Source organism: Citrus sinensis, chromosome 7, assembly GCF_022201045.2.
Source record: "Citrus sinensis cultivar Valencia sweet orange chromosome 7, DVS_A1.0, whole genome shotgun sequence".
Classification (NCBI taxonomy): Eukaryota; Viridiplantae; Streptophyta; class Magnoliopsida; order Sapindales; family Rutaceae; genus Citrus; species Citrus sinensis.
This window is the reverse complement of record NC_068562.1, coordinates 22,265,287-22,333,663: the sequence shown is the minus strand read 5'-3', so window position 1 is coordinate 22,333,663 and position 68,377 is coordinate 22,265,287. Positions and strand designations below refer to the sequence as shown.

At 31.9% G+C, this 68,377-nt stretch overlaps 5 protein-coding genes across 7 annotated transcripts in view; all 5 read right to left on the bottom strand.

Annotated features, from left to right (window-relative positions):
- The window catches only part of LOC102627584 (disease resistance protein At4g27190-like), a 4,175-nt gene extending 2,051 nt beyond the window's left edge, over positions 1 to 2,124 (bottom strand). The window contains exons 1-2 of one of the 3 annotated variants that reach the window (XM_015528572.3): positions 1,889 to 2,124; positions 1 to 1,492 (exon numbers count right to left, since the gene is read on the bottom strand). The exon at positions 1 to 1,492 is cut by the window's left edge and continues 1,218 nt beyond it. In XM_015528572.3, coding sequence (XP_015384058.1) covers positions 1 to 1,456 — 1,456 coding nt within the window. In that variant the 5' untranslated portion in view covers positions 1,457 to 1,492; positions 1,889 to 2,124. The other 2 variants (XM_052431444.1, XM_052431443.1) reach the window with 2 other exon arrangements.
- An 11,541-nt stretch (positions 2,125 to 13,665) lies between these two features.
- LOC102611511 (amino acid permease 2) lies at positions 13,666 to 19,046 on the bottom strand. The gene is made up of 7 exons (XM_006464851.4): positions 18,921 to 19,046; positions 15,724 to 15,838; positions 15,412 to 15,645; positions 15,212 to 15,305; positions 14,883 to 15,097; positions 14,661 to 14,800; positions 13,666 to 14,538 (listed from the first exon to the last, which is right to left on the bottom strand). The coding sequence occupies exons 1-7, from the start codon at positions 18,924 to 18,926 to the stop codon at positions 13,885 to 13,887; spliced, it is 1,458 nt and encodes a 485-aa protein (XP_006464914.1). The 5' UTR covers positions 18,927 to 19,046; the 3' UTR covers positions 13,666 to 13,884.
- A 4,833-nt stretch (positions 19,047 to 23,879) lies between these two features.
- Positions 23,880 to 25,604, bottom strand: LOC102627875 (dirigent protein 23). The gene has a single exon (XM_006464909.4). The coding sequence runs from the start codon at positions 25,449 to 25,451 to the stop codon at positions 24,819 to 24,821; it is 633 nt and encodes a 210-aa protein (XP_006464972.2). The 5' UTR covers positions 25,452 to 25,604; the 3' UTR covers positions 23,880 to 24,818.
- Positions 25,605 to 34,679: 9,075 nt separating this feature from the next.
- Positions 34,680 to 42,591, bottom strand: LOC102611800 (probable glucan 1,3-alpha-glucosidase). Its single transcript, XM_006464852.4, has 6 exons — positions 40,905 to 42,591; positions 39,201 to 39,474; positions 38,985 to 39,120; positions 37,567 to 37,777; positions 37,243 to 37,449; positions 34,680 to 35,291 (listed from the first exon to the last, which is right to left on the bottom strand). Exons 1-6 carry the CDS (start codon positions 42,486 to 42,488, stop codon positions 34,929 to 34,931), a joined length of 2,775 nt encoding a protein of 924 aa, XP_006464915.1. The 5' UTR covers positions 42,489 to 42,591; the 3' UTR covers positions 34,680 to 34,928.
- Positions 42,592 to 56,251: 13,660 nt separating this feature from the next.
- Positions 56,252 to 61,190, bottom strand: LOC102612089 (uncharacterized). The gene is made up of 10 exons (XM_006464853.4): positions 60,680 to 61,190; positions 60,347 to 60,444; positions 60,196 to 60,241; positions 59,663 to 59,745; positions 59,489 to 59,553; positions 58,709 to 58,770; positions 58,516 to 58,575; positions 58,236 to 58,268; positions 56,838 to 56,903; positions 56,252 to 56,749 (listed from the first exon to the last, which is right to left on the bottom strand). The coding sequence occupies exons 1-10, from the start codon at positions 61,073 to 61,075 to the stop codon at positions 56,702 to 56,704; spliced, it is 957 nt and encodes a 318-aa protein (XP_006464916.1). The 5' UTR covers positions 61,076 to 61,190; the 3' UTR covers positions 56,252 to 56,701.
- Between the last annotated feature and the right edge of the window lie 7,187 nt (positions 61,191 to 68,377).

Here is a 68,377-nt window from a genome sequence, read left to right as displayed (position 1 = left end):
TGATGTCATGCATTTTCACTTCATCTTCAGCATCACCGTCCGACAATAAGCATGAAGCTTTGAGAATGTCGATCAACGTATGCACTCTACTCCTTGCTTCTTCCAATTTGTAAACGTTTTCAAACAAGCACAAACCCATACCATATCTCAATAAGGAAGGAACTTGTATAGCATGACCTTCACTATATAGACCACAAAGAAGGAACAGCGATTTTGCTTCCTCAATTTCCAACAAGTTGTAACTCAATTCTATGGAGGTGAACACGTTTGCACGCATTCCATGAATTTCTCTTGCATTGGAACTTCTTAGCCGATACAATGCATCCTTCCAAAAGTCAAGGCTCTTACTTTTCAGTGCATTTGCAATTGTACTCAATGCAACTGGCAATCCTTCGCATCTTTCAACAATCTCATCTGCTATAGGCTGAATAGCGGATGTTTTTGCTGAATCACCCACTATACACTCAAACAACTGCAACGCTTCGTCCTTTGATAAAACTTCAATTAAGAAATTCTTCTGAGATTTCATATCTTTCTCCAGCAAATCCCGATTTCTAGATGTCAATATTATTGTGCATCCGCTTTCATCATCCTTCCTTTCTTTCTCAACATCCCCATATGGAATTCCAACCGCATCCAACTCAAGTTTTGTCCAAATATTGTCCAATATTATGAGGACCTTCTTCTCTTTCTTCAATCTTTCGCAAAGTCGATAAGCTTTCTGGAATGTACTCTCATTCAAGCCAAATTCCATGCCTAAGTCAAAAGCAAGTTTATCCTGAATTTTCTGTTGATCTGGGGTCTGTGTTACCTCAGCCATAACGACCTTATCGAAAGACTTATCTTCCATCACTTGCTTTGCAACTTGCTTGACTAGCGTGGTTTTACCTACGCCGCCCATCCCGTACACCCCTATTATGTTGAGCTTATCATCCTTCGCCGCCTCCACAACATCTTGAAATACTTTCATTCTTGAATCAAAGGCCTCGCAATCTTTCGCTTGAATATGTCCCGTACTCCTTGGAGTAGGACGGAAGGAAACATTAGAGAAGTTGCCTTCTCCCACGAGATTAGCAGCAGCTTCTGCGGCTGTTGCAGCTTGTTTACTGAGTTTGTAACGAGAAATCAAATTTGGGCACAATCCTTTGAAGCAGGACTTCTTAGCTCTATCTTCATCATCAATGATGGACTTTGCAACCCCTTCACTGAATTCATCAACGCTATTTAGCCAGTTTGTGACACCCTCATAAATCTCATCCCCTTGCAGACTAGCTTGATTCACCGGTTGTTGCACCATTTCTCTTTTATATCCCAGCTGCCTCACTTGATTTTTTAGCTCGTCTATGTAGCTCTGGTACTTGAACAAATAAGATACCTGCCGTATAATCGGTTTGAACAGTGTCTTTGAACCTTCAGATACAATGCTGGAAAAAGCAGCCAAACCCACTTCTGCCATTGCTAGTTGCTTAACAATTTATATATTTTTTTGTGGCTATTGAAAAAATGTTCAAAGAAAGGAAAACAAATAAATTAAAATGAACTAGAAGGAAAGATTAAGAAAGAAAAGACAGCAAACAATATCACAGTATTGATCTGGAACCAACTGATACTTGAACTAAGAATTTTCTCTTCTTTCTTAAGAATCAGAGTCTTTGCTACTAACAGAAACGTATTTTAAGTGTCTAAATAAAAACCAACCACAAATTAACCATAGCTAGTAAAAACACAGATGCTAACAATGAGCAATAACTTAAAACTTGAGCAAAACAAACCATAGAAATTTTTTCTTGGAAAGTAGATGGAAACTTAATAAGAAATACTAAAAAGATTAGGGATCAGAGACTATGTTATTAAAAGAAATTAATTGAAGGTTTTTGAAAAACTGCACCTCTTTAATTATTTGAGATCAGAGCGTTGATGAGATTCTGTATTCGCCTTGAATACTTAAGAACAATTTTAACAAGCAAAAAATATCGTTACCTGCAGAGAAATTTGATTAAAGAGAGCGTATGAGAGTAATGACAATGATTTGTAAAAGAAGAAGACTTAATCATGCACCCTTTAATATTTATTAAATGATATTTAGTGATCACTTCTTTTATAAATAAAATGCCAGCAGCAAAAACATTAAAAAAAGACTAAATTTACTAAGCCTTGTTTATTTTAAATTCTTTTACTTTCATTCGGTAAGGGGAGGGATCTTTTTTTCTTTTTTCTTTTTTTTAGGGGATCTCTTTACCTAATATGACATAATTAAAGTAATCCATAAATATTATAATAATTAAAAAGATCCACATATTTATAATATTAATGATCGATGGGATCCATATGTTTATACCAATTCAATTGGTGGACCAGAATCTTTTTGATCTTACTTGTTTTCTATTTAATTAAAAATTGAAACGACAGAGAAAAATTGTCGTATTGATAGTTTCAGTTGCAGATAGCACTTCCAATACTGAAAAAGAAGCTTTTTTAAACTTTCTCACATGGACACCATCATGTTCATGCATATTGCATTATTTCTCTAGAAAAGCAAGATTAATTCTTTTAATAAACAAATGCGTAAGTGCGAATTCATTCATTAAATAAGTGGAATAACAAAATCAAACAAATGATAATCATGCTCAAGATGCTTAAGTGGGAAACAAAATTATGATGATCAAGCTGAGACCCCAATCAAGGTTAAACACGTGGAACAATTATCAAAATCTGAATCCGCCGTGATGGACGGGCTTGACCACACAGGCCGAGATAAGGTAGTCCCAAGCAGCTAATCTAAATCATTCTCCTTTAGTAACTTGATCAATATCTGTTCCAGTTGAGAAACACGAGCAAGAATGATGTTTTTACACGTACCGACTATTCGAAAATTGAAAATATATATTGATGATAGTGTTGTGTAAATAGCAAGTATACAACCTACGCAAAGAAAATGAAGTGTTGATAACCAAAATTTAGAGATAGACAATTCTTATTTCTTTCTCTTGCTAGTGATATTACTTGAGCAAAGTGGGATAATATTATATATAGGGAAGCTGCCTATTTATAGTAAAACAAAGCTTCTCAATTGTTGACAAGGTTAACACACAAATATTATATTAATAAAATAATAAAACAATTTAGATAATATGGTTTTATGACTCACAATTTAGGAAAATGAGAGGATTTAAGTAAAGAGGTAGTAATCATAACACACCTACTTAGATATTTGCTATTTAATGGATCATATGATGACATTGGATGTGCTTTTAAACTGTCTTGTTTAAAACTTTTACTAGTAAAAATCTAGTGGAAAAACCTTGTCAAAAGGAAAAAAGAGTATAGTGCACATGTGTTCAATATTACTTTGATTCTTCTTTTATAAGATTACGCTCCTCTTGATGAGTGATAATCCTGATGAGTACTCCTCCTGATGGTAACATGTATTAGTTTAATAGTTTGTTGAATCAACAAATGCCAATGCCATATACTATTTCCTCAAATATAGATGTAGGTAGAGCCTTTGTAAATATGTCAGCTAAATGACCCGCAAAACATATTTGTTTAATATCAATCTTCTTCTTCTATTGGGGCTAAAAAATGTAGAAGAATTTTCATTATATATGTTTTGTCCTATCCCCTTTAATGTATCCTCCTCTGAGTCAAGCTATACAATTAACATTATCTTCACATATCCTTGTTGGGATATCTAAACTTGAAGATATTCTATAGGTACTTTAAATATGATGGATTACAGATCACAACTATATATATTCTTAACTGGCTTTTATAGTGCAAGAATTTCAGAGTGATTGAAGGATGTAGCAATGAGAGTCTGTTTCATAGACTTTCAAGAAATAGATGTACCATTAAAAGTAAAGACATATCTCATTTGTGAACAAATATTATGGGGATCAGACAAATATCCTACATCAGTATAAACAACTAGACCTGAATTTTTCATTCATTCATTAGAATAAAATAAACCTAAACCAATTGATCCTCAAAGATAACAAAAATGTGTTTGACAGCAATCTAGTGTCTTCTAGTTGGTTTAAAGTTCAATCGAGCTAACAGGTTCATAGAAAATCTTGTGTCTGATCTAGTACGTTACAGTAAATATATCAAAGCACCAATTGCATTCAGATATGGCACTTCAAGACCATTTATCTTTTCATCATCCTTTTTAGGATGGAACGGATCTATGTTAGGATCAAGAGACCAGACTACCATGAGATTACTCAACGGGTTAGCTTTATTCATGTTGAAACATTTTAAAATTTCCTCAGTATAAGTTGACTAATGGATGATACCATTAAGTTTGTGCTTGGTCTGCAACTCAAGACAATACCTAGTTTTCTCTAAATATTTCATTTCAAATTCATTTTTCAAACAATCAGTTATTCTTTTGGAGTTCTTATTAAATTTAAATAAAAAATATAAACTGCGATAATAACAATGCTAGATCTTGATTGCTTTATAAAAATACATGGATAGAAAGGATCATTAACATATCCTTCTTTTATCAAATATTCGTTGGGGCGATTATACCACATGTATCTAATTTGTTTGTCCATATAAGATCTTTATAGCTTATTGCGTACAAGCTACATTGTGGCGATTGACAAGATTCTGGCTTTTTAAATTATTTAGGGATTTTCATATAAATATGTGTGTGTGTGTGTGTGTGTGTGTGTGTGTGTGTGTGTAGTGACCCCTATAAATAAGCTGTCATTACATCCATGAGACGCATATCATGATTTTCTAACACAGCCAAACCAATTAAAAATCAAAATGTAATTGTACACATTACAGAAGAATATGTCGCATTATAAACAATACTAGGTCTTTGTGAGAACCCTTACAACAAGTTGTGCTTTATATCTCACAACTTCATTTTTTTTATTCTGTTTTCATACAAATAACCATTTGCACCCAATAGGTTTGAAAAATTTAGGCGTTTAGACTACATGTCCAAATGCTTCAAATTTGGCTATAGATGTCAATTTTTCCTGGATTGTTTCTTTCTATTTAGGCCAATCATGCCTTAGTCTACATTCATCAATGGTTTATGGATCATGATCATTTACAATGCCGGTGCCTACTAATAAATGCAAGCACATCATTAATGACAATTTCTTTATGATTTCACATGTTCGTGTGCATAAAATTTATATACACTTCTTTATTTCCAACCACTTTAAGGGCTTATATCTTATCTTGGGCATGTACCTCTACAAGAGGTCTTTCAAAGTGTTTAGTCTCATCAAGGACCAAGTGCCTTTTCAAAATATTACCCTGAGTATAGTTAATAAAAATCTCATTATTTCTGGATTTAATTGCCTCTTCAAGATTTTATATCTTATCATTAAGTTGTATATTGTCATGTTTTTTTTTCTTTTCACATACCACTCTTTTTAAGAGTCATTTGCTCATTCAAATTTATTTGTAATAGTACCATGACTGAATATTTTTCCTTTTAGCATAACAATATCTTTTGAACCAAAATAGTCTATCATGCTTCTTGCGTGCCACCAAAATAGTCTATCATGCTTCTTGCGTGCCATAGGCAATTCTTCAGCTACACATTCCATTAATTATTTTCAAAAAATGATATGGGAAGGTACATTTGCAACTGGTATATATGATTTGGTTATTTTTATCACATCTATAAATGCGCATAATAATTGTTCTTCAATCTACTGCATATAAACTACGCATTGTATTTCATTTCACAATGAGTGATGTGTGGATCTAGATGAGATATATGGGTTACTTTTCTTAGAGGATCATACTTAAACTTATATACCATTTTTCCTCCTGGTAGAGAAAAAGTCATCGCATCAAAATAACAATCCACAAATCGTGCAGTAAACAATCATCCATTAACATTTCAAGATATTTTATAATAGATAATGAGTCAAATCCCACATAAGTTCCCAAACCAAGTTGGGGTCCCATCTTAGTGCATTGCGGAGATGCAACCTTCACTTGTATAGCGCAAATACAAATGCATAAATGGGATATACAATATTAATGTCTCAATACCAATTGCAATGAGGAACATTTATGATAGACAATAGGCCTTAAGCAGATTGACGCCGCAACATGCAAATTAAAATAGCATGTCCCCATATCGAAATAGGTAATTGACTTAATAATAATAAAGTTCTAGCAATTACCTCTAGGTGCTTGATGAGAGATAATGTTAATCCATTATGAGTATGCACATGTGGTACTAGGTGTTATATACATCAGTCTCAACTGTCACACAATAATAATCAAATGTTTTAGAAGTAAACTCATTAGCATTACCTAGACGAATGACCTTGATTGAATAATCTGAAAATTGTTCATATAACCTAATTATCTACACAAACAATCTTGCAAATACCACGTTACGTGTATATAATAAATAAATAAGTGACCATTATATTGATCAACATAGACCATAAAAAATGTGTTACTATATAGTTGAATATGTGAACAAATATCTCTTTGGATTCTTTGTAAAATTTATGGAGATTCAAAATCAATTTTATTAGGTGATCATGGCAAGGAGTGTGAAGACAGTAGCAAAAATCACAAAATATTGAATTTAATGCTTCTTCTGAACTCGATTCATTATTGCATAGCTTTCATTTGCATTTATAGTTGTATAATACAACTAAATTACGAAGGCTTCCAGCTTCTTTAATATGTATTTGCAAAACAAATATAATATGCTCATTTTGCTTCAAGTAATATTGGATTTTAATCGCCGGTACAATTAACCTCCACATTTTTAATGGTTTTATTTTAACATATCATAGTTGGATAACTATATCATGCCATATTATTCATGAGATTTTTTTTTTTAAAGAATTCTCCAATCCATCATTGTCTCATTTTCCATGGACAACAGTCTACTACAATAGCCATGTGTCATTCTTCAGTTTCTTTATGACATGATTCTAATAGTTTCTCAACAAAAACTTTCTCCTTTTTTTCATCACACAATTTCAGCTAGGAGATATCTTTAAGATAGAACCAAATCATATGCTGCAAGAGTAAATATCAATCATGTCTTTAATAATTACAAACCATTTTTTCAAGGGAAAACTGTAAACTTTGATTTATCCACCATGGATATTTGATTTTCTTTGATCTGATGAATACAAGGCGTCATGGACATATTTTCTAGTTCCATGAGCTAATATAACCGTAGCTCTTCCAGAGCTTTCAATTAGGTCTATAAGACCTAGTACAATATTTACCTTACCTTCAATCAAAATTCAAGGATAATAATTGTAGTTGCACTATCACCCCAACATATTTTTCTGCCAAATAAATTATTTTTTTGAAACCATATCTTTTAATAAAACCAAGGAATTTCACACATAATACAACTTGTACTTAAATATGCAAATATTTCTATAATCTTGCGAGCAACATGTGATTATTGTTATTTTGTTATTTGGCCTTAATCATTGACATAATATTTAGGTTATTATTTTAATAATTAAAATTTCAGGTCCCAATAAAAATTTTAAATCATAATTAATAAAATTATAACATTTGAAAACCATACAATAATTTGAATAAACATAGGGGCCTGAGTGCATTTTAGTCATTTGACTCTTCAGTCAAGGACTTATATGCAATATATTTAAAGTTATAGGTCAAGAACATAAATATCAAAAGTATATGACCCACATGATAATTTACTATATGGTCCCAAATGATAATAATCAATCATTTTCTTGTTTTTTTTAAACAAATCAATAATCATGTATGTATATGAACTCACTCACCATAATAATTTCATGTCATAAAAAAAAAGAACATTACTTGCTTTAATTTTCTTTTGATGTATGTGTGTGTGTGTGTGTGTATATATATATATAGCAGTCATAGGGTGGGTTCGGGGCGGGGATCATGATCCCCGAACCCGAACTTGATTTTGAAGCAATCTCCAAACCTACCCCATACCTGAAAAAATTGTAATTGGGGATAGTTTGGGTATTTCCCCTAAAATCTCTAAATTAAGTGGGATTAAAATGGGGACCCGATCCCCATTTATTTTTTTTAAAAAAACTAAATAATTATTTAATATTCGGGTCTCTTTTTTTCCAAAAAGATTGAATATACAAATTATTTAAGATGTAAACGATCAAATTTTAACAACCTCCAAATAAATGAAAGCATAATAAATCTAAGTTTTCAACATAATTACAAATTATCAAATTTTACATCAAAATAATACTAAGCCTTCAACATAAACTTGTAGTAGGTTAATTTCCTGTGACTGCTTTAGTCTTAACAAGCATTAACTTGACAACTGCTAATGGTTCTGTGTGTTATGTGAAAATTTATCTCACTGCTAAATCGCCTCCACAGCCCAATTCTGAACTGCATTTGGAAATTGAGAAATGGACAAGTCATTGCATTGATGTTAGGAAGTTTTCTAGATTTTTTAAGGATGATAACGTTAATAAAGAAGTTGAAGTTCTTATGAATAGCCTAAATTTGCACTTTATGGGAAATACATCAATTCTAGAAGATAAAAAAAAAATCCTTCACAATTGCCCAGTACAATTCTTCATATCACCAAGCTAGGCGTCTAAATGAGTGTAGATGAATGTTTCAGGATTTAATGCAGAGAGATGTTATAATTATGGGGGAAATTATTGATTGTCAAGAAACATCAAGGGATTCGATTTCTGATTCAAACTAAGATATATTTTGATTTAAAGAAAAAACATTTTTCGAGTTCAGGTTTGGGGGCCCCATAAACTCCCTGAACTCGAATCTGAAATATATTTGTAGTTTGGGTTTATTCCCGAACTAGACCCGTTGAAACTTTTTGAGGCCCATTCCCGACTCGAATTACTCTAGGACTCCTACCCTTAGGTGGTGTTTGGTTGGGAGGAGAGAATAGATGAGAAGAAAGTAATTTAAATTTTTTTTTTACTTTCATTATTTGGTTTAACAAAATATATAAGAATTTAATTTCCATTAGAATTTAATATCCATTCTAATGTAGAATTTGAATTCCACACCAAGTAGTGAAAAATTTAAATTCCTCTTATGTTAGAAACTAAAATTTTCAAAATTACCCTTTAACTTTTCAACTTGTTTAATGTCATTAATAATTATTATTTATAATTTTATTTTATTGATTTGATATTATAAATGGATAACCGGCGGAAAATCGCCGAACTACCGCCGGACCACGCCGGACATTGCTGGAGTGTCGCCGGACCACCGTCGGATGTCGCCGAAATCCCACCGAACTTCACTGGAAAGTCGTCGGATCTTCACCACCGGCCACCGGACCCTCATTTTATTTTTTTTATATATATGTATATTTTATTACTAATATATATAGTTAAATATTTAAGGTAAAGGGTAAACTAGTCTAAAGAAAAAAATTATAATTCATTTTCTTGTTAAATTTTATATCAAACCAAACAACAAAATCTAATTTCACTACTTTTCTCCATTCCTTTCTTCTCTCTTTCTCTCCATTCTACTCTTTTCCTCTCCTTCCTTTTCTACAAACCAAACATGACCTTAGGGAATGTTGCCATCCCTGGGCACCTGATTCAATACCCCAGTTCCCTGGTTTTTAATGTGCTTCAAGCAAAGTATGGTTTTTAATGTGCTTCAAGCAAAGTATTACAAAATCTCCTCTTTTTTGAATGCAAGAGTTGGTTCCAATCCATCATTTATATGGAAGAGCATTTTATGGGGGAGGCAAGTCATTAAGAATGGAGCAAGGTGGCGAATTAAGAAGGGCAGTAACATTCTTGTGCATAAAGACAGTTGGCTTCCAAGACCAGACACATTCAAGCCAATCTCACCTCCAACTTTACCAATGGAGACTACTGTGGCCAAATTGATTGATGTAAGAATAAGTGGACAAAACCAAGCTAAACTAGCATTTTATGCATGAAGATACAGAGGCAATTCTCAAAATTCCTCTTCTAAGAATTCAGAAGGAAAATGAATTATTATGGCATTATGATAAACAAGGGGAATATTCAGTGAAAAGTGGCTTTCAGATAGCCCTCAAGAACAAAGCTCTAAATGTGTCAAGTAGCTCTAAATCTAGCTCTAAAAGGTGGAAAATACTATGGTCTCTTGAGCTACTTGAAAAAACCAAAATTTTCATATGGAAGGTGGCTAAGAACCTATTGCCAACTGCTGAAAGTTTGTGGAAAAGAAAGTGTTTGAAAGATTCAATTTGCCAAAGTCTACCAAGGAGGTGGAAACTATTAATCACGCCTTTCTGGAATGCAAAGCAGCAAAAAAAATATGGCTTCGTGCTCTTTTTCCAATTCAAACTCAAAATGGCTCAAACCAAGACATTCTCAGGCTTATCCACGATTTGTGCTTTACTCTGAGGAGGACTGATGTTGAGCTAATGGTAACATACTGCTGGTACCACGGTATGCAAGAAACAAACTAATTTTTTAAGACAAGAAGATTGATACACGAATCTCAGCAGCTAAGGCTGAATCAATGCTAGAAGCCTATCAAAGGATTAGAAAAACAGGTGCATCACATATCCACAATGTCAGAAATGATGAGTAGCAGAAGTAGGAGCATCCCTCCAATAATGTTTTCAAGATCAATGTGGATGCAACCATAAACAACAAAGACCAAGTAGCAAGCTTGGGAGTAGTCATAAAAGACTCAAATGGCAACATAGTTTCTGCAGGCATTAAGCAAGCTCATTTAAAGAAGGACATTAGCTTTGCAGAGGCAGAAGCTATTGAGTGGGGCTTAGAGGTGGTAAGAACTGCAAATTGGTCTTCTTTGACCATGGAGACAGATTGCAAAGATGCGGCTGATATATTGAACAACACAAAGGACAGCAGAACAAGTATAAGTTGGGTAATTACAAAAATACAAGATAAAAAAAAGGACTTTAAAGAGGTTAAGCTCAGACATATCCCTTGAACTTGTAATGTTTGTGCCCATTCCTTGGCAAAATATGCTGTAGGAGAAAATATATCCACTATTTGGTTGGAGTCATTACCAGCAGATATTCTAAATGTATTGAACATTGTTGTTTGGTTTTATGAAAGGTTTACTTTCTTCTTAAAAAAAATAAAAAATACAAATCAATAGTGGCTACAAAACATAATTTATATTGAGTTATTAAATAAACATATAAAATGAGAGCGTAGGAAATTGGATACTTTTCTGAATTAGAGTGATATCAAGTTAACAACGTGCTATAAATCTAATTATAAAAATATCCAAACTATGCAAAGAAAAAGAAGAAAGTTTTATAAGCAAAACTTGAGAAAAATCAGATGATATTGCATGTAGAGAAGCTACCTATTTATAGTAAAACAATGCTTCTAAAATTGTGGACAAGCCACAGCATAAAATATTATATTAGAGTAATGATACACATTCCAAATTTTTTTTGTCCTAAATTCCATCCTAAAAGATGATTTGAATGAATTAATTGCATTATCTTCACCCACCAATTGATAAATGTCACATCATTTGCAATATTTTTTTTTAAATATGTAGCGGTACTCATTATATTAATACAATAATAGAACAATTTTGGTAATATGCTTTCATGACTCACAATTTAAGTAAATTGGAGGATTTAGGTAAAGTGGTAGAAAATTCACAGTAATCATAACAATTAGTGAATTACCAGTATTTTTCCAGATATTTAGGGGTGCCTAACCTAGCCTGAATTAGTTTTACTATAGCTGGCATAGCCCTATGACTCGTGTAATATTCCTTATGCTAGTGAGTGATCAATGCCTTGGTCAGCCCTCGGAAAATAATAGTGCACAAGTCCTGGATTCTTTCTAACTTAATAGATGAGTTTTGCGTTCAATAACAAATTATGATAGATGATGCCCAAGACGGATAATATTAATTTGGTTGTTGAGATCAGCTGTTACAACTAACCAGAATCGTTGAGCTATATCCTGATGCAAATTTGTATGAAATTATTAAATTTCAACAAATTTCAGTTCTGTGATTTCTTATCCAAAGATAAATAAATAAATATTCAGTAATTCAATAAATCTTTTGGGTATTGATATATATAAACTAATGAGATTCACATGTCCTTTTAATTATACCATATAAAATTAACTCTTGATTTTTCGTTGAAGAAAACATATACATTCGTATCTCTTAAAATTCATATGAAATTTATGGAGTAATAACTCTACTCAAATGGGCAGGACGAGATTTAGCTACCAATTAAACAGTGAGGTAGCATCCTATTCCTGACAATATACCAAATTGAAAACTAAATTTTGATACTTGATATCCATCACGATAGAAATATATTTATCAGCAGATTTGACAGAACATAGACCAAAGATTGATTCTGTTATAGTGCCTTGATTTCCCCATTATCAAATCAACAAATTTTTGTACAGTGTCCTCATGGGCGATCACTCACTTTCCTTCTGGAATTCCAGCTGAATCGAATATTCGCGGGATTCTTGTCAGTCAATCCAAATGGTCAAAATTCCACCATGCATGGTTTTTGAAGTTTCTTTTCTCATTGATGATTGTTTATTAGAGAAAGAAGGAAGAAGAAAAGAGAAAAACGCACTTTTGGTGGTGGTGGTGAGATGCATTACATGATTTTACTTTTCTTGTGTACCATCCAAATTGCTAACCATTCATTTGAATGGTTAGAACATCATATCATTATACAGTTGGGTTTTGATTGTTATTAATTCTATGCCCCAAACAACACAATCCTAGCAGTTTTTAGAATCTATTGATTCTGATTTTAAAAGTCTGCTGCTAATGAAAGGAAGCACTTTTGGTGGTGTTGATCAAAGACAAAGGAGACTTGCATTGCGTGGGCATATGACGTAATTGATATTAATTATAAACTTCTTGTATGGCTGTGACTGCGTGGCTTGCGAAAATTATATTCAACTTCGAAAAAGATCATCTTACAAGTTATTTATTAATCATGAATGCTGCGTAGCTGCTGAATGTGATTTCTGAAAGTTATTCAAATTTTTTTCCCCCATGAATAAGGAGTTACAAGCTATTGTTGCTTACTCTGATTCATATTTAGTTTACGTTTCACAATATGATACTGAGACTTTAAAGTTACATGAGTTGTTGGTGCAAAGTATATGAGGTTTGTTTATTTTATTTTATTTTTCTAATTGTAAGATTTAGGAGAAATTTTTCACCCACAAAATACAAATCCTTATTATTATTATTACTCCAACTAGGGTGACCATAGTCACAAATCATTATTCACGGTCAACCGCGAGCTAAAGTGCATATGGATGTTTGAAAAGGGAATTTGATATTTTTTCCACTACAGATTTTTAGTTTTATCAGTTATTTCCTAACATTTTCATAATACTTCATTACCTTCTTGATGGCAAAAATTTAACAAAAGAAGAGTGAATTCCAAAAACTGTAAAATTGTAATGCTGATATATTTTATTTTTCACTTAGCTATGCAGTAAAATCAACTTACTTCAAAAGCAGAATTTAAAGAGATACCAAACTTTGATTTGGAAGTTGTGCAACAAAACCATGTCTTTAATTAAGGAAGCACAAATAACACAGGTTGAAATCACTAATACATCAATTAGGATGTCGTGAAATTTCAATAAGATTGCACAGGTGATTGCCATTTTGACGTAGAGGCTGGTTTGTTATTTAAAGAAAATCTGAGAAGAACTGGAGATTCATATATTGCAACCCAACAAGCATAATTTACAAAGTTTTTCCTCTTTATGATTCTTAAACAACTGTTACAGTTACCAATTACATTGATGAAACAACACAAAGAAAAAGAAACTAGAAATGAACCACACCAAACCACACGAGGGTTATTCTACAAGCATTGTGCTGAATCAAATCAATCTTTTTTTTTTGCTTTCCACTGAATCAGTAGGTAGTCTTGAATGGCGTGTAAGCCTTAACATCATTCACGACACCAACTATTGAACCAGCACCAGCTATAATTGACAATACAAGGCAAGCCATGCTCAGCATTTGCAAACACATCCATCTTGTGCTCCACTTTGTTATCTTCTTCTGTGCAATATACATCTCCACTGGAAAATAGACAGTTAAAGGCCAAAACCCAAGTGCCCCAAGAATCCCCACAACGTCGTTGAAGAAAGGAAGCAACATAGATATCACAGTGGTCAAGATCACGAAACAACTTCTCCAAACCAATCTAAACAGGTTAAGCTTATATGGGAGTAAGCCTGGAACTGGGATCTTGAATTCCTTGCTGAGGAAGTAACTATCAGGCCAGCTTTCTGCTACTTGTTTCTCAACAAAGGCGAAAATAGGCTGGCAAAATACTTGATATGCTCCAACAAGATGGACTACAATGGCAGAATTAGCAATATCTAGAAGCCAAAACGGGTTGTAGAAGCCGAAACCAGTGAGGAGATTTCCAGGTGCAAAGTCACCAAAAGCAGCATAGCCCATGCAGCCACAAAGCATGTAGAAAGCAGTTGTTACCGCAATGCTTAACTTCGCTGCCTTCTTCATTGTCTTTGATTCCGCTGGTGGGGATTTGAGTGTGTCCTATACACACACACACACACACACACACACACACAGAAATATATATCAAACTAAATTGTTAAAAGAAGATTATTTCAAGATTCAAATTTTCCGATGTGTTATAAGAGAAAAGTATTTTTCACCTGAATTTCGATAAGGATGACTGAATATGAATATGCAAAGGCTATATCACCAAGAGCTTGAAAACTTCTCCAAATCTTTTGTGTTTGAGTTACAGTTCCAATGCTTATTCCAGTCAAACTTCCCTTAAAAGCACCATTTGCTGATGATATATAAGAGAACAAAATTAAAAGCTAGACTCAGTAAAACCAAGAATTAAGTTGTTTCTGAAGCAGATTTCAGACCTGCAACTTGGACAATGCCAAGGGCAAGACCAATGGCAGAGTAGGTAAAAGACATGACAGCAGCCACAATCGAGAGCCACCAAATTTGATCAAAATCCGGGATTTGAGAAAGAAAAATTTCCATGACACCAAACAAGATCATGTATGGATTGCTTGACATATGGCACGGATTATTTCCTCCACTCTCATGGAAACAATTAGATCTTTTGATCGCCCTGTTAATTTAAAACAAATCAAACCAAACCAACCAAAGATAGCCACATTATTTTTAACTTGAATTAAGTCTAAAATGGCAAAGAAGCTTGTAATCAGAAAGTTGTCACACTGACATCATACTAATAGACGCTGCAATAGTGTATCCAATGGCAATACCAAAAAGATTCAAGTACTGAATCAACCCACAAGCCTTCACTTTAGCTCCACCTGATCAAAAATAGATAACAAGTTACGTAAAGACGTGCATCATGCATATATGTAATTCAAAGTAGTGAAAAGATATATATATATATATATATATATGTCTATGTACCAAGAATGGAGCGAACAGCATCCATGTAAGTGTAGTTTCGTTTGCCGGAAACGGGGTCGGCGGTGCGGTAGCAGTCAGTGAGAAGAGAAGAAGTGTAGTAAGTGAGAAAGGAGAACAAGAACATGACAGCAGGGCCAGCAACCCAGCCAAGCTGAGCAATGGCCCATGCTAAAGATAGAACCCCGGAGCCAATCACAGCTGTTATTATGTGAGCACTTGCAGTCCACACGGTCCCTAATTAAATTAAATTAGCAAGGTGAAATAAAACAGGGGAAGCAAAGCAGAGGAAACAGGGCAAGGAAATGAGGGTACCTGTTCTATTGAGACGGCCGTCGTCGTCGAAGCATTTGGAACCGTTTTGAGAAGGAACGTCAATGGAGACGTCGAAGACTTGGTGGTGATTCGTGGCAGCAATGTTATCACCCATCTTGGCAGAAAAAAAAAATGAGAAGATGAAATGAATGATAAAGAATTTTTGGAAAAAGAAGTAACTGTTTAAGTTTACTTATTAGTCTACCTAACAATAAACAAACCCACACACACACACACACACACAAAAGCTGAGAAAGAGAGGAGATATAAAGGGAAAGAGAGGGAGGGAACGAATGTATTTAAAGATTGTGAAGAATATAAATAGACGGAGAGCCATGCCCTTAAAAAGCACTTTTTGTATTTAAAAACCAACAAGCACTTAATAATTATATGTGAGTAGTCTTGGCGATATTGGTATGGGACAGGAAGTGCTTTTAGTCAGTCAACTCTCTGACCCTTCTCCCTAATTGGCTTGTTGAGGAGGGTCATGTAAATGAAATGAAGTTTTTATGAGTGCCACTAAACCAAGTGCAAGTGTACAATGCGTCTTCGTCTGTGCCTTTCTTCTCTTGCTTGGTAACTCAATAATTGCTCGAGTTTTCACTCTTCTCAAGCTAACTCTGCATAACAAGGTAAAAGCACTTCAATAATTGTTTTTCCTAGGGTCAGTTTCTCTTTTTGCCCCCATCCAAATTTTCAGTACTTCTAATTAACGTACCCATACTAACGAAACTTTTACATTATTCCCCACCCCTCCCTACGTGTGACCTTTTACATTATTGCCCAACCTTCCCCTTCCCTTGATTCATGTCTTTGGTTTTGCCCTAAGTAACTCAACAAAAGCTTCAGGTCTTTTTAAGAGAGTAAAGAATAAATAAATATAAAGACAAAACCATCTTTATATTATGGGTAAATGTTTGTTTAGTTCTTATAGTCTAATTCACGAGCCTGTTTAGTCTCAATATTTAAAAAATATCTCAAGATGTCCTATTTTTAAGTATTTTACGTTCCTACCCTCATTTTTTCTTTCATTTTATAATTATACCCTTACAATAATATTCTTAGGGATATTAATGAAAAGGAAAAAATGTTAATTTATCATATCAGCCTTAAAAATAAAATAAATATAAATATAAATTTTTATGTTATTATTTTACTATTAGGATTAATTCGTAAATTGAATTTTTATATACAATTTTAAGTAAGATTGTTGTGAGGATATTAAACATTGCTTTAAATTGGCTAATATTAATTTATTTATAAATAATTATTAGAAATACTATTTCTTTCATACTGATATTTATTGGTTAATTTGATAATAAATAATTATTAACTAATTTACTAATTAATTTTTTTAGATAAATAAATTAATGTCAAGAATATTGTTGCTTATGTATTATTGTAAAAGTAATAAAAAAGTAAGAGTAAGAATATAACATATTTAATAACAAGGTATATTAAGGTGTTTTTTAAAATATAAAAATTAAATAAGCATTTAAGTCAAAACACAGGGACTAAAACGTATATTATACAAGTGGACTTTCCGAAATGCTCGCATATTAGTACAGTAAATATAGTCACACGCTTTATTATGTGATCCACTGGAGAATATAGATTCAGCTATGAGACCATAAGAAAGACTTGAATAGAGGTGAGAAATTTCACTCATTAAATATTAATCTTTACCTTCTTATATATAATTCGAATTCAAATGATTGTATTGCAAAATACATGCACAATCAGTCGATCCATGACGAGAGGGGGAACTTAGTTTTCCATCGAAAGTAATGACATAAAAATAGTACTAGATTTCATTTAGTCGTATTAGATCCATATTTAAATAAGGGTTTGTTTTCATTTGACTACTTTAAAAATTATAATATAAGAAATAACTACTAGAAGTATTATAATCTATTATTTTGTTATTATATCTTTACAAAATCTATAATTTTACTATATTTCTAATCATTAGTTGACAAGTTAGTTGACTAATAAATAATAATTTTATGCTTGAAACTTTAAATTTGTGTCCGATTGATACATTTTGTAAATTTGTTTTAATCTTGAAACGTTAATTTCTCATTTACATTGATATAATTTTGAACTGAATATTTTAGGCAGATTTTTTTAGGCTACTATTATATATTTATAGCTTGATTTGTAAAATTTAAATTTTTATAATTATTGATAGTAATTTTTTAATATGTGTGATTTTAAATGTGGAACCCTCAAAAAATTCGTTTGGGTTTCTTTAATTATTAAAACCTACTACAAGCTGATTTTTTTATAAAAAAATAAAAATTTATAGTGGGCTGTGGGCAAGTTTATTAAATTAAATTTTTTGCTGGTCCCAATTTAGTAATGACAAATCCGTAGCGGGTGGTACCCATTGCAATTCCTAGATGTCTAAGGACTTTAATATTGGGATTCATGTAACACTATATATATAGTCTGAGAGATTGCCAGCTTCCTCTCTATTGAAATTAGTATATAGCATTTACATCCCCATTATTTTTATAATATCCAAAAACCCCCTAGCACTAGAAATTTGAAGGAAAAGAGGGGTAAAGAAAAATATTTAAAAATAACAAACAGGAAAAGAATAATATTTTATAATTATTTTTTATTTGCACTTAAATATATATTTTTTCTTTTCAGTACCTAATTTTTTTGTTTTAATTTTAATTTATATGATTTATTTAATTTGTAATAATATGAATAAAAGTGCATTTGAAAATAAAGATAATACTCTAAAATTATATGTCGGGGATTATTGGCTATTATAAAAACAATAAGAGGGTAAGTGGTATATATTGATTTCAATATAGAAGAAACTACCAAACACTCTTACATTATCTAGTTAGGTAAGAAAAATAAATAATAAATAATGACCATTGATTCGATTATCAGCACTCAAGAAAAAATCAATTCCCTACTGAATCCTAATTTGTTATTAATATATGGATACTCCCAAAGAAATGGGCTTTTAGAAAGAAAAAAAAAAAAACCCCACATCAGCAAGATCTCAATTTTGCATGAGCAGCATTCACAAGTGCTAACAAACAAAATGCAATGCAATTATGTACGAAAGTAGGATAAAAGAAAGAGCCAAACTAACCATTTTGGCCGTTTAATTGAATTATTTTTTCTTGAACAGAATTAATTAACATAAGTGCATGAGAGCAGAAGCTTCTTACCTGCATTATTATTTTGTCCGTTCTTCTCCCGCAAACCTCTAAGAAAGTGATATAATACAAAGAGAGAGAGATGGGTTGATAGAACTAATTGCTGCAATTTCTTTGGTTAGTCCAATCAAGTCTATATAATAACCAGAAAGTGAAAGCTCCATGACGATCCCATATAAGGTCGTAATTGTTTTTTAAAATTAATTATTTGATCATTAAAGGCAGCTTTTGTTTTGCTTTCACACGTGTACTGCCTCTTCTCCATCCTTATTGAATGAGTGGAATTTATGCTTCCGCCTCCTCCATAGCTTTTGGATTCCTTTACATAATTATTTGGATGGTTAATTTTAAGCCGTTCAAGAGAATAATAAACAATGTATCATGATGATTTTGGTGGCTTTGGCTTTTGCTTGATTTAAATATAAACAAAGTCATCGCTAAATGTGGTTGGTCCCCTATTGGAAAGATTTAACGTATATATTTCATCATATAATTGAAGATAATAACTTTATTTAATAAACTCACGAAGCTATTATAAATGAAATGAAGTTTTAAAAGAAGATACAAATACTAATATGCGAATATAATAGCTTCACAAAATTACATTATATAAAGTTTACTTTTTTTGCTTCCCTTCCAATTGCAGTATACTGTAAGTAAAAGTTTATAGAATTTGCACACTTAATACAAGGTAAATACTGCATAAATACTCGTTTTGTTCTTATATTTTAATTTAAGAGTCCATTTAGTTCCTATATTTTTAAAAATATCTTAAGACGCCAATACTGTTATACATACATACATACATACATACATACATACATACATACATATATATATATATATATATATATATATTACGTTCCTATCCTTAATTTATTTTTTTACAATATTTCCCTTACAACAATATTCTTAGAATATTAATGAAAAGAAATAAATGTTAATTAATCAAATTATCCTTAAAGATAAAATAAAAATTAATGTAAATTTTCCAAATTAAATTTTTATATACAATTATAAGTAAGATTATTGCAAGGATGTTAAACATTACTTTAAGTTGGCTGATATTAATTTATTTATAAGTAATTATTAGCAAGATTGTTATAAAGATACAAAACAATAGTAGTTTTTTCATGCTGATATTTATAGTTAGTTTGCTAATATTAGTTAATTTACTCATTAACTGTTTTTATAAATAAATAAATAAATGTAATATTGTTGTTAGGGTATTATTATAAAAGTAAAGAAAAAGTAGGGTAAGAATGTAACATATTTAATAATAGGGATATATTAAGGTATTTTTCAAAATATATGAACTAAACGAGCACTTAAATCAAAATATTGGAACTAAACGAGCATTTACCCCTTAATACCTAGAGTATTTACAGAAGCACTACTTTTTAATGTTTTTTATGCTAAAATATCTCCTAGGCAAAGAGCACGCAAGCAATAATTAAGATTTATATATATGTTCAGGGAAAATGCCACTCACATTCCCAAAATTTGCTTAAATGGTCATGCAGATCTTTTTAGTTTTAGAAGTCATATTAACCCTATTTTACTATTATCCCATGTAATTATTGTCAAAACTTTTAAAATAAATAGAACTAGACTAAGATTAAAAAAAAAGTAATAAATAAAATAGCATATAAAAACTAGTAAAATACTAAATTAAATATACTTAATAAAATAACATATATATTTTGCAAATTATTTTTAAAATTAAGCTATTATCAATATGTCCAGACAAATTTTATTAACATTCAAATCCATTAATCTATAAATTCACTTTAAAATTTATACTAATAGAGACATGATATACAAAATATTATAAATAAAAAAATAATATAGAATCTGTAAGTTATTTTTAATATTATTAATCAATGAAACATATTTTATTAATAATAAAACAAATATGATAGATTACTAATGTTAAAATTGTTAAGTCAATTATTTATAGAGTTGGCATCTTATGGCAAGTCTAATTAAATTGGAATTTTATTTATTGCATATCTTGTAATAGGAATTAATTTATTAATTCCCTAATTTAGTGAGATTCCAATTTATTAGGAATATTTGTTTCCTAATTTAATTAGATGTCTAATTTAGCAAGTCAATTTATGATAAGATTCTATAATTGATGCATGAGATCTATTTATAGTAAGAAGTTAATTCAAACAGAAGGTTTATTAAATGCTCTAGATATTTCTTAGGAGACAAGCAAGGCAAGATGATCAGATTTATTCCTATTTAGATTCATATTTATTATAAGAGGAAAAAAACTTTTATTTGGAAAGAATCCAAGTCTTTTAAGACTTCTAATTCTTGTGAAACCCTAGTGTCTATTTAAAGAAAGGTATTTTACAATTGAAGGTGCGCAACACAGTGTATAAAACAGAAAAGCAAAATTCGGCCACCTCCTTAGAGAATCCGGATTTGGCGCATAATATTGTGTTGATTTGTTTTCTTATCTTCTTTCATCTCTGTAGTTTGTGTGGATCTTGGAGCGCTAGACATTGAAGAATTGAAAAATTGCTATTGATCACTTTACAAAGTGCCTTAAGGATCGTGGATCAAGAGAGGTAGCAATTATTCAAGAGAAGCAGATTCAGTCTAAGGTTGAGAACTGTATGGTGATAAATTGTAAGTGAGAGTCTTAAGTTTGGTAAATTCATAGGTTGTAACATCTCAATTTCGTGAATTGCTTTTCATCTGGGCATGGCCTCGTAGATGTAGAATTGATTAATCTGAACTACGTAAAAATCTCCGTGTCATTTAATTTCTGTAATTTATTGTATTTTTAGAAAATTAATATTTTTGATGTGGACAAACAGTAACCATAAACAGTAACTATAGACAGTAACGGTGAACAATGGTGAACAATATTTTCAAAAATTAATTAAGTTGTTAATTCTAGAGTTTTAATTGCCTACATCTATTTGCAATAGATCTAAATTCCTTTCAAAAATAATTTTTTTGATATTCAAAATAATTTTCAAAATCTATGTTAAATTTTTTATATTAGATTATTTAAAGTCAATCTTGTTATAATTAAAGGATATAACCCAAGGATGTTTGTAGCTTCTTTCAGTATCTTTATAAAATCAAAGAGTATAAAATATAAGTTTTACTCTATTTTATTCACTATTTGAGTATAATATATACTTTCTTAAGCATTTGGGCATAGCTTAGCACGTTTTACAGTCACCAAATTTGAGGAATAATATGGGGGATAAATTGTTTTTTTTTTCCTTTACATCCGTTCAAACTATTGTTTTGGAAAAAATACACCTATACTCTCAAAGTTTTGAGAAATAATCATGTAGTTCCCCAAATTTTCAATAAGGAGACCAAAACTTCCTTTAACTATAATACCCTTAGTAAATAGAAACTAAAAAAATTGCCATTTAAAGTTTTTAATAAACATAAATAAAATTTAAATAGATTAATTTATCTGGTAGACTAATAATATTAGAATATTTTTAATATATAAAATAATTTTAAAATGTAAGTTATTATATTTATTTTAATAATATATTTAATTTCATTATAAAAAATTTAATTAAAATTTTGGGTTAAATAGATTTTACAATTAATGAAATATATTTCATGTATTAATAATATTAAAATTATTTTATATAATATTAAAAATAATTTAAATTTTTATATATCATTTTAATATTATGTTTCTATTTGTTGTAAAATTTAGTTTAATATAATATAATATAATATAAGATTTGTTGTAAAGTATTAAAATATTTTTTTAAATATTGAAATTATTTTAAAATGTATATATTGTTACATTTATTTTAAATATTATATTTCTACTTATTATAAAATAATAGAGTCAATTCTTTTAAGTTAATAGAGCCAAAGGGTACTTGAGTGAAAAAAAAAGGTCTTGGTGCCCCTTATTGAAATAAAGGGGTTTATATGACTATTTTTCTAAATCTCCGGGACGTAGGAGTTATTTTTCCTTTTTTTTTAAAACGAACTTCATTAAAGTATTTTTAAAAATATTTTGTATAGATATACAATAAGATTGGTTCAGTACGGAGTTTAAAACATATTGATACGATATTGTCTTGTGTGAGTGTGTGTATACATATACATATATATGTGTGCGTATTAAAACAAAAATAAATCTAGTTAATAATAAAAATTGATTTTTTGTTCAAATTTTATTAAAGCTATTAAAGTTATTAAACTATTTAAATACATCTAGTAAATCAGCTTCTCTTTGGTTTGAGAGCGGTCGCTCTAACTCGTTTCGGATAATTGTCTCCTGTAAGGCTCATTTTTCTGAATCTCTCAACTTAATTTGCCCAGGTTTTACTACTTACAGTAACGATAGGAGTGTTTTCATCCTTGGCCTATGCTGGTCTTTTTAGAGATTCTTTGGGATATTTTCTTGGGGGGTTTTTTGATGCCATTAGGAATTCAATCTGCCTTTTTTGCTGAGTTACTTGCTGTGATCGGGGCGGAGCTCGAGGTTCAATTCTGCAGGGCCAAATTAAAACATTTCAAAACTGATTATAGGATTCTTTTTTTTTTTTTTTTCAATTGGATAGGTTGTAACATGTAAAAGTTTCATTTTCGTAGTATAAAATTTCTTTTCCCTGTTAGAAAAAGATAATAAAGTTTAAACAAGACAAGGTATACAAAAATCAACCAAAAAATAGGCTATTGTTTCTATCAAAGGAAAGATAAAAGAATTTGTTAAAAATAAATTAATAATTGTAAAGGTCTAAGCTGTTATTAGAATTAATGTGCGTGGGATCTGTTAGTGAATAAAATATTACTAGCATAAATTCAGATTATTATTTATAATTTAAATAGATAAATTTTGGGTGATAAGGTTAGTATGCAGGAGATTAAAATGAAGACAGGTGTAGTTTGGCTAGCTTGACACCTATATTAGAGACCCACAAAATTATCTATAAAAGCGGCAAGATTATGACAGTAAGAGGAGGAAGGAAAGAAAAAGGCAAATGGGGAATATAGAAGCAGAGCAAGAAAGAAGAAAGCAGAGCAAGTAGGAAGACAAGCAAGCAGCCATAAACAAGTCAAAAAGCCAAGAAGACATAAAGAAACCGAAGATAAGCTGAAACAGAGAGTACTAGCAGCAGCAAACACAAAGAACAGCAGCTTATTTGTTTGTGACAACAGGATCATATAACTTAAATAACATTTTTCTCTGAAGTTTAAATATTGTGAAAGAAAATGCAGCCCTGCAGGGGTCAAAATAAAAATTTTACACTTATGATATTATCATATTTTATAGAGAAAATTCATTGATTCTATAAAAGTCTGCAAGTGCTGTAGCACCCTCTAGTTTGGATGGGGCTCGGCCCCTTGTTGTGATGATGGTGTGAAGAAGTTCATGTATGTGGCTGGTTGCATATATTGGATTGAAAGTGATTGATTTTTGCTCACTAGTTTACATTTGAGGAATAATAGGTTTCAACCTCCGTCGTCTCTCCTTTATCGGTGGCATAATTATTTTTAGCTTAAATCTTCCATGCAAGTTAGGTTTTCTCATGTGCTCGGAGAAGATAATTCTACTGCCGATGCTTTGGCGAATTTTGGACGAATTATTCTAATCTTTTTGGTTAGATGCGTTTCCTCATTCAATCGCTTCTATTCTTTCGAAAGATGCTGTTGGATTTCCATATTATAGATTCTGATAATTCTTTTTGTAACTGGCTTGTTGCATTCATGTTTAGTTTTTTAGCTAGTTTGGCTAGTTGCTTTTTTTTTTTTTAATCAGGAAAAAATTTTCAATCTGGGAATCTTGAACTTACAATGTCGTAAATAAATCAGTTTACAAATTTGGTAATTTCGTGAAAAAGAGAGTTTATGACATTGTGAATCGAATCCCCAACTAGAGGATGGCCCCACCTTCTCAGTTTAGTGAACAACTGTAACATTGTATCTAACAATGGCGTCGCCAGTTTTAAAATCCATCCGATGGGTCTGAGCAATTGCATATCCGCGAGCCAATCGGAAAAAGCCAGTGCCGCCAACAATCGGCATCTCGCGGACAGGATTCATCGCCCTGTTGTTGCCAAGAAGGCTGATGCTGCTTCTATTGTAAGGACCATCAACGAACACAAAGCTCATGGACATGATGAGGCTTAGTTGATCCTGACAAGCCGACCCATAAAGCCCTTGAGCACGTCCAACAAGTTTTGATTGAGGATCTGGGGTTTCTGTCAACGGATCATCCGCCATCATCACGATGCCGAAAAGAGTTGGTGATTTGTCAGTGTCAATGGCTTGAGCAATCCTCACAGCACTTGGGTTTTTGCCACTGAGTGTGTCGTGAAAGTAGAATTGCAGGTTTGTTGTCGTCTCTTTTGCGGATTCAAGCCTTGTAGCCCAAGTCACTGTTTGTATTGCTGCTGCAGCCACCAGTCTACTAATGAGCAATGAAACAACCGCTGATAACTTTGCCATAGCTCTAAGACAAGACCTGAAATTAAAATGAAGAGAATAGAAAGCACTTTTGCAGGTAAAGAAGAAAGATGATCCGAGAGTCATTTAAAGGGTTTGCAAAGTGTCGTGATCAATGAATATTCAAAGACTATTTAACTAAAATTTGGGAAGTGGGAAGAATTTTTTGTTTGGCTAGTTGCTTGCATTCTTGTAGTGTTATGCATTTCATGAGGGATAAGATTCATTATGTCACATGACTATTATGACACATGACTAGGTATCCATTTTATTTTTAATTATTAAATTCCCCTGTAGTGTCGAGGTCGGCAAAAAAAAAATAATTAAAAAAAGCCTCCCTTTAGTTTTTTATATTGGAGAAATACTAGATACATTAAAGGTAATACAACTAATTAACGCATATATGACATGCGTATTTAGATTTGATAGAAGCCCACTTGTGTGATAGCTTTTCAAAATAAATGCACACATATCATAAGCTCATAGTATGATTTACATATTATATGATTAACACGATATTTCTAATGTATTCTAGAATTTCTCCTCATACTGAAGCACGTAACTAAATTGAATTAGCTTACCTAATAGTATAATTATGATACATTTAAGGGTAAATTTCCTCCTAACCCCTTATTAAATTGACATACTTCAATTTATCCACAAAAAGTATGAAAACTTCAATTTACCCCCCAAATACCGTTATGTTTAATAGTTGACCGACATTGACTTATAAAAATATGAAAATGCCCCTAATCCGAACCAACTAACTTTGTTACTGTTCAATTTGACTGATGTTAGGGCCAAGGACATTTTTGTATTTTTAAGTCAACGTCGGTCAACTATTAAAAATAATAATATTTTGGAGATTAATTAAAATTTTCATACTTTTAGTGAAGTGAATTGAAGATTGCCATTTTAACTGAGGGTAGGATGAAATTTACCTAATATCTAAATATAATTTAAGAAGTTGAAGCTCTGCTTTCTCGGGTTGCGCCTTGGTTGGTTGTTTCAGGCATGTGGACTGACTTCTCTAAAAAATAAAAGTACAATAAAAATTACTTGATGATTTTTTTTTTGGTAGCAAACAATAAATTATTTATAGTAATTATTATAATGTAATTAGAGTTAGGAAATAATCACAAGATTGTGTTTATGTAAAAATATGACACAAGCTGCTTTTTATAGCAACCTCATATAAGCTTTTAAAAAATGGGAGAAAATCGTAAAATAAATAGACTTTTAAAATTTTTAAGAGTTAGTTTGAGATTTTGGTGGCTGATTTCCGCTGTGTAGATAAAATAAGTTGTTATTTAACCATGTAGCTTAATATTTGGTAAACTGTGTTGATACAGTGAAATAAGTTAATTTTGGCATTTTAACGATAATCTCAAGACGAACCTAAGAATAGTTTAGGATTGAGGTTAAAATGCTATAAGCAATTTATTCTATAAGTTTTCACAAAAATAGTGTTCGGTAAGCTCTTTAAAAGTTGCTTATTTTATAAGTTTGTCCAATTTGACAACATTTTTAAAAGCAAGTAAAGAGTTGCTTTTTATAAGTAACTTATTAAACATGATAATGTTCAGGATCACACCATTTGAGTACTAACTTGAGTCATAATACTATGTGTCACCTATTTATTGAATGATAGTTGATAAAATTACTTAACCATCATCCAATGGATGAATGCCACATCAGTTGGGATTCAAATTGAGACTTTGATATTAAGATGCCTAGCATTGCTCGATTAAATAAGCCACCATATAAATTTCCTATTATAACCTTAATATTTTAACAAAACAACAATCATATCTTATTATTTCCACAATACCTAATGTATAAATAAAAGGTAATTTAAACTTATATTTATTATGGTCATTATATAATAAATCACACTTTAATAATAAAATTTACCGAACACATATACTCTGCTTTTCAAACTCTTAGTAGCTTATTTTATTGGCACAATAGAAGTTACTTATTTCATCAGCCATCATAATTCCAAACTAAGTCTTGCATTTAATTGGGAAAGAAAGTTAGGGAATTGTATCCTTTATATACCTTAAAAATCCCAAAATAAGTATTATAAGCTAACTTACTAGATTTAAGTATAAGGCTTGTTTTTATAATTTAAATTCAACGTTGAGCTAACCTTTTTCCTAATATTTTAAAAATATAAAATTGTGGTTATTAGATTAAGAATATAAAATTAATTAAATCTTAATCGCATATTGTTATACTTGCACATATAACCAAAATTATGAAGAGTTGATAATAGATCAGCTCAGTACTGTATCCAAATTCATTTTTCATTGTACATGATGGACACTGCATCGTTAATTCACTTACCAAACATGTGTACTAGATTAATTGAAAAATAGTTTATTAAACGGGCACCCAATGAAATTATTCGTAAAGTTGATTATTTGTATGAAACTATTAACCTATTAATCTTTGGGAATCTAATGCAACTCTAGACAAATCCTGACTACCATACATTGTCTTAAAATATTGTGAGATGAAAATCTTATCTCCACATCAAGCCAAACAAATTAATCATTAAATTTTCTTTGATAATTAGTAATGCCACTTACCCACTATCTTTTAAAATGTTATTAAGAATGTTCAAGTTGCAGTGCCAAACGTGCTGCTGCGTCTAATCCAATCCCATGCTTGTTTGTTTCTCTATAACATATCCAATCAATGTACATCCAATTCATTATATATATATATATTGGGTAATTTTCTGGTTTAAAATTTTAAAGTACAGGAAAGTTTAAGAAATTTTTAAAACCGCACGGTTTTAAAGGTTTACAGTTTTAAAATTTTTAAAACCATACGGTTTAAAAATTTTTCCAAATTTTCTCACACATTAAAATTTTGAAACATATATATATATATATATAAGGCTGACGATTTAATAATATAATAGTACAATCATACTACACTATTAAAGCATATGTGTTAATAGCTTTCTCAAATTTTAGTATATGTATAAATACTGATTTGATATGAGATCCTTGATTTTATTAAAGCCCAAAAAACTATTAAACTATGCATACATGTTGCCAAAAAACAAGCAATTTAGTTTTGGCTTTCCACTAAGCCGTGGTAATAAAATTAAGGGAAGTTATCATTACACCACTTTTCGTTTGCCTTATATTCATCCAACCACCACAAATTCTAACATGTTCTCTGCAACACATTTCTTTTGAAATTTGTATCAATTAGCCACTTTTGCACTAACACCGTTAAATAGTTTAAACAAAATGATAATTTTATCCCTAAATAAATTAAAAGATCATTTTATCTCGTAAAAGTTTTGAAAATAAAAAAATTATAATTATAAAAATACCCCCACATTTAATAAAGAAATAAATCCAAAAATTAGAATTTTTATTTTTAATAAAAATTATTTTGATAAAAAATTATAATTAGAATTTTGGGATTTATTTTTTAATAAATAAATTCAATTATTTTAATAAAATTTTGTAAAATTATAATTTTTTAATAAAAATAATTATTAAAATTTTATAAAATCTAAATTTAATAAAAATCAACTGAACACCTTTATTTTGGATTTATTTTTAAATTTAGGATATTTTTATAATTATAATTTTTTATTTTTCAAATTTTTATAAGATAAAATGGTCTTTTAATTTATTTAGGGATAAAATTATCATTTCGTTTAAATTATTTAACGGTGTTAGTACAAAAGTGACTAATTAATACAAATTTAAAAAAAAAATGATGTAGAGAATATATTAAAATTTTATAATAGTTAAATGAACATAATGTAAAAGAAATACGGTGCAATGATTATTTTCTTAAAATTAATTTCAACTGTCCTGGCAAGTAGTAGCATGTACTTTTTAGCTAGATTTCCACTTACGTTCTTAATTTATTTTGAAGGAAAATCCCATCATATCATCTAAGAATATGTCAGAGCATTGAAAAAGCTATGCAAATCTTTCAAAGCCATTTTTAGATCTTTTTATATATATTATATAATAATATTGTCCTTCTCACGACTTAGCGCCCTAACATTCACAACTTTTCAACCAAATGAATCATTGAAAATCTTGTTATCACTTGCTTGCTTAGTTTTAAGTTGATTTAAGTTAGTTGTTTGTGAAGATTATGTATATCCCACTTAGGCCACTGGTTCAAAGATTTTTCAAATATGATAAGTACATGATCAATATTATATTGACAAATCTTTTTTTTTAATTACATAAGACTATTGTTCGGATTACAATTCATTATATGAAATTATTACTGATATTTATAATTGGACAATTACTGATGGATGCCTACTCTACTCGCATTTTGTAAAGGAGAATATTGCCTCTACTCTATTATTTACCCTCTTTAATATCCCAGAGATGCATGTTCTACTCACATTTCATAACGGACCCTCTCTAATATTCGAAAGACGCCTACTTTAATCACGTTTGGTAAGGGACTCACTCTAATATTCGAGAGACGTCTACTTCAATCACCTTTTAATATTTGAGGGACGTCTACTCCAATTACCTTCTAATATTTGAGGGACATCTACTCCAATTACCCTTTAATATTTGAAAGAGAGAAAGATTTTCCATTCTCTAATAGTCGAGGGACGCCTACTCCACTCATATTTCATAAAGGAGAAGACAACATCCACTCAATTATTTATTTATCCTCTTTAATATTCGAGGGACGCCTTTCATTTCATAAAGGAGAAATTTTACCCTCGTAAGGGAGAGAACAACCTCTACTCAATTATTTATTTACCCTCTTTAATATTTGAGGGACGTCTACTCCACTCACATTTTGTTTTGTAACGGATAAAGATTTTACCATCTTTAATATTTGAGGGACGTCTATTCTTCTCATAAGAAGAAATATTTTACCCTCTTTAATATTCGAGAGACGCCTACTCCACTCACATTTTATAAAGGAGAAGACAACCTCCACTTAACTATTTATTCACCCTCTCTAATATTCGAGGGACACCTTTCATTTCGTAAGGGAGAAAGATTTTACTCTCGTAAAGGAGAAGACAGCCTCCACTCAAGGAAGAAAGATTTTACCCTCTCCAATATTTAAGAACCTCGTACTTCACTCACATTTTGTAAGGGAGAAGACAACCTCCACCCAATTATTTATTCTCTCATTATTTACCCTCTCTAATATTCTAAAGACACCTACTCCACTCACATTTCATATTTATCCTCTCTAATGTTCGAGGAATGCTTACTCCATTCGCATTTCATAAGGGAGAAGACTGCTTCCACTCAGTTTTTTTATAGTGGTTTGGATTGTGAGAGCAAGTGTTCTCGCCCTAGACCAAAGGCCTATTGGTATACAGCCAAGTTGTTAGATAGCCTTTGTTAAGCTTAAGCATGTTTAGAATTGAGGTTAGGCAGTTGTATAAAGTTATAGTACTAAAATATTTAGTAAACACTAGTTGTTGTAGGTTAAAAATTAAATTGATTTGATTTTATACTTGGATGACTAAAAATCTATTATATCTTCTAATTTTGTCAAAATTAATATTTAAAAATTATATTTACAACACTCTATTAACTTTTATTTTATAGTTATAACTTGCTGTTTTTTTCCACAATATCTACATTTTAAAAGTTACAACACTTCAATGTCAAATAGCAATTTATATTTGAAAAATATTACTATCTATTAAAAAGTATGGATAAAAAATGGGTTGGATTGGACTAGGGTTAGCATTGTTTACTTAATCCAAGCATAGAAAAGTCTGCTGTTATGCGGTTGGGCATTTTTCTAAACTTGTTTTTTTTTTTGGAAAATAAATTTTTAATGGTTTAAATTTTTTTAAAAAAAATTATCTTTAGTGGCCTTTTGTATTAGGCCTTGATATCTCTTAGTTATAAATGGGTACATTCAAAATTAAAATAGAAATTTAAATTTATAACCTAGCCTAAAAGTTTTAAGGTAGGGACCAGTCAAGGACTTTTTTGTTGTCCTTAATTTATTAAAAGAAATCTATGCAGTTGGTTACTTTTTGAAGTACATGAAATGTGATAAAGATTCTCTCTTGATCTGAGCTCTCATGAGTTTTTTAAGATTTTGTGCCACGTGTCTTTAAGTGATAGTGTATTGATATTATTTAACTTCTTCATTTTCTGTATTTATTAACTACCAGATTAGGAGAGTATCTTTATCCTATGAAATGGTAATAGTTTGTATTGTGTACCCACCTACCTATAAGTTATTTATTATTAATAATATAATATTTTTAGTAACGTGATCATAGATCCCTCGCACTTATGTGTGCAAAATTCCAATACTAAACTTATTGAATACTCGTACATAATTATTCTTAAGGGTAGACGTCCTTTTTTTTTTAAATATAGATTTTAAATTTTACAGTATTTTAAATTGATAGAAAAATCATTTAAAAACATTGTACAAAATTTTGACAATATTTGCACTAGAGAAAGACTCTACTCGCACTTACTAAAGTTTAATGATGGTTAAAATTTATGCTTGCTTTGATGCTACAATATTCTCACATTTTTTTGGGAATTGATAATATTCATGCATTATTAGAATACTCCGCATTAGATGCTAAAGTTTCAATGAATCTACGATTGAAATCCTCAAACTAGACAATATAAGATGCAAGCTCTATTAAAATGTGCTTATTGTAGATAAAACTGATTGATTGAGGGAATATCATTGTTGGGTATTGAAGAATGCATATTTATAAAGAGTAAAATCATTATTTTGTACTATGTCTCACTAACATTTTTACTTTTATGTATTTGAATCCTTTAAATTTTAATTGTGTGTTTGGTTATAATTTAAATATTTTATGTATTTCAAGGGTATTTTAGTTATCTCACGATTAATAAAAAGTCAAACAACAAAACAAATAGCTTTTTTGAGTTTAAAAAAGCTAAAAACCTTAGGAATGACATAAATGGCAAAATTATAATTTTAAGATTTTGGTGGGCCCGGTTGATGTGGCATTGACCAACTGACATGGTATTGACCGATATTGTGATAGCATCTTATTGGATTAAAAATACTAATGTTGCATTGACATATGTTATGTTGCATTGTCCGATGATATGGCAGCACATATTGGACCAAAAGATTGGCTTTTGTGTTAATTGATAATGTGTCAGCATATTAGTGGACTGAAATAATTACGTATGATAATTGCACATACACGGAATGATAGTCCTGATGATGTGTTCAATCCAATTAGAACTTGTCACATGGTGCAATCCTGAACGTCTAAATTATTTTCATCTAACAGTTATAATTTATCCATTGTATCTATAAAAAAAAAGGGACTCCCCCTCCTAATTCAACAGCTCTGAATCTAAATTTGAACTCCATTTTGTCTAAATCTTACTGTATCTTATATTTTTCTATGTATATTTATAAAATTACCATTTTACTCCTAATTCAAAATGAGCGGCTAATTTAATTTCAAGCTTGAGTTGAAGGTAAAGCCTCAACATGATCCACAGGCTTAATTTGTTAAGTTTACTTTTCTCTTTCTCTCATTTATTTGGGTTGTTTTGACTCATCATTGACAGACAATATTAATCTTGTCTAAAGTTTGCATAGTATACCAGCTCCTTAGTGTAAGATCATTACTGTTTGGCACAATGAGCACTTTACATTATATTTATTAGTGAAAAACTCACCTCTAGCATTTGTGGTTCGTCTTGATTCAGTGTTGACAGAGAATTCATCTAAATTATTTAGTGGACAGTAATGCCACATTGCCGACAGTAGGATTATTATTATCTGGCTCAACGCGTTCTTGATATCACATTTAATAAAAGATTATTTTTCCCTGGCGCAATAAGTGTTTGATACTATATTTACTAAAATGAAGGTTATGAGGAGTGAAATACCCTCTCATAAATTAATTGGAAATAAAAATGAATATTATACTCATGGTGAAAAGTTGGGTGTGAATCCAAATATTCAAGCACTTCATTTATATTGTTTTATCTTTAATTTATTCCTATCATTTTATTTTAAATTTTAAGGTAAATAAATCACATCCAACCAACTCATATACAAACTTGAAAAATTAACCTTACATACGATTAAATATATCTCCTCTTGGAACTGACACTCGTCACTGTTAATCTATATTACAATAAATTAATGCACTTGTGAGTACAATAAGATTTGCATAACACTTACCTATGCAGCAGATCACATGGGCTGAGTGTTGGAGAATGTTCCACATATTTGGACCCGTACACAATTCTAACAATGCTATCAAGAATGTGTATAATTATGCTTCAGTGCCTTTGTATTTAAAAGTAGGAAAGTACTTCTGTATTCATGGACATTAATTTCAAATAAGATAAGAGTCAGTATTGAAAAATATAATTAATTCGAGAATGCTCGATTGAATAGGATATTGATCATTAAAGGAAATAAAAAGAAAAGGAGACCTTTTGGAAATTATTTCATTGAGTAATAATTTTACCTTTTTAAGTCTAACCCTCAACCCAAGGGAGAATCTTCGTACACATTACCTTAGTAAACTCTTGACCTGGAGATTTTCGGTCCAAATCACTACAGATTTTGTGCTGATCTAGACATTCTAGGACCCCAACTAGACCATGTGGACAGTAACAGATTTAAACCCCCAAGCAGCCATCCGAATAGTTAGATGTGTTTTCATTAATCACAAAAATGTTAAAGAAATTAAAGGTTGACAGAAATCTGACAAAAACAATAACAAATCCAATCAGGATTACTGTGTTAACTGATTATTTTTCAATTAATACAATTACCGTTATTTTTATTAGTATTCTATTAAATTTTTGTCTAAATATCATTGCTCATGTTCATGTTGATCAAATCATTTTGCAATGTCCAGTCAGCTGTTTAATCCCCATTACTTTTGTTAGACCCTTAGTGTCATTCCAAGGGTCTACCTTGAGAATTTGTTGTGTAAATTAATGTAATGTGTTTTATGTGTTCAACACTTTTGTCGTTTGTAGATACTGAACAAAGTGTTTAAGACAAATCTAGCTAAACACAGTCCATTGATATCAATTTATAAGTGTTTAGTAATGTTTTCACATAACACCATATTCTTAATTTGCTTGTGTTTGTGATCACATTTGTGCGTAAATGTTGATCGAAGGATCTTCATTAAAAAGAACAGGAAATGAATTAAAGTCGCTTTAGGGGACTGATGCACAAGTTCCAAAAAAAATAATTTTACATTATTTTCACAATCGTTATTTAGGTAATTACTGTTATCAGACACTTTCAGTGAAGACTTTTCATACCTCAATGATGTCATTTTCCGCAATGAGAATTTCGATTAAAGCAAACAAAATAATAGTTTGTACAACAATTCTCACTAGTAAAATTGCACATAGGCGCGCCATGATTTGTGCTGAAACTTCTTCACAACTGAATGTAGTGGGAACTTAAATGCTTTCCCCCAAACGAGAAGACCTTACTGATAACATTTGAACATTTTCTTTTTCGCATGGAAAGATGTGAGAAAATTAGATGGGGATACATCCCACGATCCACAAGAAGTTCTTACAAAATTTTAATCGTCCAATCATCAGAGATCCGCACACCAGGATTGCGGACGGTTAAGACAGTACGGCCATGCTGCCCTTGAAGCTGAAGTGGTCCAAGCTCAATCTCAGCCTTTTGGTTAGCTGGTTCAATTAGAGCACTCTTAGACCCACCATGACCGAGCAGAATAATCCTCTCAATGATGCATTCCGATGAAAATCTAGATTTGCCAGCAGCAGGAGCCATGTTTATAGATTTAAGATGGCTGTTAGAGAATACAAATCGCCGATGGATAAAGGCCCCTTCCAAAAAGTCAAAACTTTTGCCATCATCAACATACAGTTGACCCTCAGCAGCTTGAGAACTGTTTAAAGCTACAACCTAAAAGCAAAGGCAGATGTTATAGTCAGTGGTTGCATAAAAACAAACATGGTTCTTAACAAATATCATTACCATAAGATTCACAAAAACAGAGTTGTAGGTTTCAAAATCCTCAATCACTATCAACCAGGAACTTAAGCCCAATTATTAGCTACTGCAACATGTTCGAATAAAACCATACTTATCACTAAGTTATTTTGTTCAAGCAAAGAAAAAACCACAATATTTAACACACGCATACTCAAAAATGAACCAAGAAAAAAGAGGGAAGCGAGGGGGTTGACAAAAGAATAATATTCTCTGTCCATGATTCTATACGAACTTGGACATAGAAGAGAAAAGCTAAATGTAAACCGACCAGAAACTGATGAAATAATGACAAAATCTTTAGTCCAAAAATATCCTCATGAGCTCAACATAAAACAGAGAAGATAACTCAGAGGAAAGATTTTTGGGCCATCGATTCAGCCTCAGAACATATCTCATCTTCAGCTAGGTTGAAAACAACTCCACGAAACATATACAATCTAAACATATATATATGGTATAGGAATTCACTGGTAGATTGTTCTCTCAAAATTAAATAGAGACAGCTCTTTAGATTGGTCCGAACTCTCCAGAATTTGACAGTTAATGCAGACAGGCATGTGTTAGATATATTTCTAGTAGTGTTAGATTGCTTATTGTTATTCCCTTTTATTGGAAAGATTTTCTACCTTAAAATGAAGTAGAAAAGCCGGGGGTTTTACGAACTTGTGGAATGAAAGAAACCAAAGAATCTTTGATAACAAAGTTGGTGAAGATCCTTTGCATCTATGGGATAAAGTAAAGCTCTGGGCTTCCCTCTGGAATTCTACTACTGCGGAATTCTAAGATATCTCTTTCTTTTTGCTTAATTGGGAAGCCTCTATATCCTAAAACGAATTGCATTCTAGCTGTGCTGGTTTTGGATTTTGGGCTATTTTTGCTTTAGGTAGAGTTATTGAGTATTTTGTTTTTGTTGGGACTTCTCGTCCTTGTTTTGTGTTTTTGTAGTCCCATAATTGTACATAACTTTTATTGTTTAATATGTTATCTTTTATTTTTATTAGCAATAGAAAAAAGAAAAAGAAAAATCCTATAGTATATCTGGCATAGAAAAGAAATGGTAATGGTACGTACACTATAGTATTATTTGCAATTTTGCATCCTTTCATGGACTGAACTCCAGCAAAAATATGAATGATACCCTTATCAAATATAAATGTAGATAGCTACTTTTCATGTGGTACAGCTATTACACATATTGAAAGGTGGTACTGGGTAGTATCAATAGATCTTCTCTATTAATAGTCAAGATTAATCCTCTCAGATACATCAAGTCCAAGAAGCAAACTTCTATGTCCTATCAACATCTTACATATACGGTACAACCTCAATAAACTAATAGCCTTGAGATAATGGAAACTATATTAATTTAGCAAATATTAATTAATCAATAAATTAATAAATTAATAAATTATTAATTTATGAAGATATTTGTTATTATCTTATAAAATTTTCAAATTATTAGTTTACTACGTTGGCCTAAAGTTGGGACCAGTAAAGCTATTATTTAATCGAGGTTATTCATCCAGGTGTTACTAAGTATCCAATTTTCGTGTATGGCAGATTATGTAATAATCACAGGTAGAGTTGGTCTAGATTTCTCAATAGTGAAGAGTGAAATAGAAAACTTCCACCAAGTTAGGTATAGGATGGCATAGTTTCATCATTTTCCAAACAGCACCATACAGCTCAGAAAAGTTAGAAGCATCGCTAATCAACATAATAGATAAAACTCCTGAAAATGAACTTCAAAACAAAGAGATGTGATGCAAGGCTAAAGAATACAACATGCCCGTGGAGACAATGACGAGGTTTAGAATTGTAGCACATGCACAGTAGGATCAAAGTCAAGTCAACTACATACCAAGGTGTAAGGATCATTAACCATCTGAGTGGAACTTCGTCGGAAACGGTCTCTCCTGGGTATGATTGTTCCAGCCCTTTGGAAAGCAGGGACACTCTCTTCCGAAACCTCCAGCTTGTGGGTAACACCCCCCTTAACTCGAGCTCCGGTTCTAATGTCATACCAAGATTCTTTTCCAGGCAAATATACTGATATATGCTTAGCTCGCTGGTTTAAGGAAAATATAGTGCTTCAGTTACTATGCTGCAATAGGAGATGTAGCAAACAAGAAAAATAGAAGGGGAGAAGGGAGAGCAGGAATAACAAACATGGTCACTTCAATACCTCCTCATAGACCCCTTGAACCAAAAGTGCATTTCCAACCATGAAAGCCTCATCATTTGTAAAAGTCGATTCATCAGATGGGAACTCCATCCATAATGGGCGCACAACGGGAATACCAGTAGTGTTTGCCTCTCTGAATAAGGTGTAGAAATATGGCAGAAACATGTACCGAACATGTATGGCTTCTCTTATAAGTTGCGTATTTCTCTCTCTGTAATAAATTAAGACAATTTAATATGATAAAGTTAGCAAATCTCCAAAGCATGGATTTAAAATTAATTCAAGCAAGATGATAAGATGGTCAATATAAGCCATATCAACTTCAGTTATTCATACAAGTAGCCAAAAATGGTAGCAACATATTCTACAACTAACATTTACTGCTCACCAACTTAAATTTAACAGAAGTATGCAGCATGTGCATCCACACATTGTAGCAATGTAATATACCCATGAAAGAGTGTAAGAAAAAACGTCCGGTGGGTTCTAAATTACAAGGCACATCACCAAAAACTTAAACATCGTCACAGACTTTAATTCTTCTAAATTAAACATACTCACATTGTATCCCTTACACAAGAATTGGTGGCTATCCCTGTCGATATAGGAACTTTTATTTGTGTGTGTGTGTGTGTGTTGGGGGGGGGGGGGGGGGGGGGGGGGGCGCGCGGCGCGGGGGGGACAAATGTAAGAAACTGCAAAACGGCTCTAGACAAATTTCTAGGCAGGACCAGATGGTGAACAGGTTTGGCAAGCAAGCCTCAAGCCTTCAACTAACCCTACTATTTATTAACACTTTTCGCCATTCAACCCTATTCCCTATCCATACCTTCCATCATGCCTTATGAATGAGCATAGAACCACATGCAACCTGCATGCTCTGAGGCCCTTGTCATTCAACTCGAACTAATCACAAACAAGTCAATCGAACTCAGACACAGAAAACCTAAAAATTCTTCATGCCTTTATGTGCCAAACAGAGAGTAAAACACAGAAACCAGTTCATTATAAACTTCCATCAGTTATAAGTATTTCAACGGGAGAAAACAAGGGCCCTTTCCCTTAAGCAAGAGATTATATTGACAAAAGAGACAGCCAAAAAAAAAAATTGATTCAGCAATTCTTGCAATTGCTACATTCCCTATAATGTCTACATATGCAAATACAAAATCAGCTAAACTACCATTATTCTGAGCTGTAAGACACATCATACAAGTAAATGATAGTAGTAGTAAAACATAAATAGATGCTACTTTGAAAAGGAGAGAGTCCTTACTATTGGAAAGAAAAAAGAAGTGACAGAAACAATGAAATTAAAAAAGACCACTGATCAATGCAATATATACAATCCTACAGCATTTTCACAGCTCACACATAGCACATACTACGAAAAAGCAAGAGGAAACAGCAAGTCATACCCAAATAACCAGGGCTCCCGTCTTTTTGTGTCATGATGCGCATGCGCCCTGAAGAAAGGGTAGTATGCACCAAGTTGATACCAGCGAACTAATAACTCGGTGTCAGGATTGCCAAAAAACCCACCAACATCCGCACCTACAAAAACACACCTGTTATGACTATTCCTATAGGAGGGACAAAAACTTAAGTCAATTAAAAATGGAAAATCCACGCACCAGAGAATGACATCCCAGTTAGACCGAGCGTCAAAATCATTGGAACAGAAACCCTGAGTTGTTCCCATTCTGCTGTGTTATCACCTGTCCAAACTGCTCCATACCTTTGACTTCCAGCAAAGAATGCTCTTGCCAATACAAAAGGCCGGTCCTTGCCATTTTCACGCTTTAGAAGCCCATCAGATGTAGCCATATGGAAGTAATAACCGTAAGCATTATGTAATTCTCGATGTTCAACACGGTCAAGATGTAAAGCATCTCTCGGCATTGTCACCTGATTAAGTCAAAGGTTTGATTAATCCTTGGCTCTCTAGCCACCAGTCTCTAAATCACAACTTTATGAATTCACCAAGCCAACTTTCATGTGTACACATCCTCACCCTCTCACACAAACAAGTTATTCCTTATACGCAATCCATTAGTATACTAGTTATATCAAACTTCCTATTTGCTATTTCTTATTAGAAATCACCATCACGGTAGTTCTTTAATGGCTAGAGTTCATTCAATCAAAATAAGTTTTTAATTACACTCTAAACCATTCCACCAAACTATTTGTTTATAATCAAACTTATGACATGCATCAATCACATTTTTGGCTACCTAGGTAAAATATTCTTTCAGGTAAACATATAATCCATGGACCTGCCCCATTTTATGGATTTACATCTATGATAATTATTTGCAGACAAACGAATTTGATGCAAAAAGCCCTATATTATTACAAGACATTGTTTTGTAAAACTAGACCCACAACGACTGATGTTAAATCAAAAACTCAATCTGCCTCTTATCTTGCACACTAGCAAATATAATATGCCACAATAAACGTTGTCCATTTATCATAATGCAATATTTTGTAGCAAAACAGCTATTCAGTATATCCAAGTATCCAACAACTAAAAGGCCGACAGTAATTTGTAATCCTCCTAATCCTTGTACATATTTCTTATAGTTTTATTTAATCTTTGTTTCTTAACAAAAAAAAAAAGGCCGACAGTAAATAAATCTATTCTTTCGCAGAAGGTAACGATGGAATCTTGCAAGATCATGGTGTCATATCTTATGCACTATTATCCAATGACTGATGTTTAATAACAAATTCAATCTGCCTCTTATCTTGCACACTAGCAAATATAATATGCCACAATAAACGTTGTCCATTTATCATAATGCAATATTTGGTGGCATAACTGCTATTCAGTATATCCAAGTATCCAACAACTAAAAGCAGACGGTAAATCAATCTATTCTTCCGCAGAAGGTAACTATGGGATCTTGCAAGATTATGGTGTCATATCTTATCCATTAGTATCCAGAACGACTAATGTTTAATCAAAAATTCAATCTGCCTCTAATCCTGCAAACTAGTGAATTTAATATGCCACAACAAACATTGTCCATTTATCATAATGCAATATTTGGTAGCATAACAGCTATTCAGCATATCCAAGTATCCAACAACTAAAAAGTAAACAGTAAATCAATCTATTCTTCCACAGAAGGTATCAATGGAATCTTGCAAGATTATGGTGTCATATCTTATGCACTAGTCCAGCTGAAAAACTGAAAAAAAATTCTTCTACTGAACCCAATGCTTATTCGACATGATCCACTTCATTCATAAATAAAATAATTGAATGCAAGTTGCAATGTCTTAAAAGAAGCATGGAACTTGAGGACAGAAGAAACAAAACAATATACCTCTGGACCATTAAAGACAGAAGGCTCATTCATGTCATTCCAAATGTACAACGAAGGTGTCGAACCAACATAATTTTCATAGGAGAACTTAGTACCCCACCAAGTCCGAATCTCTGGATTCAGCATATCCAAATATGAGGACGAACCAGGCCAGCACCATCCATCATAATCCCTCTTTGTCGCATCTTTAACATAATACCCTTTCTCGGTTGCCTCATTATGCAACCAATATGAATCATCCCTCTTAATATGTGGATCCACAATCGTTACCATATGCCTACCCTTGGTAGCCAACTTTCTCTGCATCTCTTCCGGGTGTGGAAACGACAACCTATCCCAAGTAAAATACTTCTTGCCATCTGTATGTTCAATATCCAGCCACAAAACATCATAAGGAATATCATGCTCATCGAACTTGGAATCCACTTGCTCCACATCCTCCTCGTCCCTATAGTTCCACCTACATTGATGATACGCAATGGAAAACAACTGCGGCATAGATGGCATCCCAGTGACACTTGTATATTGCCTCACTACATCTTTTGGACCAGGACCCACAAAGAAGAAAGTGTCCACAATCCCAGCTTCACTCATCCAAAAAGTATCAATTCTCTTCTGTTTAGAAGGCAACAAAATCCCACTTTCCGCATTCCAACCATCACCCAATACATCAATCTGCATCTCAGCAGCATTCAACCAAAAGAACCCAGAAGTTCTTCCCGATTTCCCATGAGATATCATGAACGGAATGGATCCATATAGCCCAAATGGTGAGTCATGAAGATACTCAAAAACATCCAAATTAAACAACCTATAAGGTTCAGATTCTTCCACATTAGGCCCCCTAGTTGGTTTCAAAGCAAAACTAGTAGCATGTTCGGGAATCCCATAAACGTAATCAGAATCATAAAACGACACATCAAAACTAATAGATTGTGGACCGTACGGTCTCGTATCAGTATGTCCTCTAAACCTCTCTTCCCATTCCTCCCCTTCATTTTTCTCTCTCAAAGGCTCAAAATCAAACAACCCATTTGAATTTAAAGAGAGTACGCGTGAATTACCGCCTTTATAACGAACATAAACCTCAAACGGATCATGACGGAGCACAGCCTCGTAACCGTCAGATAAGTACACCACCGAGGCATCGCCTTCGCCGTCAATTGTCTCCTTGGAGTATCTCTGCAAATAGAGCTTCTTGGACTCAAATTGCGGTAGGACAACATCGGGAACTTGGAAGCGTTGTTTGCGAGGGTTTAAGGTGGGGTCCTCGTCGATCTTGAGGCGCACGATGCCGTCTTGGTAGATGGAGAGGGAAAGAATTAAGGGGTTGATTTGATGATGATCATCGTGGTTTTTTGGGACGAGTTTGGCAGAGATATCACCATCGTCGGAGATGGTGACTTGGTTGGCGATTAAAGAGCAGGAAAAAGGATTGCGGGATCTGGCGCGTTTGCAGAAGGGTGTCTGGTTGCAGTTCCGGAACTCGTCCTTCTTCCATGAGAGTACGGGTGGTGCTTGGTAAGTGAGAAAGGCGAGTAAAATGAGAGAAAGGGAAATAGTTGCAGGACTCCGACTCGTCATCTTCTCATGGAAAAATGGCGATCACTCACTGCACTGGCGTTCATTTTGACTGCTCCATGTGTTAACAAACAACCCAGAATTCGGGTCGGTCCGGTCGGGTCGGGTTTATGAATTAGGCGAAGTTTGATCGGTCATTAAATACCCTTGATAGGTTAAAATTACTTAAATACCCCTCCATTTATTGTTATATGAATAAGAAATATAAGAAAAGTCTAAAACACCTCAAAGAAGATATTAATAAATAGACAATAGAAAAATTTATAATTAAACAAAGTACAAAATAGTATCTTGTTATTAATCTTATAATAAGTTAATTTTTCTTCACACACAACAATTACATATATATAACATATTTATAGTTAGGGGTATTCTACATTTTCTATGTGTGATTCGACGCTAAAGTGGTGAGTCACCTTTTACAACAATACCCCTTGGCTTACTATTTTAGTTATGTACAACTTTCAAGATAAGAAATGGCATTATATGCGCTTAATACTGCCATATTAAAACTTTACTAATAAAATTCAGTGGGACAAATTCTAGTCGAAGGAAAAAGAGTACAGTGCAAATTTATCTCCTTAAATATCATATATTAGTTTGATAATTTGTTGAATTGACACATACCAATATTATGGACTAATTTATCAAAAGTCAATGTGGGCAAAGCTTTAGAAGAAAGATTAGCAAAATTATTAGTGGAGCGTATCTGTTTGACATCAATTTTCCTATCATGTTGTGACTCACGAGTATAGAAAAACTTTGGTGAAATATGCTTAGTTCTATCTCCCTTAAAATATGCACCTCTAATTTGAGCAATACAAGCAGCATTGTCTTTCATATATAATTGTTGGAACATCCATTGCAGAAGTCAAATCACACGTATATGTACATGTGGAATCGAATACTCAACATCAATATCTAACATCGATACCTACAGATGTACAATAGTCATCAAATGTCTTAGATGTAAATTCACCAACATTATCCACACGTATAGTTTTAATTGGATAATCTAGAAATTGTACCTTTAATCTTATAATTTAGGGAAGCAATCTTGCAAATGCAACATTCTGGGTGGATAATAAACCAATATGTGAGCAAATGCATCAATCAAAACCATAAAGTAACAAAATAATCTATTAGGTGGATGGATTGACCCATGTATATCTCCTTGAACTCTTTGTTAAAATAAAGGAGATTCATGACCAACCTTAGAAGGGGATGATTTAACCACAAATTTTCCTTGTGAGCAAGTGGTACAAATGATCTCATTGGACAATAGAATCTTCTGGTTCTTTGATGGATGCCTATAAGAATTTTCAATAATTTTACGCATTATTGTAGATCCAGGATGTCTAAGATGTTCATGTCACAACATACATAGTTTTGGATATGTGAACTTCTTGTTCATCATTGCATAGCTTCTAATCGCATTTATGATTGTGTAATACAATCCTGATGAAAATTCTTTGAGCTTTTCTAATATGTATTTCTTTCCTGAGACATTTTTAGTAATGTAGATATATTCTGCGTTAGTTTCATTTAAAGTCTCAATATAATATCCATTTCGGCATATATCTTTAAAGCTCAATAAATTCTTTTTGGATCTTACTGAATATAAAGCATTTTGGATTATTAATTTTGTTCTGCTTGCCAACAAAAGTATGGCTTTTCCATAGCCTTCTATCATGTCTGTAGGACCAAATATAAGATTTACATTTCCTTTAAGTAATTTTTTCTCGAAGAAATATTTATTATATTGGAGAATAGTATGTGTGGTTGTACTATCAGCCAACCATACATTCCAACCTTTTGTTTCCAAAATAGATAATTTATTTTTAAAATCCATAACCTTACATTAAACAAAAGTTCGTATTAGACATCAATATTAGATATAAATATTAAGTGCATTTAATAAAACTACAAAAATTACAAAAGTTAACATATTAGTAACTTAATGATTATGGCATAATACAAAAGCCTAATCAATATGGATACTTCCATAAGTAATTAAGTGATCACTTTTCCTCTTTGCGTTCTTAAAGAAATCAGATACATCAAGCTAATTTAGATCAACAGGATCTTAGTTATCAACTAAATTAGTCTCAATTCTTCTTTTCCTTTTCTTGGATGCTTGATAGAGGTCTATCAAATTTTTATCTATTTAGCAAGTACTTGACCAATAACCTTTTCCTCTACACAGATAACAAGTTTTCTCACATCATATCTAGCACTTTCTTTTCTGCACAATTTTCTTTATTACATTTCTCACAAACGTTCCATTTCTGATGGTGTCTACTTCTGTTGTTCCACTGTCCTCCATGCTTGTGATCACCATAACGGTAGTAAACACGACCTCTCTTGCCTTTTCGATTATGTCTATTATTAGAATGTGTATTCCATTCACTTGTACGAATGCTTGAGAGCTAGTTGGATGAAATTCATGATTTTTCATCAGGAGCTCATTGTTTTATTAAGCATTTCTTGTATCAACAATCTCAATATTGTTGTTGCACATTTGATGTATTAAAAGTAGTGAGTGTTTTTTCAAGCACATCTTGATCAATAATATCTACACCACACAATTTTAATTATGAACTAATGCAGAACAAAGCAAAGTTGTAATCAAAGACTCTTGCATTATCTTGAAACCTCATGTTTAACCACTCATGTTTGGCATTTGGAAGGAAAATATCCTTCGGGTGGTCAAATCCTTCCTTGAGGTTACTCCATAAAATTAATGGATCCTCCACTGTTAGATATTAAGCTTTTAGACTCTTCTATAAATGATGGTTGGAGGAAAATTATAGCCTTTGATATTCCCTGCAAAAATGTTTTATTTCCTTATGCTATTGTACCTTCCATGCCTATAGCTTGCAAGTGTATTTTTGCATCCAATACCTGAGAAAAGTAGTTTCTTCTAAAAATTTCAAAGCGAAAATTTGTAATTCATAAGATTTGTCATTTTTAAAAATAACATTGTTATTATTAATCAAGGAAAAAAGAAATAAGAATCATAATGTAAATGTCAAATATTCAAATATACACAAAAATAAAAATGATGAAATATGTAGAAACTCCATGCATGTATTTAGAACTTCAAGTTCTACCTCTTAAAATCGTAGCTTAGAACTTTGTGTTCTAATTTTAATGAGATTAGAACTTCATATTCTCACCACCTCATTTGGTGTTGTAAACTTTAGGTTACAAAAATAATATTCAAAGATAAATATGTGTTGGTGTTGGAAAATGTATGTTCATAAGGATAAGATCATCATTTTATACTTTAAGTCTCACTAATATCTATACTTTTATGTAATTAAGTCTATTAAACTTTGATTTTATGTGTTTTGTTATAATTTAAGTATTTTATGTATTTAAAAGGTATTTTGATTATTTTATAATTAAAGAGAAGTCAGACAGCAAAACTGATGGCATTTTTTGAGTTCAAAATAACTAAAATCTTAAGAAAGACATAAAAGGTAAAATCATAATTTTAGAATTTTGGTGGAGACCAGCTAACGTGGCATTGACTGATGACATGGGAACATTGGCCGATGATGTGATAATATTTTATTTGACCAAAAAATGATGATGTAGCATTGACCGATGATGTAGCATTGACCAATGATGTGACGACACATTATTGGATTGAAAAGTTGACTTTTGTATTGACTGCTGATATGACAACATATTAGCAGATTGAAATACGTGTATATGATACATGCACATGTACAGAATGATAGCCTTGATGATGTGTTCCATGCAATCTAATCTTAGATTTCATCCGATAATCATGATTTACCCATTGTATTTATAATAGAGGACTTCCCCCTATTTCGTAACTCTAAATCTAAATTTGAGCTTCATTTTGTATAAATCTTACTGCATTTTTTTTATTTTTCCACTTATTTTTATAAAATTATCATTTTACCCTTAGTTTTAAATGAGTAGCTAATTTAGTTCGAAACTTGGGTAGAAGGTAAAGTTTCAACATGATTCCATGTGCTTAATTTGGTAAGTTTATTAATCCTCTCTCTGATTTAGTTAGATTGTTTTGACTTATTGTTGATAGACAGTAATAATATTGTTTAGATTTTGCACGGTATACTGGCTGCTTAGTGCAAGATCATTATTGTTTGGCACAATAAACACTTTACATTATATTTATTAGAGAAAAAACTTCTTTTTAGAATTAGTGGTTCATCTTGACTCAGTGTTGATAGAGAATAAATCTAAGTTATTTTGTAAATAGTTTTGATACATTATTGACAGTAGAATTATTATTGCCTGGCATACCTTGTACTCGACACCCATTTAATAGAAGATTATTTTTCCCTAGCACAATAGTGTTTGACACCATATTTACCAAAATGAAGACAATGAGGAGTGGAAATACTCCCCTCATAAATTAATTGGAGTTAGAAAGTAATATTAAATTCATGGTGAAATGTTGGGTGTGAATCCCGAGACTTAAGTGCTTCATTTGTATTGTTTCATCTTTAATTCATTTCCTCCATTTTATTTTAAATCTTAAAATAAATAAATCACATCCAACTAACTCAAATGCAAACTTGAAAAATTAACTCTACACACTATTAAATCTACCTCATCATGGGATTGACACTCGTCACCTTTAATTTATTCTATAATAGATCCATACGCTTGAGAGTGCAACATAATTTGTCCAATAATATGCAAGACCAAAACTAATTAATTTATTGAAATTAAAATAAGTTGATAGTGGGTTAAACCAATCATATAAGCAAATAAATTAAACAAGTTATATTAACAAAATAATAATATAGACGATATTATAAAACCAGCCATTAAAATTACCATAAACAATAAACAATTAAAATAATGGCATAAAAACAAAATAATGATAAAGCATAAAATAAATTAACATAAATAAATATAAACAGTAAAAATTAAATTGTCCCCATTAAATCAGCTATCATGCTGATATTGTGTTATAAAATAAATAGATAATAGAAAAATCTATAACTAAACAAAGTATTAAATAGTACCTGGTTATTACTCTTTTTTTTTCTTCACACACAACAATCACACATATACAACCTATTGATAGGCAAAGAAAGCTTATGGGATGTTCCACATTTCCGATGTGCGATTCCACATTAAAGTGAAGAGCCACTCTTTACAACATATACTACTTTTTCTCACTTTCTACTTACACTCAAATATCTTTCAAAATCTATGAAATAAATAGTTACTCATGCACATCTTTAACGCTCATACTTTTTTAGTTGAAAGAAGGTACATTACTTATTAAACAACCCAATAAAGCATGTTAATATTGTTGGATCTTTAAGTTTTAAATTTTTTTTTGTAGAAAATGTGTATATATAGATATTTTCCCCACATTATAATATCATATTTTTCACCATTTTTTGTACGTATTGTCAAAATATATGCATTGTATATTGTTCAATTTTTCTTTTAGCAAGATTTATATATTGAATATGTGTTGGAGGTGAAAATGTAATGAGTTACACATAATGTCATGTATTGATTTCGAAGCCATGTAATGCATGGAATGTGGTGGCATAATGATGCTATACTTGTATACGTCATGTAGTCGTGTAAGTTGTATAAATCATGTAGTCATGTAGGACATAGATAATTAATGTAGTTGTGTAGGTCATATAAATAATGTGATTGTGTTGGGTACATATAAATCATGTAGTCGTATAGGTTATGTCAGTCGTGAATTAAGAACTACGACCAAAGTTGTATAATTGTGAAAATTGTGTATCACAGAAAATCCTATACTACATGAAATCATTTATTGCACGATCAATTGATAATCTGTATAAATAATCAACTTATTGAATTTCCATCCTTTCTTTTTAAAAAAATAGTTAAATAGTTTATTTTTCATTATGCTATGAGAGACTCACAATCAATGTCATAAATTTCTTCAACATATAACCCTAAATTTTTACCTTTTTACCTAAATATCAAAACCCTAAATCAGCTGATTTACAAGAAGGAAAATTGAATACTTAACTTAAGAAGTTGTCAAATAAGGTAATAATGGATTTTTCTGATGATCAAAATTGAATGTTGATAACAATTCTAAGACTTCTCTAAAATATAGTACATGTCTACTTTATGTTAACAATAATTTAATAATTTCATGTACCTTCATGGAGGCAATCTATAAAATTTTTGTAAACTTAAGCTTTTAGAGTATTTAAACAATTATGGAAGTATTGCACGGCACATGAGTTTTTAGTTTGAAAATTATAAAAATACCCCTTCATTTATTGGTTTTTATAGATACCCTAAGAAATGCATGTAAAATCTAAAAAATCTCTAATGAATAAATCAAATCTACTCTTTTTCATTCTCTTCTTACACTCATATAAGCCTTTAAAAATCTCTTAAAACCTCTTAAATTTCTCAAAACCTTACAAATAAAATATAACTATGTATTCACATGATTAGCTCCCATATTTTTTCAGTTGAAAGAAAGTGCATTACTCTTTAAATAACCTAAGAAGGTTTGTTAATGTTGTTGGGTCTTTAACTTTTACATTTTTCAAAAAAATATAGATATCTTCCTCACAGTTTAATGTTCTACTTTCTATTTTTCACTATTTTTCCTTACATGTAAAAAATGTATGCAATGAAGGTTGTTTAATTATTATTTTTTTAGCAAGATGTCTTGCTCAACATGTGTTTAAGGCAAAAATATTTTCAGTAATGTCGTGTATTCTTTTTGATGTTGTGTGTGTCATGTAGTCTTGTAAGTTGATTAAGTCGTGTAGTTTATTGTGTAGACCATGTAGTCATGTAGATTGTGTGAGTAATGAGCATATGTAGATCATGTAATTCATGTAGTCATGTAGGTCATGCAAGTCATATTGGTCCTGTAACTCATGTAGTCATATACGTCATGTGAGTCATGTAAGTCTTATAGTTATTTATATATGAAATTTGATATTATTAATTTTATTGTATCAATAGATATGGTTTTGGTACATGTGCTTGTTCTTGTCAATGGTATATGAATTGAACAAAATAACGAATATAAGTTCAAAGGCCCTTAAGCTAAAAGAATAATAATACCATGGTTGACAACATATGTAGAATTGATAAAGAAGGTATCTAAAGTTATTGATATAGATACTTCAGAATTTGAAATCATAATAAAGTTCAAGCTCAAGATGTCCAATCATATGCCACCAGTTGCAATTAAAACCAATGATTTGGAGCTTTTCATGGAGGAAATACTAAATGGAGTTTACTAACTTACTTTGTGCTACTTTTGAATGCAAAGCAAGTTTGGTAGTTCTTATAGCCAGACAACATTCACCTCGTCTTTCACGAGAAAAAAACATACTTACTCAAGCTACATGCCTCCATCATCATTTCTAAATCTTAATAGTTTCAGTCCAAACAATTTTGTTGTTTGAGATGAATCAGAACTTGAATTTTGTCTATTAAGACAACTTAATGATGGACACAAACTAGATAGTTGATGAAGTTGTGACTACTGTTAATTGTTTGGATGAGCCACCATTAGCTATTGATCCAGCATTAGGAGATAATGTTCTAGCTAATGAAAGTTAAAGAATCTCGAAGAATGTATATATGTTGATAATAAAGTACATTGCTTTTATTGGATGAATGCACACGCTTCAATACCAACTTATGCAATAACTGAGCATACAACTGAAATTGATTCAAGTCTAAGAAGTGCTTAAACAAGGTTTACAAAAAATCTCAACTTGTTCATCATTAAGTTGCTTTTTTATTATTCCTATTGGGTCTAACGATGAAAAATTAGTAACATTCACTTTCGGTCCCCAATTAGCCTACAAAGTTCAAATACCAAGAAAAATAAAAAAATGGTTTAACGAAAAATAATCCCCAAACAAAGACCTATGCATAGGACAATTTAGAATGCATAAAAACAATGAAATATAAATGTTTGTGATGCTATTAAAGGCATCAATGCTAGCACTAGTAAGAAAGAAATAAAGCTAGGTAAAAAGGTCAATTCTTTCATCAGCGTGGGAGGTTGGCTTCAGGGGAGCAAGAAGTGTTGGAGAAAAATCAGTTTTTTAAATTTTTATAAAACTTTTAGGATCGATCTCATATAATATATAGGTATTCGTAATCTAGAAAATCATGCCTTGACAATCTGAGATGATGAACAATTGAAATTAATCCAGGCTTCTCAGATCACGATCCGTCACCACCACGTCTGTTAGATCACGATCTATCACCACCACGCTTGTTAGATCACGATCCGTCACCAACAATCTTCCAAGTTATGACTTAGGTTTGATCTGCACTTGATGTGTGGATGTCTTTTTCACCACTAAAAACAACTAGCAGGAGAAAAAATTTCTCTCAAAATTATAGAGAAAAATTACTTTTCTCTTGATCTGTATAATGTGGCTATTTTTACTTTTGGAAGAAAATAAACTATTTTATATCTCTACTAGTAGAAACCCTAGGCTCTATATTTTTTTTAAATTCTATTAAATCAAATTTGATTTAAATTAAAAAATAATAAAACCAAGGGCAACGTTACTTGTTCTTGTGTTATAAGAGCCCATCTTGTAAAATAACACAAGGCCCCTTACACATAAGCATATTACATGGAGCCTCCCATTAAATAATATATTTAGTTTTTTAACCCAAATAGCTAGTTATCTTGCTTATTAATCCAGTAGCGGCGCAATCAATTAAATGAGCTAACCCGGGGATCATTTAGGTACATACAATAGTGGCTACAATAATTAGGTCTATAATTAAACTAGTCCAATTATTTAATCCCAAATCTACTCTACTAAAAGATTGAAATTGACCTCCATAATTGTATGCTATCTAGGATAGTGTACTCGAATAATAATTCGACCCATGCCACATTGATTTTTTTACTGCACAATTCTTTGTACCACATCGTTAATTAAATCGATATATCAACTGTCTAATCAATTTGATTACATCTTATTCCTTGATACTTACTGGTTTTCTCTAATGATCATTTTCAACATACTAAATATATTGAAACACTCTGGCCAGAGAATTTTATTATTAAGTGCCGAAAACACATCAAGAGATGTGTTGTACAAATTCATATGTGTTGTACAAATTCTATATTATTAATCTATAACTCCATTACTCATAATTACTCTCACCAAGATATCGAATAATCTTGACTACAAATATGTGTCGTGCCCATTGGTAACTCAAATTGAATAACAATTACAATTATGAAATCATAACTAACTCAAGATTAAGATTATAGTAAAATCAATGCCTATGAGATTTAATAAGTCTGACAATTATTATAAAGTTAATTAAATCTCATATGTGATCATGTTCAATGTAGTCGTACTACATTAATAAATTCATACACAATTAAGACAAATCATTCAATGAATTTATTACGGTCTAAACATAAATAGAGCGTCTAACTCTATTTATCAACTGCGGCCTTAATTTATTTAATCATAAAATAACTTGTATTTATATTTACTATGAATCCATATGATGATCACATAAATACATATAATATGATTAAACGGACCTTATTCAAAATATTCATGCAATTGAAAATATCTCAAACATTTTATTAATCAGAAAATAAATAAATTAATATGCTTTAAAAAGCATATAATCCCAATAAGAAGATCAATGCTTGGGGAAATCTTCTTTTTTAGATTTGGAGTGGCATGAGAACCTCTGTTAGCACCGTTTTCACTTATGTTTTCTTTTTCTACTGGAGCCAAGATATCCTTCTTCACTAAGAACGACTCGAAATAGAGGGCCCCAAAGGGGGGGTTTGCTTTTCAAATCTCGAACATATGTAATTTACAGTGACTCGATCTTGTTAGCATGTCTTCTAGTTACTTCTTCTCGACCTCCCACTTATGTTTTTGGGACTCCATCTAGGATGTCATCTGCTCCAATCACGCCTCTTATCACATTTTTGCACGTTAATGCTCCTTTCTGAACTGCTAACTTGCTTCTCGTATTTGGCATAGGCAGAGAGAGCAGCGGAGGATTCCTTTACTAAGTTATAATTTGGTCAACATAAAGGTAGCCTAAAAAAAGAAGGAAGGTTTGCTGTCCACAAAAAATGAAAAAAAAGGAAATATACCTAACAAAACCAAATATTAAAGGGAAAATTACATCGTGACATGATTTAACGGTTGTTGTGACATTATCTAAGAGAGTTCATTCATTCATCGCGACTTAGCATGTGCATACTCTTATGGTTGTATTTTTTTTCCTAGCTATTAAGTTTTAAGCGTATTTATAAGGTTTTAACTAACGGCTTAGCATGTGGACTCTTACGCTATCTCACCTCTGAAAGCTACTAATTGATTTTGTGACCTAGGTTCTAAATATAGTCTGGTCTTAGGCTAGTGTATGAATAGGAAAAATCTCTCAATTGCAAACTGGAAAAATCTCTCAAGATAAGGAGGCTTTTGCTTGAAACAAGATCTAAATCCATGATTTCTTGAGTAGTCGAGGACGGAAATGGCTCAGGATACTTCCCATTCTTCAAAGAAACTGGAGGAATCTCAAAAGTTCTTTGGAGCCACTCATCAAGGAATGCTGAGACGAGAGGATCGCTCTTTTTCCAAGAATTACAGCTAGATTATTCTCAGCTGGCTTGGACATAAGGCTGGCAAAAGCATTATTATTGAGAGCCTTTTGTTTGCTCTCATTAAAGTCGAGAGGAAGTTCCATGAGTGCAACCCATAAAAACAACTATTAGCAATCAAGCAAAGTAATAAAAGAGGAAGAGAGAAGAGGAAAGATAAAAATAAGTGAGAAAAGATCAAACCTTGATAATAAAGCACCAACGAAGGGATTGTGATGCTAAAGTAACAAACAATAAACCCCTAAATTGCAATAGGTTTCACCAGAATGAGTGGTTGTAAAATAGAGTAAACCCCATAAATTAGAAAATAGAAAAAAAATTCATGGGAGAGAGTAACTTAAAATCATTCAAAATAGATCAAAAGCCCAATTTTCATAAACAAGAGCTTCAATCATAAGAAGAGACTAAGAAAAATAAAAAATGAAATGAAGAAAAGAAAAGGAATTAATTTTGTAAGGGAAATTACACAACAAATGGGTTTAGCCACGTGTGAGCGGAAAAATCATCACTTACTTAAATGGGGCTCAATCTAACGACTGGGAACCAATGGCCACTAAAAAGTGATCAAAAGAATATAGAAAGGCAAGAAAGAATCTAGGCCTTAGATAAAATCCAAGGGCCAAAATCTCACCACTCGTTAGTAGACAAAGGTAGTATAACTAGTGGCGGTAATGTGAGCAGTTGAGGAGGGCAACGAGAACATGCCATGTGGGTTAACTGCTAAAGCATTTAAAACCCATTAAACCGCTCTCAAATCTTAATGAAGGCTCACGTAGGGCCATATTGATTTGGGAAAGTAGGGGAAAATTTTTAGTAGCACCCTCAAAGTCTATCAAATTCTAATATTACCGCCACCATGAAATATCGACAGGCCCCTCTGTCTTATTCCATGCGTAGAATAGAGAAAAAAAAAAGACTTTTACATTGTTTAAGTGTTGTGCAATTACTCTTTTTTTTTTCTTTAAGGTGTAAGAGTGATATACATGATTCAATGATTAGGCCAGCATAAGCAATCGATCTTGAAAAGTTGAACATCCAACATGTTGGTAACTCCTAACATTAGCCAACCTAAGTCTAACCTTGTCTCACGTATTAAGGAAGGCCTCTAACAATACCCCTTAGCAAAAGACTTGTTAGGGAAAATTCTAGAGGATAAGACAAGGCAATTTTGATAGGTGGAAGGCATTCTCCTAACTAAAGAAGATTGACTATTTGTGCCTCGATGGAGGTAATTTACGAAAAAAAGTCATCAAAGAATACCATGACTCGAAATGGACTGGTCACCATAGAATTGAACGCACTATCGCACTAGTCTAAGCTCGTACTTTTGGCCATAAATGCAAGACGGCATCAAGGCATAAGTGCGGACTTGTCTTGTTTGCCAACAAGATAAGGTGAATCACTAACTTCCGGTAGGATTGTTGAATCCCCTACCCCTAGCATTAAGGCCATGGGAAAATGTCTCCATGTACTTTGATTATGGCCTTGCCTAAGTCTGATGGTTGCAGAACCATTATATCATCGTCGACCATTATAGCAAGTACGCAACCTCTAATGTCGCACCTGTAGATTGTAAAGCTGATGAAACCACCCATCTCTTTATCAAGCATATCGTCAAGCTATGCGAAGTTTCAAAAAATATTGTAAGTGATCGAGACCCACATTTTACTAGACGTTTTTGGATGGAGCTCTTTAAATTGTTGAAAACCAAACTTAAGTTCTCAACGAGCTTCCATCCACAAACAGACAGACCAAATAAGCCCATTAATAGCTTATTTGAGATGTATCTATAAGGCATTATGTGAGCATTCATCAGCGAGATTGGATGAAGTTGCTGAATGTCACCCAATTCTCGTATAATATTCAACGAAGAGAGGCTACATGCAAAAGGCCATTTGAAATCGTCATAGGATTTCAGCCCATAATCCCTAATGCCATAGGCTCGATGTATAGAGAAAAAAACCTACAACTCACAAGCTCGCTCGCGAGTGGCATGAATAAGCAAACATCACACGTGCTTATATCAACAAAATTGAAAGATGAAAAGTTAGACGGACAAAAGGAGACATCACCTCAAATACAAAGAAAGCGACCAAGTGATGATTAAACTCCTACCCCAACAGCTCAAGACTTTCTGGAAAGTGCACAAGGGGCCAGTAAAGAGATACAAAAGGTCTTTCCCCATTGTTCGACGTGTGGACAACGTCTCATACCAACTTCTACTTCTGCCAAGACTCAAGATTCATTCAGTCTTCCATGCGAGTCTACTCAAGTCGTACCAAGCCGCAAAGAATCAAGACATGCCCTAACAGCCATTGTCATTGCATTCGACAAAGATGTGGAATGCATCATTATTGATCGAATAATTAGAATAAGGGCATATCAACTTACAACAAGTACTTAGTAGAGAGACCCCCTCGACAGTGAAACCAGTTGAGAACGTGAAGAATATATATGGCAACTGATTGAGCACATTCAAAGCTACAAGCAGGAGAAAGTGAGAAAGACGTCGCAAGATTAGTTGGGTGAGGATGCCATTGGCTGCTCGAATTTTCTTGCAAAAGAGGCTAAATTGGCAAGCCAAAATGCGCTAAGAGCAAGCCAAGGTGCGTTAAGTAACGGGTTGCCTAAATTTTCAAGTCCAAGAACTCAAGCTCGATTTTAGAATTTTTCAGCACACTCTAGCACATCTCATCATTTGTACATATTTAAAAATTTCTACACTTATAAAAATCTAGATATTTTGGCAAATTTGCATGGAATACACTAGAATAGGCAAATTTCCCCTATAAATAGGTCGTGGCACTTGCCATTTGAACACATACAACACACTAGCAACTCAAGCCTACCTCTGAAGCTCTCAAGTTCTCTTGTACACTCTTTCGAGTAATAAAATTCTATTTGGTGATATTACTCTCTCTGTGTCTCTTTTCTCCCTAGCTTTCTCGCAAGCGTCTTTACTTGGTTTGAGAAACTCAATAGGCTTGCTTAACAACTTTTGTACTAAAAGTTGTCTAAATACCACATAGATTACTGCACAAAATACTCATCCCATGACATTGAACTTACTTATTGCAAGTGGAGGGAAAAAAAAAAAAGATATGAATAACAAATGTAGTTTGATATATTGGAACTCTTGGTTATAAATTTTGTGATATTGATAACTTTACATTGCCTATCATGCATTCATTTCGTAAATAACAAATTATAGTGATGGGAAAGATAACTAAGAAAATTCCAAGTACATGAAATAACTCCTCTGTCCAATCTCTTCGTTGGTGTCCTAACTTGTAAACATGACCGTCCAATTCCTACCTATGTGCTTATTATGCATCATATTCATAGTCCATGGATCTTTTATCTTTACAAATCCTACAGGGTAAAACATGTAACAGACCTACATTATGCGATTTTCAACTCCTTTAATATGTAAATAAAATTCATTATATACAAAGAAAGGAGAAAATATTCGATGTCCTGAAGTTTTCCTTTACTGAGAATTGCTTCCTTGCTACAACTGTTGGGTTTACTTCAAAAAAACTGCTCTGCCGCCTAGTCATCGTTCTTTACCTAACAAGGATTCAAGAAGAGCTGCCTCTTCCTCCTATATGATGACATAATGAGCAAGATAAATAGTTTAGCTCAATTCAATGATTAAGCAATGATGGTACAAACCAAGGGCAGATAAATACCACTAAGGCGTTAAATTCAGTCTCCTCGTCTATAGCACTTATGACTGCCGGATCCTCCAAGAGATCCTGTTTCAACAAATTCAGTCAGACCACAAACAGGAACCTATACCCAAATCAATCCGTTTGCATTATCACTGAATTAAGTAGTTTTACTTGCTTCACTGCAATTAAAACTCTTAAAGGTATAAACAACTGATTTACAAAGCAAGACAATATTATTTTTATAATCCATAAATATAAATCAAAACCACTTTAAATTAGCACAAGGCCTCTATATCTCTCAATAAACCTTGCCTATCCAACCAACACCCTCATGAAGAAGCAACTACTCGTGTGCGTAATTCTTCTCAAGCAAGAAAACACTTCAAGTCTTGTGATAACAAGAAGACAATTGAAATAATGGAACTGTATACATAGCACATGCACGTATATAATGCAGTCAACCGACATGGGAACCTATTTTGTCGAAGGACTAAATTGACTCAACTCCAAATCCTTTTCAGAGGATGGAACATGGTTGAGAGAGAAACTTCTGCAAATAATAACTTCGACGCACTATCTGGACTAGGTCTGAAACCAACCTAGAAACAAACCATCCCTATTAAAACCCTTGTTTCACTGTATCTGATAGCTACCAAGCAAATCTTAGACAAGATCAGCCCACATGCTAGATCTTCAATATGGCCACTTCTACTCAGGAGCATGACAGTCTTCACAAATTAATTGACCAAAAAACTCAAAGGCAGATTCAAATTCAACACGAGAATCAACTATTTACTTGTGCTAATAATCACAGTTTCATTTATTCATGATATTCAATACAGGAAACTACAGATTACTCTATCAATGACAATCTACACCATCCTGAAAAAGTCCTAGTGTTACAATTTAAGTATATGTGGTGAGGGAGGCTTGGTCAATCACCATCAATACTCAATCACATTGATCATTGTGACAAAAGCTGGCCGATTAAATGATTACTATTTCAAGTGAACAACCTCCAGAGGTTAATACACGAATCATGATACCTTTGAGGGGAATTATGGAAAGAAAAATGTCCACCTACCAACTATTGATAAAAGGACTACTCAACACAAAATCTTAATGAAACCATTTAGATTCAAGCTCACACCATACAAAGTAATAAGATATCATAATATGAAGTGAAAATAAATTTAAATTTCAGACATGTGTATAAACCTCAAAGTACTACATAATATCAAGGCACTGATAGAAGCCAGCAAGTGGTGACAAATTTGGTGTATAGCCTCGGTTGGCACCTAAAGAAGCCATTTTTGATCTATGATTGTGAATAAAATCAAACCCTTCATACAGCTTATAGAACAAGATAGAGAAATCATATACAATTCCTATCATGAAATGAGAAAGATTGCTTACATCATCAGCAATTTGCAATTGCCCATTGCCATCCTGCAAAATGAAATTCAACTTCATTTAAGATTCGTTTTCCAATTCATCAATCACTAATTCTAATTCTCAAGCTAAGTAGTTCTCCTAGAGATCCAATTATCTTGGATAGTGACTAAAAAGGTTCTGAGAGATTATCTTTTTAGACATTAGTATTGGAGAAAAAGCAGTAAAAAGTTGGAAATGCTGCTGGCAATGAAGAACATAACACTAATCCACACCAAGACGCTTAAGAAATTTGACAGGCTACCTTGACAGCAACAAACAGAAGTGGATCAGATGGCGTATAGATCATGAAATGAGAACCATCCTGCACAAGAAGACAACATGTAGAAGCGGCAGACCAACAATCAATTGAGCATAAGTATATATCATATATACAAATATAAGATGTACTTCAAAAATTTTGCAAACAAAAAGAAAGAATTCATGTTATCATATACCAGATGGAAGCACGTAATTTCAACCCCTTCTGTTGGCAAGCCATCTATATCCTGGCCATCGTCTGCAAAAGTGTAAGCAACATATGTTTACATGTCTCATACAGTGAAAGATCTTAAATCAGGTAGTCAAATAGAGATTTGGATGGACCAAAACAGTTTGATGTTCATGATCTAAATAGACAAAGTCCACTAATAACGGTCAATCGACCGCTCATCCTGAGGAAATGTAAGAAGCTGCAGCTAAATAATTCTTAAGGATGCATTTACATGAATATCACAGCAAGATAAAACATTCAAGACACTGAGACTTCCTGATTGTATAGTAACAGGAATTGTCCAGTGAAATTATTCTAGCATCAAAATTGAGCATTGAGATTACAGCACCACAAACAAACAGGTAGATAGGAATGAGAGATTAAGCACATGGGCAACATAAATGTAAAAATTAAGCACATCAGACAACAGGAATGAGAGATTTGAAAACATGTCTATTAACTAGAGATATGCCCTTCAAAAAATTACAGCAAATCTTGTACATTTAATAGGAAAGTACTTGAAGAAACATCAGTCAGTACAGAAGTTATCCACATTTGAAACTCAAATGCCAACTTTACAGCCCAAATCCAAGTAACATGGCAATATGTGCATTATTATATTATCATTTCTCAGTTACTTCATGGTGTAGAGTCAGATGTGCAATGTAATATTATTGACCTAAATAACAAAAATCAGTGGTTAGATAGTTGAAGGAACATAAGGCATCAAAGAGAGGACCATTACCAGTGCGAAAATCAAAGATGTCATCTTCTGAGTAGCAAAATCCTCCACGTGCTGTATAACAGAATCTGAGGGTGATACAAACATGAAACTAAATGATCTGAAGACAATCAGGAGAACCAAGATAAATTGAGTTTATGAAAACTTAAATAAGCTAAAAGCTAAAGACCATCATACCCACTATGTACTAGATGCATGTGTATTTTGGCAAGAGCAAAAGCAGCCATGGGAAGAATAGCTTCAACTTCGTCATCACTAACCTAAAATGCAGAAACTCAAGATTACAGATCGTAGACAGTAAAGTTAATAGGAGTAATGCAATTTAACATCATAATATATAGAATATAGTCAATAAATGGATCTGCAACAGTGAAGTACAAAAATAAAAAATCAAATAATTTTAATGGTCAATCATTTAACATAATTTTTTCAAGGGAAAAAAAAAAAAGATGTCCTAGGTCTTGTAGCAACTTCAGGCCCTATTTCATAGGAATGATAACGATGATAGAATATATTTTAACATATCCCGTGGGCAACAGGTTGGAAAGAGGGTAAAATAAGTTTTAGCTTGTTGTAGGTTCATTATCTAAGACAGTACAACAGTTGATGTATGTATGCAGGCTACACTCAAATGCTTAATCCGCAGACCAATTCTCAATAAGTAAATTAAATTTCAAAACCAACAATCATAAAAGGGATAGAAAATGTACAGCCGACCACCCATCAAAATTAGTGCTCTTCAGTATCTGAACAGGCCTGCAGTAGTAATCTTACTAATTAGATTTGCAGGGAAAGAAAAAGATTTAATACAAGTTCATACAATCATCCGATACTTATAACCAAAAAAAAAAAACTACTTACGTGTCAACTGGGCAGAGCAGCATACATTCATCCCCTCGTGAACTTGAGAATACCCTCCTTATCACACAATCTAACGGGAGACCATTGGTAGAATCAACCTGCCCATGATACACAAGAATTCTCATTTTGCGAATGCAACTAGGAAGAAATATCATGTAAGCAGATAATAAGATATATATGCATTAAAACAGTACTTAATGTATGCTGGCTAGGCACCCACAACATGAACATATATGTATACTATAACCAAACATAAAATTCACACGGAAAGAAGATAAGAGGTGAAATAAGAGTGCGTTTGCATAGAAATAGAGAATTGAAGAAAGAACTAACGATGGTAGCAATTCGCTTGTCAGAGGCCATGAGTACCCTTCCAGTATCATCAACAACGAAGCCAGCAGGAGGTTTTGGGAGGGGCGTAGGTGGGTAATTTTCATCATCGTTTAAAATTTCAACATCAACATCATTAAAACTCAAGTCCTGAAGAGAAGTTTGTTCAGCTCTGCTCTTTTTCTTTTTCATTTTATTGGGCGACCGTTTCTTGACGGGACCACCAGTACCTGTCTGTGACTGTGACTGTGACTGTGACTTAGCGGCGGCAAGGCAGAGCTGGGGTGACAATTTCACAAAGTTAAGGTTGGAAACTGGAAATGAAACAAATGGGTGTTTAAGGATTTGGAAGTGACTACACCAAACATTTGTTGATGTTAAGGAGATTGAGAACCCCATTCGCTTTTCTTTTGGTTCGTTTTGCTCTGCAACTGGATATATATATATATATATACACACACACACACTCACTGTTTTTAGGTTTGCGGGAGGTTTTGTGGTTGCAGCTAAACCTTTCAGAGATGAATATATTGTTAATTAAATGTTAAAATAATTTTTAAAAAATATTAAAATTAACATTTTCAATATTACAATATCCACATGAAAATTTATTTACTTTACTTAACATTTTGAATCCAAAGGACTTAAATTTAAAAAAAAAATATCGATTCGTTGAATATTTAGTAAAATCAAATTTTCTAGTTCATGTTTCAATTAAATCTATTTATTAAGGAGTTGTTTGTTTTTTCAACTTAATAACTTAATTGACTTAATTTCAATTAGTTAAGTTATTAAAATTTTCAACTTTATTTATTAAGAGATTTTTTTTTACTTAATCATTTAATTGACTTAATTTTAATCATTTAAGTTATTAAGTCTGTTTATTTTTTCAACTTAATAAAAATTTTCAGCCATTAAGTTATTAAGTTATTAAGCTAATTTTTTTAGCTTTTTACTTAATCTAAAAAGTCTTAATGATATCATTAAAAATATTCTCCAAAATATCATTATCTAATTAATTAATTTTTATCTACCTAAATAAAATTAATAATTAGTATTATTACCCATCTCTATATAACTTGTGATAATGTATAGTGGTAGACTATTATTATTGTTATCTATTTATTTTCTTCAAAAATTAACATTATTCATCTTCATAAATTTTTATGAATATTTTTCTTATAAAAACATCATACACTATAATAAAATTGATTAACATGTATAATATAGAATATTACAGAGTTGTATTCAATTAAATAGGATTTATATTATGATAATTTATTATCTTATTTATATTACTTGAGATGTTTATTATTTATTTAAAATTTATAATTTGTAATGGTATAAATGTAAAAATATTAGTTTTCAAATTTTTTAAGTTAAGGAAAATAACTTAATATTTATTTTTAGCGATTCAAACAAAAAAAAAAACACATGATTGAGATTCAGACATTTAGCTCTAATTAGATTTCAAACAAAAAAACAAAAGCCACCTAAGCCAATATTTTTAGTTTTTTGCTTAATCTTAAATGTATGAATCATATCATTAAAAGATATTCTCTAAAATATGTTTATTTAGTTAATTAATTTTCATCTTTATCTAAATAAAATTTAATAATTAGCATTATTATCCGTCTTTATAACTTGTCATGATGATATACTATTAATATTTTTATTTTTTATTTTCTTCAAATTAACATTATTTATCTTCATAATTTTCAATGAATATTTCTCATATAAAAATATCATGAACAACAATGAAATTGATTAACAACTAATTTAGAATATAAAAGGTTGCATTCAATTGAACATGGATATTTGTTTTCAATTGAATATAAGGGCACAAATGTAAAAATACTAGTTTTCAAATTTTTCAAGTTAAAAATAGTAACTTAATTTTTTTAACAATTTATACAAAAAAAAAAATCATTCAGATTTAGACATTCAGTTTTCTTCAAAATTCAAACTAATTCATATGCATTTAAATTTCAAACAGAAAAAAAAAAACGTCATTTAAATTTAAACCAAACTAAAAAAATGAAATAAACGGAAAAATTGGTTTTTCAACAAAGGTTCAAAAAAGGTAAGTGTTGTGCAAATTTTAATGTACTCACAAGCCCACGAATCTATTGTAGTATAAATCAATGGTGACGAGTGTCGATCCCACGAGGAGGTGAATTTTAATTGTGTGTAGAATTAATTTTGTAAATGGGTGATTGGATTTGTGGTGGAAATGATTTGGAATATGCTAAAACTTAAATTAAAATGGTGAGAATAAATTCTAAATTTGGAATTGAAATGGCGATAATAAATTGAAGAGAATTCTATTGAAATGACATACTTGGGTATCTGGATCCGTATCAACATGCATCATGGGCTAAATATTCCTTATTAATGCCAATTAAATCATGAGGGGGAAATCCACACCTCATGAACTACGCTGTAATTAATATGGTGCTAAGGGCTTATCGTGCCAAATAATAATAACCTTGTACTAGGGAGTCGGTGAAACCAAGACGATACTAGACAAGATTAGTATTATTTGTCGACGAGAAGTCAAAACATCCACAAAAATTAGAGAGGAAGAGAAAGTAAATTTACTAAATAAAGCCCATGACACAAATTTACCAAATAAAGCCCATGACACATGTTGAGACTTCACCTTCAACCCAAGCTTGAAAGAAAATTAGCTACTCATAATTGAACTAAGGGAAAAATGAGAATTTATTAAAATACATAGAAAATACAAGATGGAGAAGGAATTACAGAAAATGGATCCCAAAAATGGATTCAGAGATAACAAATTAGGGGGGAGAGGCTCCATTTTTATAGATACATAGAGTAAATCATGGCCATCGGATTAAAAACAGTTTGGACGCTCAGGATTACGCCACGTCATCAGTCAACAGTACGCGGTTTGACCACGCGGGTGAATAGTAACACGGTTTGACCCGGCTTTGAACAGTAACGCAGTTTGGTTGAAAATAATCCTGTGTAATGCATGTACCGTACGCGCAAGTTTTGGTCCACTAATATGCTGCCACATCACCATCAACAGTTCATAAGAATTTTAGAACAACAGGATCATGACACCTCATCAGTCAATGCCACATCATCAGTCAATGCCACGTCATCGATCTGTCTATGTGAACAGTGTCGTGAACAGTAACGTAGACAGTACCGTACATGTGAATAGTACCGTACATGTGAACAGTGCCATTTTTTCTTTTATGCTCCTCCTAAGGTTTTCGACCATCCGGAGTTCAAAAGTGATGTCCGTTTTGCCGTTTGATCTGTCGTTTATTGTGAAATGACTATGATGCCCCTAAAATACACAAAATACTTAATTAAAATAAAACACACATAATTAAATTACAAGAACATTAAATACATAAAAGTAAGGGTTGTTAGTAAGACTTGAAATGTAAAATGACGATTTTCTCCTTTATAAATATACATTTTTTAACACTCAACAGTAAGACGGGAAAAAGAAGGAATAAAATTGGAACCAATTCTTGTTTGATTCATTATTTTTATTTAGTTCAATTAAGTTCTTATTTAGAAAGACCAATTCGATTCAAACTAATTGGATAAAACATTAAACCAAACCAAACTGTAGCGGTGTTCAAAATTCAATATGATCCACTCAATACGTCTTATCGGTAAAAATTCAATCTGTGGATTGGATTAATTGAAAATTTAAAAATCCGCAGTCGGTGGATTGGATATGGATTTACTTCTGTAAATCCATAAAAATCCGCGAATTACGCAAAAAAATAATAAATAATTTTTAATATGCGACATCACTACTTACTAATATACAAATAAGTTAAAATGTAGTTACACACTTACATAATTACACTTACATAGTTACATTAACACTGTAATATATATTACCATTATCTAATAATAACATAAAATAAAAAATAATTAAATATACAAATATAACTTGTAAAAAATTTAAAACAAGATAAAAATCCTAAGCCAAACAAAGTACTTATCACATAACGCCAAGTCACCAATGATTGGTTAAAAAAAGAAAACTAAACTTCCCCATTGCACGCACAGGGTCATTAGCTTAGTAAAGAACCAACAATTCTTACCAGTGTTAAACCTCTCCTTCAGCGATTCTTGCTCTCCTTGCAAGCGGTCACCTTCTTCTAATCATCAAGTTCGTCGCACCTGGTATCGATGCGTTACCCTCTCGACGCCGATTTGAAGGACATCGTGGTAGCCGATTCCTGCAAGAGAAGTTGTCTTCTTTGCGGAGTCCATTAAGCCACTTCATAATTACTACCTTTCAACTGAACAATTTCATGATCACGACCTTCAAGATCACCACCCATACAGGCTCTCCCAGTTCAAATCATTGATGACTTCATGATCACCGCCTTCTGGCAGGCGTAACGGCCCTAGAGAAGGATCACGATCTCGTGTGGTTCAAAAAACTTTACCATCTCAACTCTCACTCCTCACAAACTCGTGGCTCTCTTTGAGTTTTTGTGTCTTTGTGCAGAGATCTCACCACTTAAGGTAATTAAGCTTAATTTCTTAGTTTCTTTTCAGAAACATCTAATATGTTGACTCATATAAGGGAGAAATGTGTAAAATATCCAGGGCAAGCTCGAGTGGACAAAATACAAAAAATTTTGTCTTACCAACCAGTTAAAAATAGAGGGCCATGTAACCTAGTGTCAATGACCTATAGTGTTGAGGCTTGTAAAGAAGCAATTGCTAGGTTAATTATAAAAGACAAAATGTCATTTAGAGTTGTAAAGGGTGAAGAGTTCAGGGAAATGTTGTGAGTTTCTGAAAATAAATTTAAAGTACCATCTCGTATTATTGTTGCTCGTGATATTTTGCAACTTCACAAAAAAAAAAAGTTGATTGATTTTTTTGTAAGTAGTCATCAAAGAGTTAGCCTCACTACAAACATATGGATATCAACTCAAAATCGTTGTTATATGTCTTATAACTCACTTTATTAATGATAATTAGAGATTCCAAAAGGAAATATTGAATTTTTGTCAAGTTGCTAACCACAAAGGTGAAACAATTTGTAGATTTACTGATGAAGGGTTTAAGGAAATGTTGAGAGTTTCTAAAAACAAATTTAAAGTACCATCTTGCATTACTGTTGCTTGTGATATTCTGCAACTTAAAAAAAACAAAAAAAGTTGATTGATTTTTTTTCGTGGTCATCAAAGAGATTGCCTCACTACAGACACATGGATTTCAACTCAAAATCTTTATTATATATCTTACAACTCACTTTATTGGTGATAATTGGATATTGCAAAATGAAATATTGAATCTTTGTCAAGTTACTGACCACAAAGGTGAAACAATCTGTAGGCAAATTGAGACCTGTCTATTAGATTAGGACATTGAGAGAGTTTTTATTTTAATAGTTAGTAATGCTTCTTCTAACGATAGTGCTATTTCATAGTAGTCAAACGTTGTAAACAATTAGAATGGTGCAATCCTGGGGGGTCAAAATATGCAATTGAGGTGTAATGTACATATATTAAATCTTATTGTTGCAGAAGGGTTAATAGAGTATCATGAGTCAATTCCTAAAATTTGTAATGTTGTAAAATTTGTTAAATCTTCACTTTCTAGGACACAAAAGTTTAAGGCGTATGCTAAGCGAAAGAAAATTTCTTCAAATTACTTATTGTATCTAGATGTTGAAACTAGATGGAATTCTATTTATTTTCATGTCAGAGGTTGCAGAAAAGTATCAAAAAGTATTTGATTGATTAGAGCTTCATGATGCATAATAAATTCGTGAGTTTTGTTTGAGCAAACCAAAAATGTGTCATTCTTTATTTGATTGGGAATATACCTATTACTTCAATAAATTTTTTAAAGTTTTCTATGATGCCATTTTGATAGTTTTAGGTTCTTTATATATGACATCCAAATATTGTTTTTACACCAATTATGTTTAGTTCATACACAATTGCAAGTTTGGAGAGATAGTAAGGATTTATTTTTGAAAATAATGGCTGAGAATATGAAAAGGAAGTATGATAAGTATTGGGAAAATTACTAATCAATCAACCCTTATTTATTTATTTCTATATTGCTTGATCCTTGGGATAAAGAACATTATTTGAGATACTGTTTTGCAGTATTGTCTGGTGAATTTAAAGCTAATGAGTTAGTTGTTAAAGTGCAAAATAATTTAAGTACTTTGTATGATGAATATAAATTGTTTTATTGTGATGACATGGTAGTAATAGAAACTGTGAATGATGAAAAAAAGTTAGAGATTAATATTGAGATTGATGCTAGGCTGTTGTTTGATATAGGTTATATGAAAATTTTAAAAGACAATATTCTGTAGTGTGCAAAACAGAAGTGGATCTTTACTTGACAGAATCATATGAGAATCCAGAAAATGAAAGTTTTGAAATATTAGATTGGTGGAAGATTATTTCTTCTAGATATCCAATTTTGTCTTATGTTGCTCGAGATATTTCGGTCATGCATGTCTCCATTGTGGCATCTAAGTCAACATTTAACACTGGTGGTCGAATTCTTAATCCACATTGATGCTCACTATCTACAAGAACGGTGGGGGTACTAATTTCCATACGAAGTTGGTTATACTCAACTCTGATAAACCTTCATGAAGCAATAGATGAGAATGAACATGTTGAGACAGTAAAATGTAACAACTTAACTTTAATTGTATTTATTGATTATTAGTTGACTTTATATTATTATTCTTTTTTTTTTAAATGACACTTTTCTTTTGGGAGCTAATAAGAATATATTTGATAAAGCTTGATAGCATTTGATGGGATGCCAAGGGTAAATATTTATTAGTTTGTATTAAATAAAAGTTTTATTTGTTATGTATTTCAATTATGTCTATTTTGTTCATGTTAATGTACGAAATACAAATTGGAGTGGACATTTTTCTTTTTGGTGTGTTATATTTGGAAACTTTGAATGTATTATTGTAGATTTATTTGAACAATTAATTTTGACGTGTTATATTTTAAAACTTTGAACGTACTATTCTATCTTTATTTGAACAATTTATTTCGCTGTGTTGTATTTTGAAACTTTGAATGTATTATTCTAGTTTTATTTAAATAATTAATTTTGAATTTTATTGGTAAAAAAATTATTTTTATGTTAGATTTTTCTAATTTTATTAGTTCATGGATTGGAAAGAATTAATATTTTTAATCCACAGACCAATTTGCAAAATAATGGATTGGATATAGATTGGGTTAAATTTACATCTAATCCGCAGATGTATCAAATGGGTTTGGATTGAAATTTGTAATTCGTAAAATCATGAATCGGATTTGAATTGATGTTCAATCCACAAAATCCGATCCGTAAACATCCCTATCAAACTGTGCACACCAACTAAATAACATATATGTTTTAAATAATGAGGCTATTTAACCAGCTACATTTTTCACTTCACTCGTTTCTAAATTAAAATTTTTATTGTGAAAATATAATTCTTCACTCTCCCCATCTCCTTCCTATATCAAAATTTATCATGATATATGAAGTGAATATTGCATTTAACAAATGAAATTGTTCTAAAAGTAATAAATTTAGACTTTTTATAATCTAAACAAAATAAAAGGATCAACAACCATCATGTAAAAATAAAAAATAAAAGTTGTTGTGAAAAATTCTATATATTTTTCTAGTCTTTTGGTTTGT

Coding starts and splice junctions, on each gene's coding strand:
- LOC102627875 (XM_006464909.4), bottom strand. CDS start 25,451: ATGACTCTCGGATCATCTTTCTTCTTTACCTGCAAAAGTGCTTTCTAT.
- LOC102612089 (XM_006464853.4), bottom strand. CDS start 61,075: ATGGGGTTCTCAATCTCCTTAACATCAACAAATGTTTGGTGTAGTCAC. Junction 59,746..60,195: donor ATTTTGATGGGTGGTCGGCT/GTACATTTTCTA, acceptor TCTGCATTTTAG/GTTAGTGATGACGAAGTTGA. Junction 58,269..58,515: donor TTCTGTTTGTTGCTGTCAAG/GTAGCCTGTCAA, acceptor TTCATTTTGCAG/GATGGCAATGGGCAATTGCA.
- LOC102611511 (XM_006464851.4), bottom strand. Junction 15,098..15,211: donor GCAGCGTCTATTAGTATGAT/GTCAGTGTGACA, acceptor TTAAATTAACAG/GGCGATCAAAAGATCTAATT. Junction 14,539..14,660: donor TCATCCTTATCGAAATTCAG/GTGAAAAATACT, acceptor GTGTGTGTATAG/GACACACTCAAATCCCCACC.
- LOC102611800 (XM_006464852.4), bottom strand. CDS start 42,488: ATGACGAGTCGGAGTCCTGCAACTATTTCCCTTTCTCTCATTTTACTC. Junction 39,475..40,904: donor CTGTCTTTAATGGTCCAGAG/GTATATTGTTTT, acceptor TGACTTAATCAG/GTGACAATGCCGAGAGATGC. Junction 39,121..39,200: donor AACTGGGATGTCATTCTCTG/GTGCGTGGATTT, acceptor GTGTTTTTGTAG/GTGCGGATGTTGGTGGGTTT.